At 37.3% G+C, this 72,089-nt stretch overlaps 3 protein-coding genes and 2 long non-coding RNA genes across 5 annotated transcripts; 4 read left to right on the top strand and 1 right to left on the bottom strand.

Moving 5' to 3' along the window:
* Positions 1 to 1,041: 1,041 nt before the first annotated feature.
* LOC104097225 (uncharacterized) lies at positions 1,042 to 4,004 on the top strand. The gene is made up of 4 exons (XM_009603768.4): positions 1,042 to 1,284; positions 1,823 to 2,079; positions 2,697 to 3,148; positions 3,461 to 4,004. The coding sequence occupies exons 1-4, from the start codon at positions 1,160 to 1,162 to the stop codon at positions 3,719 to 3,721; spliced, it is 1,095 nt and encodes a 364-aa protein (XP_009602063.1). The 5' UTR covers positions 1,042 to 1,159; the 3' UTR covers positions 3,722 to 4,004.
* A 16,743-nt stretch (positions 4,005 to 20,747) lies between these two features.
* On the top strand, positions 20,748 to 23,370 carry LOC138900788 (uncharacterized). The gene is made up of 2 exons (XR_011412061.1): positions 20,748 to 20,799; positions 23,082 to 23,370. It is a non-coding gene; the product is annotated as an uncharacterized lncRNA (long non-coding RNA).
* Positions 23,371 to 37,308: 13,938 nt separating this feature from the next.
* LOC117281778 (protein CLAVATA 3) lies at positions 37,309 to 38,074 on the top strand. Its single transcript, XM_070188447.1, has 3 exons — positions 37,309 to 37,617; positions 37,725 to 37,761; positions 37,871 to 38,074. The coding sequence occupies exons 1-3, from the start codon at positions 37,448 to 37,450 to the stop codon at positions 38,036 to 38,038; spliced, it is 375 nt and encodes a 124-aa protein (XP_070044548.1). The 5' UTR covers positions 37,309 to 37,447; the 3' UTR covers positions 38,039 to 38,074.
* A 517-nt stretch (positions 38,075 to 38,591) lies between these two features.
* On the bottom strand, positions 38,592 to 40,278 carry LOC104117501 (pentatricopeptide repeat-containing protein At1g05750, chloroplastic). Its single transcript, XM_009628562.4, has one exon. The coding sequence runs from the start codon at positions 40,201 to 40,203 to the stop codon at positions 38,647 to 38,649; it is 1,557 nt and encodes a 518-aa protein (XP_009626857.1). The 5' UTR covers positions 40,204 to 40,278; the 3' UTR covers positions 38,592 to 38,646.
* A 19,276-nt stretch (positions 40,279 to 59,554) lies between these two features.
* Positions 59,555 to 60,895, top strand: LOC138900913 (uncharacterized). The gene is made up of 2 exons (XR_011412257.1): positions 59,555 to 59,840; positions 60,521 to 60,895. It is a non-coding gene; the product is annotated as an uncharacterized lncRNA (long non-coding RNA).
* The last annotated feature ends 11,194 nt before the right edge of the window (positions 60,896 to 72,089 follow it).

Genomic DNA, 72,089 nt, shown 5'->3' with positions numbered 1-72,089 from the left:
TCAATTTTATCGATATATGTTTAATTTATTAGTTGGCTTGTCTAGCTGCAGTATTGGGCGTCATCACGACCTATAGGTTAAATTGGGTCTCGACACCAATGTTGCCATAACTCATGGTGGATTAAGAGGAGTTTCTCATGAGCTTGCCACAAGTCCTAGCGAAATACCAGGAGTTTAATATAAATTGTGTCGTATTTTGGAAAATATTGTTCAGAAATTCTAACAGAAACCTTGAGAAATTTCACTAACATGGTTTTGCTTCAAAATTGGTCCAAATTAACCCCAAATTTGACATCGAACATTCTAATATACCACTCCCCAAAATTCTCAATGGTACAACCAAAACCTTCAAAAATCAATAGAGCCACTTTGCCGTCCACAACAATTAAACTCAACAATACCCAACGATTATACATCTTTTAACGTTCTTCAACCAAACCAGTTCTCAAGAAAGAGGAAGGTGAGGGAGGAGAAGAAAAAGGAGCACTAAGTTGTAATGGATGTCTATATTTGCTACATTTGTTTTAAAACATGATCAAAAGTTAAACATAGCCCGTTAAGGAGGACGTGAAATTCTGTAGATATTTAAACTACATATCAAAATTGTTTATTTAATAAAAGAAAACGACAAATTACTTTACGATGGAAATACTGGACAGCACATTAAAATTTATGGGAGTTGGAAGACTAATTCTTTTAAACCATTGACTTTGAGGTACATGTTGAGAAAGAAAAAGGACATAATATTGGACACTAAATCCGTGAAAATTAAATTGTAACTAAGTATAATAGCTAGATGAAGGTTTCTTAGAAAATACTTTAGTGGATTTCTTTTAATTTACCTGTTCAAACAGTTACTATTCTTAGCTTTTGATCATTTCTGGAATTTAGAATCTTCCATACAGATATTTTTGCAAAGAAAAAAAAAAACTTTTTTGCATTTTCTTTGTCCTTTTCATGACTTGTCGTTTAAAATATTATTTTAAAGAGCTGTTGATCCCGCGTAGTTGACAAAATCATACCATAACTTAGCAACCACCTTCTCTTAATTTCCATGTATTTTCTTCTGGGGTCAATTCTTGATTTGCCTTTTCTTTCCCAGCTATATCTCCACAATCTTTTTCCTAAAAATAGCATTGTGGCGGGGTTGTAGAAATAAATGGAGAATCCATCGGAGTGGGGCGGAGGTAGAGGGAAGAGGGTGGTGGTGATAGGCGGAGGAGTGGCTGGTTCCCTCATTGCCAAGTCCCTTCAGTTCGACGCAGATTTAACCCTTATTGATCCGTAAGCTCTTCTCCCTTTTCAATTAATTAGCAGTGTTCAACATTTAATATGTGGAGACTTATATGTGATTATTTCAAAGAATTATTATGCACATCAAGATGAGTGGTAAATTAAGTGATAAATTTATGTACGAAATATATATGTTTTGCATTCATTGGTTTTGATGTAAATAGTAATAAGCTTTTGCTATGGAAATGCATTGTCTTGACTTGGTTGACTTGTTACTTAATGTTATAGTAATTGTTTTTTTTTCTCAACTTTTCAGCTCTGTTTATTGATAATGTTTGTTTGATTACAGTCATGATATGCCCATGGGTAGGTTTAGATAAATTCAGATGCAATGTCAAAATAAAAATTGGCTAATTTTAGAAACCAAAGATGGGAATACATTTCTTTAAAACCATGTTCAGAATTAAACCCTAAACCCAATTTGCCTTTCACTTTCTAAAGGAAATTAAACTCTTTCCTGTGTACAGTGTTATGTATATCAATTTAGTTTCAATGTGTATTAATGGGTGGCAAAATTACATGTTAACAGGAAGGACTATTTTGAGATACCATGGGCAAGCTTAAGAGGAATGGTAGAGCCTTCTTTTGCTGAGAGATCAGTGATTCACCACAAAGATTACCTCGCCAATGGCCGTCTTATAGTGTCCAAAGTCACTAATATAACGAACAAAGAAGTCTTGACTGCAGACGGACGTCAAGTTGCCTATGACTATCTTGTTGTAGCCACGGGTCACTATGATCCCCTACCCATAACTAGAACTGATAGACTGGAAGAGTATCAATCAGGTATTTAGATCCTCATCCTTAAGTCGTTCGATATACCATCTTCTCTGCTTTTCAATCAGCAAATTAAGTATATGCACTTTTACCTTAGCAAGTTATGCTGGAACCAGATAATTGTATGACAAGTTTATTTCTTAGCTATGTTGCTTCCTCCAAAAATGCTACCGCGTTGGTGTTGGATTCTCCCAAAATTATGCCTTTTTGGAGGATTTCAGCATGGGTGTAGCGACATTTTTGGAGGATATAAGCAATGTAGTTTCTAATGCTGTTCTACTAGAAAATGAGGATGTCGAGATTTCCTAGTGATTAAATGTTTACGTGATCATTCTCCTTCATAACTATTAGAGATATTTCATAAAACAATGCACATGCCAGGTTAAACCAGGGGCCAAACCCAGTCACTTTTGCTTAAACATTATATCTGTACTAGGAAATTAATTAAATATGTACAAATATTTAATTGCGAACCCAGTAACTAAAAGGAGTTATGAGTTCTGTGTCAAATTCAGAATCCATAAATTCAAATCCTCACTTCGCCTTTGGGTCAAACATTACTTGATATTAATTACTAGTCAAGAATGTGCGAGGGTCGACTGATTTTAGTTTCTTTCCTGTTGCAGAAAATGAGAAGATAAAAGCAGCTGACTCTATATTGATTGTTGGTGGTGGCCCTGTTGGGGTTGAGCTAGCAGCAGAAATCGCTGTCGACTTTCCAGAGAAGAAGGTAACGTTGGTGCACAATGGATCCAGGTTACTAGAGTTCATTGGATCAAAAGCTGCTGATAAGACATTAGAATGGTTGAAATCCAAGAATGTGGAAGTGAAATTGATGCAATCTGTAGATTTGAGTGATACCTCAGATGGAAACAAAACATATTTTACTTCATCTGGAGAAACTATCAAAGCAGATTGCCATTTTCTTTGCACAGGAAAACCACCGGCTTCAGAATGGTTACGGGAAACGTATTTGAAGGACCGAATGGATAACTTTGGAAGGCTAAAGGTTGATGAAAACCTTAGAGTCAAGGGTCACAGAAACATATTTGCCGTTGGAGATATAACCGATATTAAGGTAAGCACTGAATAATAGCATATCTCTTATTTCTTAAAACTTTTTTCCTTTGTAGCTGTAAATATACAGATGCGAAAACATCCAGTCACGTGAAGAAAAACTTGAATATGTGGTTGCACTGAGCTAGCATATGTGAAGTGTGACCGATTTTTGAGTTTTGTTGTAACAGCAGCTACTGTTAAAAAATATATATGTCGATATTGATAACAGAACAGTACTCAGAGCTTGGAACTGACAATTAGTACTTGAAATTTCCGAGAAGTATTCTTCTATTATTGAATTGAATTCTTACGCTTCTAATTCGCTAACCAGGAACTTAAACAAGGATATTCAGCTCAGAAACATGCTGTAGTGGCTACGAAGAACTTGAAACTGTTGATGAGTGGAGGAAAGGAGAGCAAACTTTCAACTTATGAGCCTAAGTCACCTAAGATTATTGTTTCATTGGGAAGGCAAGATGCAGTGGCTCAATTCTCATTCACAACAATCATTGGATTAGTTCCAGGGATGATCAAGTCAAAAGATTTATTCGTGGGGAAAACGAGGAAGAAAATGGGGCTTCCCCCAAAGTAATATTGTTCATTCATGAGATTCAGATCATTCTGACTATAAGAAAATGTTGCCTTTTTTTTTTTTTTTTTCATGGCCAATTCTTCTACTACATTTTGCAGTAGAATGTGCATAATAGTTCAATTTTTTGTCTGGCTCTGCTATAAATATGTAATATCTGTTGTAGTTAGGAGTATAAGATGTAGTAATCCTTCCTTACCTTGGCTTGTTATTTTCTATTAGATGTGTGGAAGTTGCATTGATTTGTAAACTGTACCTGTGAATTATAGTTTTATTTTTTGAAGAACTTTACTCTTACCATGTTCTAGAGAGGAAGCTAAGCCAAGTTATTGCCGTGATTCTTTAAAAAAAGAAAACAGGAAAAGGAAAAAAGAAAAAGTTTTTGGTTTTCTTTTGTACTAAACTCAATTTCAAAATTTCAGTTTTCACGAATCAAACTATCATAATTTTATGTTGTTTGATAATATCTTTGAAAATGTTATATTACTACGGCTTTTCAGTGTTCTTGTTTTTCAAGAGCTCAGGTAATAATTGTATGGATTTACTTTAAATCATTATACTCAATCTGAATCAGATTACAAAATCATATATGCTCCTTCAATGTTGAAAATAGAGTAGAAATTAAGCATCTTCGAATTATTTTCAAATGGTTAAATGGCATGGCAGGAATTAAATACATCAAAATGTTTAATATATATGACAACACATTCATATCCTACTATATACATGTATCATCAATCAGCTTGATTACTAATTTATTATCACAGAGGTTAGAGCATAATTTAAAGCTTGCAGACACGAAATTCTAGACATTTTAGGTTTTCAAAATTTTAAATTATCTATATATATATATTAAGATAAATATAAAGTTTGGACTAATGTTGCACGGTTCGATTGAACCCTTGACCTCTAATCTAGCTCCGCTAAGACCCCCGACTTTCAATATACAATGATGTAAATAGGATCTTCCAGAGAGGTAAACCAAATGAGCTTAGTAAGAAGTGTCAGTACATTACTGTATCTCAATCACGTTGGCTTGACAAAAGACATTGCCGTGAATCTGCAGCACCAGAAAGGGATTGACCCCCAAAATAGGAATCAGAAGATAGGAGTACTACTTATCTGGAATTTTAATGTTTAACGGAAACTGCAAGTTCTAAATTAACTTATATTCATAGTGTTACTAAGTTCCTTTCCCTTTTTGGACTTCTCTTTAGTTACTATAACTTATAGCTAGTCCTTGTATTTCCAAATTAGTCCTGCTACACCAGCTAAAATGGATTTTAAACGCTATGGTTTTCTCTTTTCTTTCTCAATGATAGGATTATTTATTAGATTGCATCACGCTACCTTGAAGTGCTTCCTAATTTTAAATAGTACAATTAATAATCTTCCTTGTAAAATGTTGTGCAACAAATTCCTTTTATATACACTCCTAATTTGGTGAAATTATTTATCCTCTTTCGTGGATATAGGCAATTAGGCATATAATTGCACGAACCATGTAGTTGTTGATGTTCATTGAACGTACGTAAGCATAATTGGACGAATCACGTAATTTTTTTAGTTCATTTATTTTCTTTATCAGTGTTATCATCGTACGTATGTGAGGCTAGTTTGATATGAGTTTTGTCTTAGACTGTTAGTGGTTAATGTTGTGTTCTCACTATTCGTTTGTTTTTCATAGTGCCGGGTCTATTTACAGGCTATCACTTTTGTTTTCCATCTATTTTCTGTTGTTTATCATTCTGTTATTATTCCGATGGTATCTGTTGGTGGTACTGATATTGTCTTTTTTCGTCTTGAGTCGAGGGTATTTCGGAAACAACCTCTCTACTCCCTCAGGGTATAGGTAAGGTCTATATACACACTATCCTCCCTAAACTCCACTAATGAGATTTTACTGGGTCGTCGCCGTCGTTGTTATTATTTCCTATTTCATTCAAATTAATGTACCGATTTCCACTGACTAACACCAAACCTACGCTTTCTTTAGTCATACCACGCTTTAAAATACGGCAAAGGGCCAAATATATCTCTCTATTTTCGAAAATGGTCTAAGAATACCCTTCGTTATACTATTGGGTTATCTATACCCCTGCAGTCATACTTTGGGTTCAAATATACCCTTCATTTAAACGGAGGGACACGTGTCATCGTTATATTGGTCAATTCTAAATATCTCCTAATTAATTAAAAAGACTCATTACCCATACCATATATATATATTTTTTGTAAAAACTTGAAAAAACGGAATTTTTTTTTTTTACTAAAAACTGAAAAAAACGAAAATATTTGTTTTCCAGTTTTTACAAAAAAACTGCTTTAAAAAAACTGAAAAATATTTTCTAAAACAATATTTTTGTAAAAACTGAAAAATAATTTTGTAAAGCAATTAAAAACTGGAAAAAACTGAAATATTTTTAACTAAAAACTGAAAAAATACAAAAATATTGCTTTAGAAAATGGCTTTTTAGTTTTTTTTTTTTTCAGTTTTTACAAAAATATTATTTTAGAAAAAAAAATTCAGCTTTTTTTAAAGCAGTTATTTTTTGTAAAAACTGAAAAAAAAAATATTTCGTTTTTTTCAATTTTTAGTACAAAAAAAATAAGTTTTTTACAAAAAAAATTGCTTTAGAAAATTAATTTTCAGCTTTTATTTTTTCAGTTTTTATAAAAATATTGTTTTAGAAAATATTTTTCAATTTTTTTAAAGCAGTATTTTTGTAAAAACTGGAAAAAAAATATTTTCGTTTTTTTCAGTTTTTAGTAAAAATATTGTTTTATTTTTTTAAGTTTTTACAAAAAAAAAAATTATTTTTCGGGTATGGGTAATGAGTCTTTTAAATTAATTAGGAGATATTTAGAATTGACCAACAGGACGATGACACGTGTCCCTCCGTTTAAATAAGGGGTATATTTGAACCCACAGTATGACTGCAGGGGTATAAATAACCCAATAGTATAACAAGAGATATTCTTAGACCATTTTCGAAAGTAAAGGGGTATATTTGGCCCTTTGCCGTTTAAAATATGACAAACATACTTAACAATTCTATATATTCTTGCTTGATCAATTGTGAATGATAAAGATATTGTTTATGAAATGATTGGCAGGTTGAGTCATGTCTATTTTTAGAGAAATTTTCTTCCAATAGTTACGATAAATTAATCGGGTATACTCCTTAATCAAAAATCTAAAGTTCTAGCCTTAAAATGATAAAAATCATGGTAGAACCATGTCATTCTTTAATGGTTCTGTGACGGCGCAATTCTAAATTAGTTGAACCTCATAATACGGGCATCGAACATCGGCCCGAGTTGGTTCATGGAAATTATTAGGAGTGTCAAATTAGCGGATTGGATTGATTTTGGGCGGGTAAATAGCCCGCCCAAAAGTAATTTTGGTTGAGATGAATTTGGTCAAGTTGAGCTATATTTTGGGTCATAGTCCCAACCCTCTCAACTCTTACCAAACTTTAATTAATGTGTATTATTTTTTTTATGAATTATTTAATTATCAAATAAGATTTTTTTCCTTTTGTTATGGTCATATATAACATATCAAGCGAAAAAAAAATTATTTTAAAGTTAATTTAGCAAAGTTATTCATAAATCAATTTGGGCTAAAAATCAGCGCAACTTTAGATGAATTGGAATGAATTGGATTAAAATGGGCTGAATTCAACAAATGAACAGGTCAATGACTAATCCAACTCTGGACGACATGTCAAATGAGCTTTGGCACAAATTGACACCCCTAGAAATTATCTACGTTGTTATAGATTTAAGAAATGCTAGCAATCCATATGTTTAATGGAAGTGAAGTTCTTATCCTTAAAGGAAAGCCAATCCTTGGTTTGAATCAGCAGGTACTGTACATATATTATGTTATATGCTCTCCTGCAGAATTGCAGTGCAAGTAGTAGAATTGTTCATAAAGAATGAAAGGTGACAGTAGCGCCGTCCAATTCCAAGCATCAACTAAGGGTCTGTACTCTGTTCTGTGCACTGTTCTTCTGGTTAATTATGCGTATCCAGTTTTAATCTTTTCCGCAGGCACTCATCATTTCTTTAATGTTAACCTACTTCTTTAATTTTTTCTGCATGCACTCATCCATAGCATGCCTCCACCTGGTTTTTGACATCCAAAACTTTGTTATCTTTTAAGTATTGTTTATCTTCTAATTAGTATTTTACTTTCTCAAAGGTATGGGTAAGGTTGCGTACGCTCCTACTTCACCCTTTCCTAATCACACTTTGTGGGATACAATGTGTTTGTTATTATATTGTTGTTGTTCTGATTAGTACTCCCTCCGTTTCAATTTATGTGAACCTGTTTGACTGAGTATGGAGTTTAAAAAAAAATGAAGATTTTTGAAATTTATGATACTAAACAAGTTGAAAAGGGGTCCAGAATATTTGTGTGGTTATAAAAACTTCTCATTAAGGATAAAATTAAAAGTTTAAGCTAATTTGTTTCCAAATTTATAAAGGGCTCATTATTTTTGGAACGGACAAAAAAGAAAATAGGTTCACTGGTACGGAGGGAGTAATACTTTTATCTCTAATATTTTTCAGTAGTTTCTACCAGATCGGTTCTGTGCAAAACCTTGTGTCAACATTAGCTTATCACAGTATTAATTCCTATCAAATCCAGTTGTATCAGATATAAAAAATGACCTCAATTTAAGCGATAAATAAAGTAAATAAATTCTGTTTAAGACTCAAATTCCATTGAAAATGAATATATTGCCGTTGTTATCTCAAGATCTATCATTTTGCCCCCCCTCTCTCTCTCTCCCCCTTAAATTAACAGCAAGCAACTGTGCCGCAGTACTAGTATAGCTGCAAAAGTTATAGTATCAATCAACCTTGGATCTTGATATGATGCTAATAGCCATCCAATGTACTTACCTATATAGCACATAAAAGAATAATCTTATCTAATGAGTACACTTATTTTAAAGATCATCAGCACTAGTTCAATTGTCAGAAATCCCAACTCTGCTACCCTCTGTACTATCCTCAAACTTGCCTATTGGGTTGTACAGGAGAGAACCAGTGCATAGGGTGGCGCAAGTGTCTTTGCATTAAACTGATACTGGCCTGTTCCAATTTACGTGGCATATTGCCCAACATCATTTTCTATTTTGAAATAATTTGATTTTTAATTATTATATTATTTTTAACAAAATAAATTATAACAACACAAACGTGTATGATTTATTTTAGAATATACGTATTTTAAAAGTTTTTTTTCAGTTTATAAACTCTGCCCACTCTATCGTCACTTAAAATGAGATGGAGGAAGTAGTTCTTTTACTCTAAGTTGACAAGAAAGAACTCGTTGTTAGACAGGTCGTCACTCTGTATTAGTAGGGTAAAAAGGCAAAATATTCAACAAAGGAGACAGCGAAAGAGATCGATCCCAGTTCAACTTACAGTACAATGGTGCAAATCTAAGCATAACTCAAACCGGGAGTTGTATGGGTTTTATGTACAGCTAGCAATGTTTCATTTGTACTGTATGATCACGTCACGTTATCTTAGAGCACTTTACTTGTTTAATTAACATTAGTCTTGTTTACCCTTAAAATGTACGCGTAAGGGTGTATGTAGGCCGGTTAGAACCGGGACCGGCCCAGGATCGCAAGCTCAAATAGGCGGTGGGCCTAAACGGTCCTAACTGGATAGAATCGGGACCGTGGGGAGGTGGGCTGGGTAGTGGGTCGGTCCCATAGGCAAGACCCGCGAGACCGGGACCGTTTGGGACCGGGACCGGCTGAGAACTGGGCCGGTTCAAGCGGTCCTAAACGGGGGCCCAATGGATAAAAAAATAATTTTAAAAAAATTGACCATTTGGCCATTTAAAAACTAGCCGTTTGGTCTGCTAAAATAGCCGTTGGCTATTTGCAAAATAGCCATTTAACCTCCCAAATTTTTTATAATTACACTTTTCCCCTATTTTCAACTATAAATACCCCCTCATTCTTTCATTTTTCTCACAAAATCATCAATCTCTAATATTCTTCTATAATTGCTTATTTAATTGTTACAATTTGTGCAAAATTGTGAAGTTGGTGAATTGAAGTCTTCAAGTCTTCAACGATAATTAATTTTCAACAAGTTGTTCGTCAATTCGGTAAACTCGTTCCAACTCTTAAGTTTTAATATTATAGTTTTGTTTGTTTTATTTACTTTGCTTGATTAATTAAGATGGCTTATTCCTTAAAAAAAATATTTAGTAAAAATAAGGAAAAATCCAAGAGTGGTGAATCTAGTGGCCAATCTATTCCTCCTCCACTTCCCCCGGCTCCCCGACCCAAACATGTTACCCGTCCTACAACTCCTATTCTTGATAGCGATAATAGTTTATTACAATTTATCGAGAGTCAATTTTGTCATAATATTACACCCGGTGAATAATTAAACCATGAATATATGAATGCTCTTTATGGTAATCCAACTATTGATGAAAATGATGATGAAGAAATAGATTTTGATGAAACGCAACCGGATGACGATACACCCACTAGTCCTGCTCTTGAAGTTAACCCAACTAATAATAATCCAAATGATGCCCCGTCTGACCCTCATGTTAATGTCCTTACTTTTTCTAGACAACCTTCTAAATGGGCAAAAACATCTGTTGTTTGGCCATTTTTTACTCAACTAAGAGAAAAAAATAGGGCTAAGTGTAAAACTTGTGGCAAAGAGTTAGTTTTTAAATATGTTGGAAGTCAGGGGGGACGGGAAGTTTGACTAGACACATATTGCTACACCCTCAAGATAAAGTTAGATATTTTCGTATGAAAGCTTTGGCCGAGGGGACAAGTGCACCTAGTCAGGCTGACCTTAGTACCGGGTCAAATCAATTTCAACCAGGAATTAACACTGTTACCGGTGGTATTTTATATTATGATCCAAAAAAAATCGGGAAGAATTGGCAAAAATGGCTACTGTTATGTGCTTACCCTATAGTTTTCCTCCTAACCCTCACTTTGTGCATTATATTAGAAAAGTTTATAATCCTACTTATAAATATTTTTCTCGCACAACTGTAAAGAGCGATATTTATAAATATAAACATGAATATGAACAATATTTGCGCTATTTATTTACTCATATAAATTATCGTGTTGCTATTACAACTGATATTGGTAGAAGTGGTAATGACTGTGATTACCTTACTGTTACCAGTCATTGGATTGATGAAGATTGGATAATACAAAAGTGCATTATTGCTTATAGAATAATTAATTCACGTCACACAGGGCAGTTTATTTCTAGCACAATTACTGATATTTGTAGATATTTTTGCATTAGTGATAAAATAATGTCAGTTTCAATGGATAATGCTACTAGTAACACAAATATTGTAACCTTGCTTACCACTACACTAAGTCCTGCATTTAGTAACATTTTTCATGTTAGATGTATTTGTCATATTTACCATTTAATTGTGGGTGATGGTATGCGAATTTTAAATATTGAAATTGAAAAGGTTAAAATGGCTCTTAATTAGCTTTTTTATTCAAACCGTAGAAGTAGACTTAGAGAATATTTTAAAAGATGCGATGAATTTGGCCTAAGAAAAAGAAAGGTTCCTAAACCTTGTCGAACTAGATGGAATTACATGTATGAAAGTTTAGTTATTGCATATGAATATAGAAACCCCATAAACTCAACGTTTAATGCTCATGTAAGTGATGATGATGAGCACCTTACAAATGCAGATTGGGCTAATGTTAAAATGCTTGTAGATTTTTAAAAAAATTTTATATTGCTACAAATAAATTTTCTGGGCAATATTATCCTACTATTTCTAACTGTTTACTTTATATTGTAGAACTTGCAAATTTATTTAATCATTTTTCAGAGGGTGGAGAAATTTATCAACTTGCTATTGATTCTATGAGAAAAAAATTTAAAAAATATTTTTTCCCTATTCCCCCTATTTATGGTGTTGCTGCATTGTTAAATCCTACTATGAAATTAGGAGGTCCTCAATTTTGGTATGAAACTGTTTATAATGGTTTAGCACTCGAAGATGAGGAGTTGTCTAAACTTTCGGACGCAATAGCCTCAATTAAAATAAATATTCAAACTATTTATAATGCTTATCAAGTTGCATTAGATCATGCTAGACCAAGTGTTCCAACTTCTTCTTCTTCTAGTTCTCAATCATCTAAAAGAACTGCGGGAGTAAGAGCACTTAGTGCTTGGGCGGGGTTCAGGGGTTCTCAAGATTCTAGTACTAGTGATTTTTCACAACTAAATGAACTTGAAGTTTATTTATCACAGGAAATTGAGGAAGTGAATCCCGACGGCTCCTTTAATATTTTGGAATGGTGGAAGGACAAAGAAAAACACTTTTCGATTCTTTCAAGGATGGCCCGAGACATTTTAACTATTCAAACTTCAACAATGGCATCAAAGAGCGCTTTCAGTCAAGCAAGACTTCAACTCGATAATTATAGAGCGTCTATGAGGGAGAGCTTGGAAAAATCAGTACTTTTAAGAGATTGGATCTGTTCGGAAAGAAGAAATTTTGGACTTGCTGAATCACAACCAGAGGTAGACGAAAATTACGAAGAAATGCAAACTGAACTTGCGGAGGATGATGCTTCTCCTGGAAGCGGTGATGACCAAGCTTCTTTTCTGCCACCACCAACGAAAATTCCTCCGGACCTTGAAGAATTTATGAAATTTGTAAGAGATACCATGTAAATTAATATGTAACTTGTATTTTGACACATCTGGATTAGTTTCTCTTTCTTCTCAATGGTGGTATTAGCACCTTGTTGTGCTCATTCCATAGGGGGAGGAAGACTAAGAAAGATATCGCCATGACTTTTTAATGCTATAATAAAATTATAACGTATTGCTTTGAATATTTCTTTAAAATATTTTTGTCTTTTTATATATCTTAAGCTGTATATATACTATAATGTACTATATATATATATATATATATATATATATAAAACGCATTACTTTGAATATCTCTTTACAATATTTTTGTCTTTAAATTTGAATTAAAAAATTTAGGTGACAATTCTATAATATAATTTACAAGGAATTGCCTTAGATATTTTTATTACCATTTCTTTCTCTAACTTGTATAAAAAAATTTAAAAAATAGAAAGTATCCGCTAGGACCACTTAGGCCCGCTTGGGCCCACTTAACCCGGGACCGTTAGTTCGTGGTCCCAGTCCCGGGCCGGTTCCAACAAGAAGCCCGCAAAGTTCGGGACCTCTTAGGAACGTCCGGCCTAGGACCAGCCCACTTAGGACCGGGCCCGCGAAGCCCACTTAGGACCGGGCCCATGCCACCCTTATACATAATTTAACTTAACACGAATGATCTAAGAACAATAAATAATTGAATCTAGGAGTGACAAACGGGCGGGTCGGATTGGATATGGTTCAGATCGAAAACGGGTAATAAAAAAAGGATAAATTATTCGACCTGGCCCATATTTAATACGAATAAAAAATGGGTTAACGGGTTCATGAATATGACTACTTTTGGGAGAATTTCTAGTCTCCCAAACTTGAGGAACCCCCAATTTTAAACTTTACAAATGTAAAAGTTAAACACATTAATTATCCATTGGTTATCCTTTTTCTAAATGGATAACATGGTTCTTATCCATATTTGACCCATTTTTAAAAAATTCATTATTCAACCCATTTTTTAGTGGATAATATGGGTTATTAACTGTTTTCTTTTAACCATTTTGCCACTCCTAATTGAATCAAAGGAAAACAAGGCGATCAAACCAAATGTGATAAAATAATTAAGCCTGGCGTTAGATATTAATGCTGGAAACTGGTTCCGATCGAGCCCTCGAGATGAGCTCGGTTGCAACTAAAGAAATGAACGGGTGAGGAACACTTTTAACAATAGCTAGAAAAATAAACTTTATTGCTTTGATATATGTGCCAATAGTGGTCTAAAAATAAAAAGTTCTTCCCTTTATATAGTAGGAGAATTTCAATATTAGTACAAGTCTAAATAATGTAAAATCCCTTTCTTCTAGTAAAACATGATTTGCAATTGATATCAGGCGTGATCTGTACCGTAATATTCGGTGGCAGATATTTCGGCTCCTCGTTCGTCCTCTCTAACCGTCTTCCTTTTAACCTCGATTCTTGGTTTTGCTTGAGCTCTATTCTTCCCCTGTTTGGTCATGCTCGATCCTTGATGTGTCATTCGTCCCCTCGGGCTCTGATCTGTGGGCGCCCTCAACTTTACCCGAGTCATTGTCGAACCACGTTGCTTCTCGTTTCATCACCGGGAAATCGGGGGTAACTTTATTATTTATTTTACCCATACACATATAGTCCCCTCACTTTTCGGAGAGTAGATTTGAATGACGAGGAGTGACTAATTGACCCTGGTTCCTTTCTTCGTAAGCCATAAGCAAATTGACGAGCTGAAATATCCCATTAGTCACGTCACTATGACTTTGGATATGTGCCAGCCGCTAGTTGGCCACCCTCGGTAGTTACCGTATGCGAAACGTCATACATTCATTATTTCTTTCCTATAAAAGCTCCGGTTTCCTTTTTTCACTTTTTTACTTTCTGATTTCTAACCTTCTTGAGTTACCCTCGAGTTTTCTATTTGTTAATCAATCCTTCAAATCTTCATAGTTGTTCCTCACATTTTCATATCTTCATCTCTCATTTTAAAACCTTCATACCAAATCTTAAAACCTTCATACCAATTCTTCAAACCTCCATACCAACCTTCAAACCTTCATATTCCCAGATTAAGATGGCTAAGACTTTAAAGTCGATTACCCAAAACACTGCGCCTTTGACTTCCACCTCGTCCACAAGCACTGAGGCAACCCTTTCGGTAATAGCCCCGAAACCTCCTCTCACAGAATTCATCCCTAAAGGCTTCTCCATAGACAATGACTTCAAAGTCGAAAAAGTCTCTAAATAAGGAGACCGAGGTGAGGAGGCATGGGGGTAACCGAGGAGACGCTCCAAGTGGTCCGAGATGACTCTAAATGGGAAGGCAAAAACATAGTCGTTCCCAGTCCTGATAAGGATATCACCACATATGTGGAAGGGTATTTAAGCGTTTACACGTGTCCCTTCACGTTCGGTTTGGCAGGTAAGGTGGTCATCAATTTTTGTAAGGGGTATGAAATCTGCCTCAGGCTGATCCATCCGTTTTTCTGGAGGATCGTGACCCTTCTCCATCACTTTGCTAATAATACGGAAGAGCCTCGGTTCACAATTGACCATCTTCTCCGAGTTTACAGCCCCTGAATCTTCCGAAGGGGTTAATCAAGCTCGCCCGATAATAAGTGAGGATTTTGATGGCTTATTAGCACCTTTTAACTTTTATTTTAGTCCGAAATTATTGAATTGTTTTTCCGAAATTAATGAAATTGTGCAAATTACAGGAATGCTGGAAGTTTGGTCTCCAGAGATAAAATTTGACTAAAAAGGAGTGTTACGAAGCACAAGGCAATAAAATGGCGTAGAAGCACAAATGTGCGGTCCATAGAAGAAATTGCGAACCGCAGAATTCCATCTATGGCCTCAAACTAAGAAGAAAAATCTAACAGAACTTTCATCAATGTGCGGCCGCAAATCTGGGCTTAAGAGTCAAAGATTAGAGAGTATGCAAAAAGACCAGGTCTAAGAGCCTTTGTGAAGTGCGGACCGCACAAGATTTTTGCGGCTGGAGAAGACTGCCTCGCGGCCGCAGTCCAGAAATGTACTCCGCAGAACTCACCTTCTTACCAACTGAAGAAATCTGTGGACCGTTCATGGAATTGTGCGTCCGTAGAACATCCCGAAGGGCATTTTTTTCGCGATTTTTGGTCATGTATAAATAGACGAGTTTCACAAAATTAGGTCAAGTTTGAACATACAAAGTTGTTGTAGCCGTTTCTCTTTGCTATTTTAGGAAGTTTTAGCTTATTTGAGCATTTTAACATTAGATTTCATCATTTTTAAAGTTTCATTATGAGTTTAATTAGCCTTTCATCTTTATTTTCTTCAAATTCCATTATTAGTAGCTAGATTTTTACTAGGGTTGTGACCCAACCCTAGTATATAAACCTTAGGTGATTAATTTTATGCTTGTTTATGATTAGGTGTTGATTATTTAACTTAGTTCATGCTTCAGTTTTAGAATTAATGGTTGCAAATATTGATTCATGCTTATTTGACTTAATCTCTACTTGAGAAAGAGGGACCTAGTCTAGGATAACTTAGCTAATAAGGAATTGGGTTAATTGAGAGATTGATTAATTTATTAAAGGGTTCAAACTAGAGATAGTAAGAACCCGACTTGAGCTTTTATCAACTGTTTTGGTTGATATCCATTTGGACTTGAGAAAGCCAAATTGGGCAAAATCACTCTCTGGCCGGGAGCTATTGAGTGGGTAATGTGGAGTTGAGAGCTATAATACACCTCAATCAACAAAATAAGTATAAATATCTTTATCCCATTAGGCAAATACCTAGGTTATGGTCACAGCCCTAGACCTTTAATCCAATTGGAAAAACCTCAAAAACATTTATCTATAATCTATTTTCTTTAGCTTGCATTCATTAGAGTAACAGTAGAAATACAAAATAAAACCTTGTTGTGGAAGTGCAATCTTAGATAACCCATTTGCTTGCTTCAAATATATACTCCTATAGAGGTGTGTTGTGGACGTCACCAATTTTTGGCGCTGTTGTCGGGGAGTTAAAACGGTGTTAGCTATATATTTGGGAGTGTTTTTTAGAATATATTTTTTCCTTCCGTGTTACTAACTTGTTTGAGAAATCGTAGGTACAACCATGACGAACAATGAGCTCAGAAATTTACATTTAGGGGATGTGGACATCAAGGATGAGCAAGTTGATGAGGTTCCTATTGAACCTCAAGCCAATAGAAAAGGCTGTGCGCCTCATGACAATGTCCCCGCTCCACCCCCACCTCCACCACGAGCGGCTCCACACCGGATATTACCCAATGAAGGATATGCAAGTACAATAGTCCCTCCCTATATTAAGGCAGACAACTTTCAAATCACCAATGTGATGCTCAACTTTGCTTGAGCAACGGAGTTTCTTCACCGGTGCTCCAACTCAAAATGCGAGAAATTATTTGAAGGGGTTTGTGGACACTTGTTGGGGGAGAAAACAAACAAATGGCTCCAAGGATGCATTGAGGCTAAGGCCTTTTCCCTTCTCTCTACGGGGGAAAGATTTAGATTGGTTGGAACGATTGCCTAACCATTCTATTCACACTTGGGATGTGTTGGCGGAAACGTTTACTTCTAAGTTCTTCTCTTCGGGGAACATGGCTACACTTTGAAATGAGATTTTGGTATTCAAGCAAGAGCCAAATGTTCGAACTACTACACGAGATATGGGAACATTATAGAACAATGGTTAAGGAATGTCCCAACAACGATATGACAGAAAATATGATTCAACAAACTTTCTATCGTGGGATTAACACAACCAACCAATATGTAGTGAATCAACTTACCGGTGGGAATTTCATGACTACGCCTTATGCGGAGGTGTGTGAGATTTTGGATGAGATGGCGGAAACGTCATCGGCTTGGCAATCCCTGGCCAATGTTCCACAAGGTGACCCAAACATGATTCACCTTCACAAAGAATTGCAAGACCATGGGCAAGACATTACCGAACTGAAAACCACCATGAAGCAACTAGCAAAGGCCCAAATAAATCAAGTGCAAAATCCCAAGCAAGTCAATACTTTGGAGGGAGTGAACATGACGGTGAACAAGAGGAGGACTAAAGGTTCACAAGTGTAAAATCGAGTGGAGAATTATGTGCAAGAAGATAGTGGTTTTGATCAAGATGATTCTTATAATGAACAAGAAGAAGAGGTGCAATATGTAAACAACTTTCAAGGCCCAAACCAACAACAATGGCGACATCAAAACAATTAAGGAAATTTGAATTCTAACAACCAAGGAAATTGGAGTGGTGACAACAATCAAGGGAATTGGCATAACAACAACAATCAAGGAAATTAGAGTGGAAATAATCAACGAAATTGGGGGGGGGGGGGGTAACAATCAAGGAGGATGGAACAACAATCAAGGCAACCGGGGGTCGGGCTTTCAAAGCCCCCAAATGTATCAACAACCGAACAACCTTCTTCCATATCCTTACCATGGTTCAAGTTCTTCAAACAACGATATGAGGCATATTGAAAACATGTTCAAGCAAATAATGGAAAAGAATGCTGATTGGGATGCACAATTTGCCTCACACAGCATATCAATCAAAAACTTAGAAGTTCAAATGGGGCAAATCTCTCAAGCTCTAAATTCTCGTCCTAAGGGGTCACTACCAAGTGACACGGTAGTAAACCCAAAGGGTGAAAACAACATGGAGCATGCCATGGCCGTTACTACAAGAAGTGGAAGAGGTGGGAATGTACCCACCTCAAGTGAAAGACAATTTGTAGATGATGAGTAAATGGTACAAGAAGAAGAGATCCGGAGCAATGAGGTGCAACCACTATAATAAAGTCCAGGTTGATATTAATGATAATATGGAAGAGACTCAAGAGGAGGTAAACCCATTTAGGGATCATATTATTAACATACCGGAGCCGGTAGTGCAAAAGGCTAAGGCACCATTACCTAAGCCTCCGCTTCCATACCCTCAAAGACATGCCAAGCAAAATGGTGAAAACCAATTTAAGAAGTTTATTGAAATGATGAAGACTCTCTCAATCAATGTTCTATTAGTTGAAGCTTTAGAGCAAATGTCCGGTTATGCAAAGTTCATGAAGGATCTCGTGACAAAGAAGCGGTTAATGAATTTTGAAACGATCAAAGTCACTCATCAAGTGAGTGCATATGTGCATTCAATGGCTCCTAAGTTGGAGGATCCTGATGCTTTCACGATTCAGAAAGATGCCTCGGAAAACGCCGACGTTATTCACATTCCGGAGTCTCCGTCTCATATGAAGGCCTTTTTAGACGAGGCTCGGGCTGCTGCAGAAAAACCAAACGAGACTTCCTGCTTGATTTCCTTGTTGGCGTCCCTATTTTTGAAATGGTTTTTGGCCCGCTCACATAGGAATTCCTGAAGATGTCCATTGTTGAATAGACTAGCTACTTCTTCCCTTAACTGTCTACAATCATTGGTTCTATGACCGTGAGTACCGTGATATTTACATATCAAGTTGTGATCCATCTGTGCGGGATCGAACTAGAGTGGCCTTGGCCATTTGGTCTACTTGATGCGATCGGTGGCCGACACTATACTCGTTGTATCCACGTTGAAGTTATATTATGATAGTCTTGGGGCATCTCTGTATCCTGGTGAACTAGCGAAACCGTTTCTATTCGCCAGACCTCGGTTGCTTGGACCCTGGTCGCTCATCCTATCATTCTTGGTTGGGTGGGAGTTGGATCCATTTACCTTTCTATCTGAGTTGTATGGCTGATATCGATCTCTGGGTGGCCTCGGCTCTTGATCCACAATTCTTTTAGACCTATCGTTCACTCTATTGGGGTAAACAAACCCCGAGGGAGCTCCTAGCTGATCATCCTAGACTCTAATCTTTGACTGGTACATGTTGTGGACATCGACCCAGGTGATCGTAGGGTATTCTACCAAATTTTGCATCAATTGTTGGGAAGCAACTGAACTACGGGGGTTGAGCCCTTGAGTTAACTCCTGAATGACCCAATCGTCTGCAACCGGGGGAAGGTCCATTCGTTCCATCTGGAACCTCGACACGAATTACCTAAGCACTAGTTGTCCCTTTGCTTGACTTTAAACAGGTCTGATTTACTCGTCTCAACTATGATAGCGCCGACATGGACTTTAACGAAAGCATCTAGAAGCATATGAATTAGCAAACAAATTAATAGAATTTGGGGGTAAGGTATGGTACCATATCATTGCTCCCTTGGATAAGGTTTCCCCAAATTTCTTCAGCAACACTGACCCGATCTCGTCATCCTCGAGGTCATTGCCTTTTATTGCGCACGTGTAGGAGGTCACATGCTCGTTTGGATCTGTGGTTCCGTTATATTTGGAAATATCAGGCATTTAGAACCTTTTTCAGAATAGGCTTCGGTGCCGCACTTGTGAAAAATGTTTCTGATCCCTTTAATATTGGAGGTTCTCCCGGTATCTGATTGACCCTCGAATTGTAAATTTTCATCTTCTTTTCATTTGCCTCTATTTTCTTTTCGCCGGACTCCACCTTTCTTTCTTAGTGTTTTGAGTATTTTCATCACCTCAGAAGTTTTCCTAGGTCCGAACCCATCTGGTTATGTGACAATCCATTCTTCTCTCCGTGTATCTTGTCCAACTCTCTCGGGTTTGGCCGCGTTCTATGCGTGATTTTGACTCTATATTTGTGTTATTACCACTTGCCGAGCTTGTAACATCTCAAAAATCAAACGTAAGCTAACTCCATCACTCTTCCTTCGGGCGCTTCTTGAGCCAATGGCCGGGGTACCCCGTGAATGTTATTTTCGGGATCATTCGGTAGGTTGATATTGATAGAAACTTATGAATTATCATTGACTGGGTCAGGATCAGCGATTGGAACGCCATTAGGGTCGACAGGGGGAACGTCGTTGCTTGGTACCATGTTGTTTTTTTCACCGTGGTGGCCTGACTCGGCGTCAATATTCAAGTGAACAGACTAAGAATTCGACATTTTGAATAATCCTAAAATCAAACTTCAAAGAGCAAGTGTAAAAATAGGGTGTGTCATAGAGATTCATATTTAATTACCACTATTATCCTTAGCCCCACAGTGGGCGCTAAATTATTTAGCATTAGAATGAGTAACAATTAAATTTATATGCAATTTAAAGGATACGTGATTTAACTTAACACGAATGATCTAAGAACAATAAATAATTAAATCAAAGGAAAACAAGGCGATCAAACCATACAAATAATTTTTTAACATACTATTTATTTTGCAGGAAAAGGCTAAAGGAAGACCAGTTACTCATGATGTAGTGTTTGAGGAAACCCACATGAAGGATGGAATAAAAACAACTTGGGTCGATCCGCACACTGAGACAACCCATGTAAGATTAATGAGTTTTATTTTAAACTAGCTTATTTTTTAGTAACATTCAGTTGTTATCAACTGAAGTCATCTAACTGCTAAATTGGTTGAGCATGAGAGTAAATAAATAATAATCATGTAGGTTTGTCTGCAGAGTTGTACTAATAAAGTAGTACTAATCTAAAAGATATTAGACAACATCCTGCAACATTTGAAGTACTAATACAGTAAACCCTATTAGGCAGAGACAGATTTATGTTGAGGGGGTGGGGTACATGCACCCATGCTCCCCTCCCTAGGCTATGTATAAACAGTACCAATTTTAAAATTATCTATATAAATATGTTTGTGGCCGCCCATGCTAAATTGATTACCTTAGATCACCGGTAAGTTGGTGCCCCTGTGGTCCCCCAAGTCAAGGGTTCGATTCTGAGTCTCTATACGTTTTTTTAATAAAGTTTTTTTTTAAAAATATTTAAAAGTCCCTTTTGGCTAAAAAGTAAGAACATATCCCACGCTTTGAAGGGGAATTTGGGTATAATCGATCAAATCCCTAAAAACAAAATATAGCATCTCCATCTTTTTAATTAAGTTTGTTTTTAATATTTAAAAGTCCCTTTTGGCTAAAAAGTAAGAACATATCCCACGTTTTGAGAGGAAATTTAGGTATAACGATCAAATCCCTAAAAATAAAATATAGTGTCTCCCTCCCAAATCTCTCTATATTGGCTCTATGTGACTCTGGAATGTGGATTCTTCAAGAAAGTTGCAATTGCTTCTCCATCACTCCATGTTCCTTAAAACTTCTCAGGTATGTAACTACTCTCTCTTTCCTTGAAGTTTGAAGTCTTTAATTTGGATAGTTATTAAATTTGTGCACATATTGTGTTTGAGAAAATGCTTGGCCGAGTCAAAAATTGAAATCCATGGGAAAAAGAATTTATGCGCAGGAATTGTGGCTTCTGTTACTTGGGACCTCTGTCCAAGTTTCAGTTTTATTTTTTAGTTGTACGTATCATTGAGTTGGTAAAAATAATTTGTTTTAGTTACCAAAAAATAAATTAAACAAGGAACTGCATATACTATCTTAAAGATAATGGTACACCCATGTTCTCAAAATTCTGGATACGCCTCCGCTATTAGGATGGAAGAAAGCTAGTTTTGACATGTTGGAATAATTGAAAGCTTTGTAGGGCAGAATTGTTAGGATTGATGGATGTTTCAATTCTGTGTGTGAAAGTACTTGAAGATGAGATTCAAAGTTGCAGAAAGCAAACCAACTTTTAGTAGGAAAAACTTACGCTGTCTCAGAACTTGCAATGATTAGCCAAAACAAGAAAAAAATAAAAAAGAAAAGCTACCATCTTGCCTACTAAAGTGAGACTACTCAAAGATCTATACACACTTTACTAACATCAGCATGATGCCAATTAAGATGCTTTGTTTTAAAATGAATCATAATTTGACCGAGCACAAAGTTTTAAAAAGTAAGAAATTTTTTTGAATTTTATAATCTTAAATTAAATATGTGTATAATATACCAAAATATTTGTAAAGTTTTGTCATGGATGTTAGTACTTATCTTGATTGTAGGGGTTACTAATCCGTGATAACCCACGAGCCCAGTCATGTTCTTTTGTCGTCTTCACAAAGCCCACCTAGAACAGTAGCTAAGATCATTATATATGCATAAGAATATTTTGTAGTGCATATATATAATATATTATATTAAACTGTATCCTATAAAAGAATCAAAGCTAAACCACATGCTCACACATGACTATTAAGATGCATGTTTTTATTATTTCCATTGAAAGTAAAAGGACAAAGGAATTGGATATTTTGTTCTGGTAGCTGTCACTAGTAGAATTGATGCATCAACTAAATTCATCCAAACACACAGACTTATAATTCTGGAGATTGCTCATTTTTGGATTCATATCAATGCACCACTTAGAAGAACATGAAAGTATATTCTTGTAGATTTTATTTTGTTATTTCAAAAAAATACCGAGAGCAGATGGTAGTGGTACCTGCTAGTTGGCTTATGGGTAGTGATTTGAACAAAAGAGATGGTTTAGTAATTTTTTTCCGTTAGAAGTACTGATACATTGTCAATATGCGAGTAAGTTTTATACATTAGATTATTTTGAAACACATTAAAGTGATTAAGTCCAGCCTGGTTGCTAAGCTTTTTATCTTTCCGTGTGTTTGACTTTAAAGTTTGAGAAATAAAGATACTTACTTGCATAAATTTTCTTTAATAAAGTTTACTTTTATAATAATTGTATTTTTTTATAGGATACTTTCAAACGAAGCTTGGAGGAGTTCATTCAAAATCCGTCGATTGATGATCAAGGTAGGCCAATCCAACCATCCCAAGAGGAGATCATAGACTTGTAGATTAAGGCAGCTGATGGCGTGCATAAGGGGAGAGTCTACGGCCTTGGATCAGAGTTTAGTCTTGGTCGTCGTACTTTTGGATTGTCTGATTTTTATTCTTCCTCACATTGCTCGGTTGATCTGGATGAGTTTGAGCAATTGAATAGGAAGGTAGCGAAGATTACTGAGTTGTATCTTCAAGAAAGGGCTACAAGGGAAGAAGAGGCAAAGAAGAGGGAGGAAGAAGAAAGGCGAAGAGAGGAAAAGGAAAGGCGAAGTGTCACGACCTAAATTTCTAACATGTCATGATGACGCATATCTCGATACTAGGCAAGACGACAATCTCAATAAACCACAATTTCTTTTAAGTTTGAAAATATAATATTTAAACACAATCCACAAATCTCACAAATACCGATATAAACACTCCCAAAACCTGGTGTCACTGAGTACATCAACATCTAATATGAATACAAGTTTGGAAAATATGGTCCATAATAGTCTGAGACCAAATACAGTAAATAAGGAGATAGGGAAGGAAAGGCAAGGTCTGCGAAACACGGCAGCTACCTCAAAATCTCAGGAAAATCAACTGTGCGAAAGAATCAACACCCGACATGTCCGGAAAAACCTGGATCTGCACACAAAGTACATGGTGTAGTATAAGTACAACCAAATTAGCAAGTAACAATAATAAATAAGTAACTGAAGATAGTGATGAGCTACACAGTTACAGTTCATTTTCAGTAATTCTATCAGAGAGTAGACATGCTATCAATTCCAGCAGTTTAAGTCAAATCAATTTTATACAGTTCAAGTTCATGTAATTCGGATATAAAATCTTTCAGAGAATTTCACAACAATGACAAATAGCAACTAAGTGCAATAACAAATGAAAAGCAAGTACAACCTCTCAGGGCAACAGTTACTCAACTTGTCACAACAGCTCAACCACTTGGCTCTCAGCTCTCAGCCCTCATCACTCACACTCAATGAGTACCCGCGCTCACTGGAGGTGTACAGACTTCGGAGGGGCTCCTATAACCCAAGTGCTATAATCTGTACGGACAACTCACGTGCTGCACGGACAACTCATGTGCCATAGTGTAAATATCTAAATCCGTACGGACAACTCATGTGCTATAGTATAATATAAGGATCCGCACGGACAACTCACGTGCTGCACGGATAACTCACATGCTATAATATAACATCTCACAATCAGGCCTTCGGCCTCATTCAGTCATAAATCTCTCCAGTCTCTCGAGCTCTCAATAGTTATGATACTCAGCCCAAATAACAATAATATGATGCACCAATAATGAACAATAGAGACTGAGATAAAATAAATAAATTAATTGTGACTGAGTACAAAATAATAATTTAGGAGATAATTTAACATGTAGAAGACCTCTATGGTCTTTACAGCACCATCACATAACCTAAGCATGCTTCATTGTCAAATTTTTATAGTACAGAAAGGGCACATAGCTAATGACAAGCTTATTCAACTTTCTAGTTTCACGGAATGGACCAAGTCCCAATTCCCACGGTGCACGCCGACACGCTCGTCACTTCCAAAATACTCACATAATACAATAATCTGGGATTTCATACCCTCAGGACCAGATTTGAAACTGTTACTTACCTCAAACCGTGAAATTCTTATTTTGCTAAGCCTTTGCCTCGTGAATTGGCCTCCAAACGCCTCGAATCTAGCCACAAACAATTCAATTCGATAAATAAAATTTATTTGAATTAATTTCATAAGAAAATGCAAATTTTCCATAAAAATCCCAAATTTAACTCAAAAATCGCCCTTGGGGCCCACATCTCGGAACTTGACAATCTCATAAAATCCGACAATCCATTCAATTACGAGTCCACCCATACCAATTTTATCAAATTCCGATAACAACTCGACCTCCAAATCTAAAATTTTCGATCTTGAAAAGTTTTGCAAAACTTTTGGTTTCTTCCATTTAAATCCGAAATAAATGATGAATATAACCATGTATTTATGAAATATAATTACTTTTGGATATATGAAACTTACCCAAGTTGAGTTCGTGAAAAATCCCTTTGGAATCGCCCAAATCAGAGACTCAAAACTAAATAATGAGTGAAAATGGCTAACTCCCATTTTTAAGCATTCTGCCCATGCAAGTCGCATGTGTGAAATGCGACTTTGCCTGATTTTCGGGCAAATATAAACTTCTACCAGACTTCATTTAGTCGACCCTAACTTTCTGTACAATTGTCCAAATAATGAATGGTTTTACTTTCTGGAAATTAGAATCAAAGAGATGCAACTTTCATGTTTTGATAATTTTCAGAGTCCTTATAGATTTCGAGATATAAGCTTCCAAAATCGGCTCCATGCATCAGAAATTTTTGGCGAAACAGAAATTTCTGGCAAAACTGCTTTACCAGCCTTCATTTGATCGACCATAACTTTCTGTACAAAAGTCCAAATGATGAATGATTTAACTTTCTGGTAACTGGAATCAAAGGGCTACAACTTTCATGTTTTGATAATATTTAGATTTCTTATAGATTTCGAGATATAAGCTTACAATGTCAGCTCTGCGATTGCACCAGTTACTGTCCAAAAACAGCTTCTGCAGCATAAAAATTCCAGCAGCTCCTTTTGTCCGAAATTCATTCCGTTAACCTTCTGAAATCCACCCGAGGCCCTCGGGACCTTAACCAAATATACCAACATGTCCCAAAACACAATACGAACTTAGTTGAGGCTTCAAACCATGCCAAACAACGCCGAAATTACGAATCGCGCATCGAATCGAATTATGAGTTTTCAAATCTTCCAACTTCTATATTTTGCGCCGAAACGTATCAAATCAATTCCGATTGATCTCAAATTTTGCACACAAGTCATAAATGATACAACGGATCTATGAAAAAATTTCAGAACTGAATTTTAACTCCGATATCAAAAAGTCAACTCCACGGTGAAACTTTTCAATAATTCAACTTTCGTCATTTCAAGCCTAATTCCTCTACCGACCTCCAAATATTTTTTCGGACATGCTCCTAAGTCCAAAATCACCATACGGAGCTATTGGAATCATCAAAACTCTATTTCGGGGTCGTTTACACATAAGTTAATATCCGGACAACTATTTCAACTTAAGCTTCCAACATGAAATTCATTCTTCTAAGCTAACTCCGAAATACCTTAAAACCAAAACCGACAATTCACACAAGCCATAATACCTCGTAGGAAGTTATTCAAGACTTTAAATAGTTAAAAGGAGCGTAAATGCTCAAAACGACCGGTCGGGTCGTTACAATCTCTCCCACTTAAACATACGGCCGTCCTCAAACGTGCCAAGAGTTGCTCCTAAGCCTTTAAATCAATGTTCCTCCTTACCACGCACATACCTGGGGGTGATCCCACGTTACCCTATTCTATATAGGTTTGACAACATAACACAACTGAAAATTATTAATTTAACCTTAGCCCAAAACTTGGAACCCAATTTCTAACACCTAGAATTCTTTCCAAGATCTAAATCTCACACACCGTATAAGTCTGAACAACCTATTTCAAGCCATAGCCATAACCCCAGATATAATCACATTGCATACTACACAACTCGCATGCTCGCAACACCATTCCCGATCACAGTAATTACTCCAAATCAACCAAGTACCAGAATTAAACCTCACATCAAGACAAACCTCGTTCCAAAACCTTCGTACACTGCTGATAATAAAAAAAACATGCAAAAATCTCATGACCACTTATCAGATCAACAAGTCATGGAGCTCTCTTGCCCCAACCAGAACCATAATCACTTTCTAAACCGACTTTCAATATTATCCTCCCGAATATATCGTAATCAAACATGATACTACCCATTCCAGGTCCAATGACCTTATATTATTAAACACAACTATCCCACAGATACGCCACATCAATATGACTCAAGCCACAACTGCACCATCCGTGTACCCAAATATGGGAGATGTCTCAAGGAAGAGAACCATATTGCAAGTTCAACAAGCACCACCACAACCGCAATGTTACAACCAACTTCTCAAATTCTGTGAAGAGGATAATCGTATGCACATATGCACAATTGTAGAGGAAGGAAATTAATAAATCAGATAAATTATCATAGAAATAGAATTCCCACACACGGCATGGACAACTCACGTGCCGATAATTTAAATCGCCTGGCATGGTCACGTGCCTCCAGTCCCAGCATATCATGCAGGAGCAATTAAACAAGTACACATGCATATGATAATGAAATAGGATTCTCATGCTCCTGGACTGGTATAAATAACACGCCATAGCGTAAGCATGTGCAAAGTCTGCTATCACACTTCAAATCGGCAAGTTAACGCAGAAATAGTAACTACGTCATTTATTCAGGGGAATTAGCCTCTTTGTAACCTTAAATGTAGCCCAGATAATTCTCAACTAAGGTATGAATACGAGAAACGCTATAACTTTACGCTTAACAGTCAATTCTAGGCATTTTGTAGCCTAAGCATTCTTTCGAGTATGAATACTTGCCCCGATTCCAGCACATCGGCTCAAACCTCACATATATGCACACTTATAACGCGTAACTATCACAAATAATTAACACAAATAATGCCTCCACTGAGTTAAAATAAAATACTCACCTCAAATAGGCCATAACCCGAAATAATATACTTCTGAGAACTCCTAGTCTCCAAATTCATCAAACATATGAATCACCGTAGTTGATCCCAACTCCAGCCCTAAAATGACTAATACATCTTCCATTCACGATCTTCCCATAAGGAATACTTTCATAATTCTTCCGTGCCACATAGCAATAATTTAAATATCAGCAGTCTATTAACCAGGTGAGTACTGCAATACCAATGAACATCCATAAGTCAAAACACCTTGCTCTTTTTGAAATACGTACCCTTCTCAGGGATTACCGAGCAGTTATAACATTCATCTAATTATCTGAAATTGACCATTCTGTCCAAAATCCATGATCTTCCTTTCAAGAATGAACTGCCACCTTGTACATGTAAATCTTAATCCCGCGCCACACACCACATCTATCATGCCATCATGTGACAAGCACGAGAATCTCATTATCAACTTTGGGTAACCAGCAAATTACATACCCGGTCATTCAGTAACCTTCATCTTGCTTCTTTCCAGGAGGAATTCATAATATACAACACGTTCCCTACACTGGTAGAATATATCCGGTTCAACCCATGGTAGAAACCATTAAGAACACTTTGAAATTCATTTGCACATAACCAAGCTATCAGAACTGAATCCCTCTAACTCGACCAAGCCACACAGGTCACCAAACCCAAGAATATTTCCACCAAAATTTCTGTAAAGTCTCACAACATCATAATTACCCCATAAATACTACAACCGTAACACTCACTCTGAAAATACCTTATGTGAATTTAAAATTGTTCCTCATTCCTTTCTTATACTGAAATGTAGAGTCCATAGTCATACAAAATTATCGCAAGTCCCGACACCTTCAAATGTAAATCTCAGATTTTATCCATACACAAGTCCAGAAACATTCTCAATTGCTATATATAATTCTCAAACCCATTAGAATTTTCTCGGGAGTCACCCACTTTGCTCAAATCTAAATTGCACCACCAATCAAATTCATACTTCATGCGCACTATGTTCTTCAAAATAACAATTTAATCATTCCATGATTTTCGTATTTTTATAAAGTTCCATATAACCCGTATTCAAGAATTTCCTTACTCGAGTTATCCTCGATCTCCATCTCTGCAAGTCATAACTGATCCACAAATATGTTTCCGGCTAAAATTAAAATTTAACACATAACCATGAAATCAAATTGTCAATAGCAGGCTCCCCCATTTAGCTTTAAGCTGCAATTATATAAACTTAGAACCCGCAAGGATTTCTCCTTCTCAATTACCATAATCTCGCACCATTAACCCGCCAGACTTCTCGAAGTCTTTTGTTAAGCTTTTCATGAACATTCTGAATCACCAGCCACAATCACACACTCGACCTCTTACCGGGTAGCAAGTAATATTCCTCGCAGAAGCTTCATCAACATCACGCCACTGCTAACTGCTCACAAGAGATAACCCACATGTGGAATTCCTTACCGATATCTTCCAACGATGCTGCACTAGGTGCAACGACCACGTAATAAGTAAATTCTCCTGAGCTCATGCTCGAACACCATTTGTAAAAGTCTGCACTTTCCCTATTGACATCAACTGAAAGTTCAACAATACCTTACGAACTCAAGTAATATTGCACCTGAAACGATAATCAGATCTTCACATTCCTCTTTATTTCAAACAAACTCCTTTCTGCCATATTCAATCTTTCTTCGTACAGTAACCATCACTCCAAATAAAGTTCGTAGGCCAAATCACATTCTATCGCGATTCCAAACCGTTCTTCACTTTCTCAAGGCACGCGACTACCCTACCACAGAATCCATATGGTAATCTGCCACTCTTACTTCGGTTAAACCATCTCCTATAAGCAACTTCTAAACCTCTACTTCTCCTACTTGACCTGCTAGTACTTCAACCACCGCGAAACACTTCCCGTCATGTTTTCACTCATACTTTGCCTCCCAACTGTTGCATCAAATCAAAATGCATCTCTGTAGCACCTGAACCAATAAATTGTTACCGACTCTAAGCCTCTTCGAAGATCATCTTTCTCGAGCCATCAACATTAGAAATACCCATTCGATTCTGAATTGCTGCACACGGCTATCTTTGGCAACTTCCCCTCATGCACCATTTCATAACACCCTGCTTCGAAGGCTAAATCCAAGACCGTAACACCAGCGAACCATAATGAGTTCAAACAAGGATGGTGACACCGCATCACAATGAAAATTTGACCATGCTCGCAAATACCAAGTCTTGTTACTTTAACAACCAAACTTGGACATCTATAGTCCGATTGCCTTTCCTCCGCTGGAATTAATTTTGAACGCCTTAATCATGCATTGAGAAATCCTCTCTTCGAGCCATTCACCGCCTCAACACATAACGAGCACCTTACCATTACACTAATATTGTGAGATAACAACACATAGACATCGTAGCAACCCATACACATTCTCGAAACCATAGAAAATATAGATACTGAGCTGGAATAAAAGAAAATTCTTCTACAAGGCGACGATAATAGCCTGCCTGAACACGTAGGGAAAAAAACATCCTGCACCATGATTGCAATACCACTACAACTCCTCGACACCCAATTGATAACAAGCTCTTCGCGTCACATAAGATTGAGTAGGAAGGAAATAAAGGCACAAGCCTCAATAGCATCAAATCGCACGATGAGGAAATCAAGAAGGGAAGTGCTCCTAACAACCATGTAGCCTCTCAAAGATAAGTACAGACGTCTCTGTACCGATCCACAAGACTCTACTAAACTTGTTCATGACTCGTGAGACCTATGTAACCTAGGCTCTAATACCAACTTGTCACGACCCAAAATTCTAACATGTCGTGATGGCGTCTATCTCGATACTAGGCAAGCCGACAATCTCAATAAATCATAATTTCTGTTAAGTTTGAAAATATAATATTTAAACACAATCCACAAATCTCGCAAATACCAATACAAACATTCCCAAAACATGGTGTCGCTGAGTACACGAGCATCTAATATGAATACAAGTTTGAAAAATATGGTCCATAACAGTATGAGACCAAATACAGTAAATAAGGAGATAGGGAAGGAGAGACAAGGTCTATGAAACACGACAGCTACCTCAGAATCTCCGAAAAATCAATTGTGTGAAAGAATCAACAACCGCTATGTCCGAGAACACCTGGATCTGCACACGAAGTGCAGGGTGTAGTATGAGTACAACCAACTCAGCAAATAACAATAATAAATAAGGAACTGAAGATAGTGACGAGCTACACAGTTACAGTTCATTTTCAGTAATTCCAGCAGAGAGTGGACATGCTATAAATTCCAGCAGTTTAAGTCAAATCAGTTTTATGCAGTTCAAGTTCATGTAATCCGGATATAAAATCTTTCAGCGAATTTCACAACAATGACAGATAGAAACTAAGTGAAACAACAAATGAAAAGCAAGTACAGCCTCTCAGGGCAACAATTACTCAACTCGTCACAACAGCTCAACCACTCGGCTCTCATCCCTCAGCATTCACACTTAATGGGTACCCGCACTCACTGGGGGTGTACAGACTCCGGAGGGGCTCTTACAGCCCAAGCGCTATAATCTACACGGACAACTCACGTGCCATAGTGTAAATATCTGGATCCGCATGGACAACTCACGTGTTGCACGGACAACTCACGTACTATAGTATAATATAAGGATCCGCACGGACAACTCACATGTTGCACGAACAACTCACGTGCTATAGTATAATATCTCACAATCAGGACCTTGGCCTCACTAAGTCATAAATCTCTACTTTCTCTCGGGCTCTCAATAGTCATGATACTCAGCCCAAATAACAATAATATGATGCATCAATAATGAACAATAGAGACTGAGATAAAATAAATAAGTTAATTGTGACCGAGTACAAAACAATAATTTAGGAGATAATTTAAGATGTAGAAGACCTCTATGGTCTTTACAGCACCATCACATAACCTAAGCATGCTTCATTGTCAAATATTTATAGTACAGAAAGGGCACATAGCTAACGACAAGCTTATTCAACTTTCTAGTTTCACGGAATGGACCAAGTCCCAATTCCCACGGTGCACGTCCATATGCCCATCACCTAGCATGTGCATCACCTCCAAAATACTCACATAATACAATAATCTGGGGTTTCATACCCTTAGGACCAGATTTAAAACTATTACTTACCTCAAACCGTGAAATTCTTATTCCGCTAAGCCTTTGCCTCGTGAATTGGCCTCCAAACCCCTCGAATCTAGCCACAAATAATTCGATTCAGTCAATAAAATTTATTTGAATTAATTCCATAAGAAAATGTAAATTTTCCATAAAAATCTCAAATTTAACTCAAAATTCGCTCATGGGGCCCACGTCTCGGAACCTGACGAAACTCACAAAATCCGACAACTCATTCAATTACGAGTTTACCCATACCAATTTTATCAAATTCCGATAACAACTCGACCTCCAAATCTAAAAATTTTGTTCTTGAAAAGTTTTGCAAAAATCTTGATTTCTTCCATTTAAATCCGAAATAAATGATGAATATAATCATGAATTTATGAAATATAATCACTTTTGGATATAGAACACTTACCCAAGTTGAAGTCATGAAAAATCCCTTTGGAATAGCCCAAATTCGAGACTCAAAACTCAAAAATGAGTAAAAATGGCTAACTCCCATTTTTAAGAATTCTGCCCAGGCAAGTCGCATGTGTGAAATGCGACTTTGCCTGATTTTCGGGCAAATATAAACTGCTAACAGCCTTTATTTAGTCAGCCATAACTTTCTGTACAATTGTTCAAATGATGAATGGTTTAACTTTCTGGAAACTAGAATCAAAGAGCTACAACTTTCATGTTTTGTTAATGTTCAGATTCTTTATATATTTCGAGATATAAGCTTCCAAAGTCGGCTCCACATATCAGAAATTTCTGGCGAAACAGTTTTATCAGCCTTCATTCGGTCAACCATAACTTTATGTACAAATGTCCAAATGATAAATGGTTTAACTTTATGGAAACTAGAATCAAAGGACTACAACTTTTATGTTTTGATAATCTTCAGATTCCTTATAGATTTTGAGATATAAGTATCCAAAATCAGCTCTTCTAATGCACCAGTTGCTGTCCAAAACAGCTTCTGCAGCATAAAAATTCCAGTAGCTCCTTTTGTCCGAAATCTATTCCGTTAACCTTTCGAAATCCACTAGAGGCCCTCGGGACCTTAACCAAATATACCAACATATCCCAAAATATAATACGAATTTAGTTGAAGCTTCAAACCATGTCAAACAATGCCGAAATTACGAATCGCATATCGAATCGAATTATGAGTTTTCAAATCTTTCAACTTCTATATTTTGCGCTGAGACGTATCAAATCAATTCCGATTGACCTCAAATTTTGCACACAAGTCATAAATGACATAACGGATCTATAAAAATTTTCAGAATTGAATTCTGACTCCGATATCAAAAAGTCAACTCCCCCGTCAAACTTTTCAAAAATTCAACTTTCGCCATTTCAAACCTAATTCCTCTATCGACCTCCAAATAATTTTTCGGACACGCTACTAAGTCCAAAATCACCATACTTAGCTATTGGAATAATCAAAACTCTATTACATGGTCGTTTACACATAAATCAACATCCGGTCAACTATTTCAACTTAAACTTTCAACATGAAATTTATTCTTCCAAGCTAACTCTAAAATAATTTAAAACCAAATCCGACAATTCACACAAGTCATAATATCTCATAGGAAGTTATTCAAGATTTTAAATAGTTGAAAGGAGTGTAAATGCTCAAAACGACCGATCGGGTCGTTACACGAAGAGAGGTAGAAATGAGCCGAAAGGACGATGCATTAAGACTTGTCACTAGTGAATGCTAAAAGTCTCAAGTCTTAGATAAAATTCCCCTTAGCATCTGGTGCATTTTCTGTGCCCTGTTCTCCAGCACCATCCGATGATAACTAAGGAGTTGTTTCTTTTATTAGTTTGTCTTGGATGGTACTTGAATGCTGGATTTTTTGAATTTTTGTTCTACTCTCTATTTAGTTGGATATTGTTTATTAAATGGATTGAATTAGGTGTTGTTTATGTAATGAATTGGATTGAATATTAAATTTGGTATTTGAATGCTTAATTGTATTTAGTCTTGTATTGTTGGTTGTACTTTCTATTTGGCAGCTTGTGTAGTTCTAAAAAATAGATTTGGCCATGAAAATATTTCTAGACTTCCCACGGATTTCCCACCGACTCTGTGGGAATATTGTCCATATTGTTTCCAAAATATCAATATTTTCCATTGATTTTCGTGGGAATGTTCATATTTTTATTTTCAGGTTATGAATACTTCTCACTGCTTCCATGAGTAAAATAAAAAAATATCTAAATTATTTTTAATAATTCCCACAAATTCGGTGGGAAACTTAAGAAAATTAAATTATTATATTTTCTTACTTTTCCTATGACGTTCGTAAAAAAATACACTATGTGACCCCACCAAATTCTCGTGAAACCCTCTGTGGGAAAATCCCTGGAAATTTTTCACGAATGTCTTGGGAAACTATTTTTTCACCAGTCATTTTCCCACTAAGTGTTTTCCTGAGAATGTCGTGGGAATATTTAAATTTCACACAGATTTTTCACTGATTCTTTTGTGGGAAAATTCCGTATTTCTAGTTGTCATGAATGCTGAAAATCGATTTTGATCAAGCCCTCGAGATGTGCTCGTTTGCAACTAAAGAAATGAAAAACTGAAGAACACTTTGAACAATAGCTAGAAAAAATAAATTTTATTATTTTGATATGCGTGCTAACAGTGGTCTAAAAATAAAAGGTTCTTTACACCATAATATCCGGTTGATGGCGGATATTTCAGCTCCTCGTTCGTCCTCTCTAACCGTCTTCCTTTTAACCTCGATTTTTGGTTTAGCTTGAGCTCGATTCTTCTCCTGTTTGGCCATGCCCGATTCTTGACGTGTCATTCGTCCCCCCGAGCTCTGATTTGTGGGCGCCCTCGTCTTTTCTCAAGCCGGCATCGAACCACGTTGTCTCTCGTTTCTTCATCGAGAAATTGAGTGTAACTTTATTCCTGATTTTACTCGTACACAAGTCTAGAAAAGGATAGTTTGATGCACAAAACATCTTGTGTTCTCATAGAGGAAAAGTCGTATGCCAAGGGAGTATGATGTAGATGGACCTCGAAACTAGTCTATTAGTTTTAAAGAACGAGTGACAACAATTTATCTCCTAATATTAGAATCGAAGTTTTACTTTGGTCAATTCTTAAGATTTTGTAGTATCACCAAAATTCGATATAAGTGATAAGTGACCATTTCTCTTAATTCTGACTTTTAAAGGACAAACAAGTTTTTCATTTTACAATTTTGTTAAATAATTTGGAGAAACAAAATGAGAAGTAGTCATCAGCCTAATGCCTTAAACATAAGATAGTAGAAACAAATATCTTCTTTACATAAATATATTGTACGTATATAAAAACGGTTTCAAGAAAGAGATCAATCATATAGTTTTATTCTTCTTTATCTTTTGCCTAAAGTAAGAACATATACTTATTGGAATATAGTCAATTATATTGCTAAACTATAGCTTAGAAAAAGGGTAATGCATGAAACTTTAAGTGGGCATTTGGACATAAGAATTGTAAAATTTCGAAAAAAAGTGAAAAATATTTTTAAGTGAAAATGCTATTTGAAAATTAGAGTTGTGTTTAAACATCAATATAATTTTGGGTTGTTTTTGAAGTTTTGTAAGTGATCTGAGTGAAAATTTTGAAAAATAGCTTTTTGAAGTTTTTTAAATTTTCAAAAAATTTTAAAATTCATTTTCAAGTGAAAATTTAAAAATTTTATGACCAAAAACACTAATTTCAAAAAAAATAAATTTTTTTTTGAAAAAAAGTAAAATTTTTCTTACGTACAAACGAACTCTAAATATTGATATGATTCTAATAGCTATCCATACTAAGCTATATTACAAAAAAAAAAACTCATATCTAATGATTACACTTATTAAGATCGATAGTCAGCACTACTTCAAATGTGAAAAATCCAGCTCTGTTATCCTCTGTACTATCCTCAAACTTACCTATTGGGTTGTACAGTTGAGAACTGATGCAAAGGGAGGCGCAGGTGTCCTTTGCATTAAAAATGGTACTACTTACTAATGTCTTCTTTAAGTTGATAAGAAAGCATGCAGCTGTTTTAAACAGAGGCCGTCACTCTTAAAGCTCAGAGTAAGAAAGCAAATATTGAAGAAAAGGTGACAGTGAAAGACGATCAGTTCTGCGAATCTATAACTGAAACTGGGAGTTCTATGGGTCTTATGTACAGCTAGCTAGCATATTGGTTTTACTAGTACTGTATGATCACGTCACAATATCTTATTTACTGCTTTGTCTGTTTCATTATCATTGGTCTATACTACTTTTAAAGAATAAGTAACAACACTTTTTTTGCCTCCTAAAATTGGACTTGCACTTGTACTTTGCTCTTCTTCCTACGATTATGTAGTATCCCAACAATTCTTGTGTGGTGACATTATGCTTTAATCTGACTTTTAATAACGAGTGACAATAGCTTGTCTCCAAACTTTAAAGTCGCGACTGTATTCAACTACTATATTCTTTGGGGTTGTTTTGTTATCGGATCAGTATTAAATTTACGATTGCATTTATTCACCATTTGGTTATTGGTATCAGGTAATGTCGATATATATAAATATTTTACTAAAATCTTGAAAATATTATTTATCCTATATTGAAGGTGGTGATTACAACTTTCATCTGAATCCGACGACTAAGATTTTGTAGGATTATGTCAGTGACATTTTGTTTAGTTTGCCCCCTAAAATTGGAATTTGTTTCAGAGTTTGAAAAACTTTTTTTGAATTAATTTCAGGGAAGAAATGGTTTGAATTTGATATGTTTGGTCCAAAGCGACCAAAATAATAACGTTCTTTATATTCTACTCTCTACATGCCTCTTATGTTCTTTAAAAATCTAGGAGTCTACATGTCTATACCCAAAAGATCGATTAGAAGAAAAAAGGTAGATAGGGTGCAATTTGAAGAGTGAAATTCAAATTGAAAACTGATTAGCATATTAATATTTTTTTAACTTTGACGTCATAGTTTACACATTTTGCTTGCTTGGTTAAATTGCATATTTGAAAGTAAGAAACCTTTTATAAATTTAGGTGATTTTGGAGAAGTGATTGTAAAAATAATTAAATAGTGGTAACTTTTAAAATGACAATATCCTTTTGTCTCAAAAATGAATGACTAATTGAGTTCTAGGAGAAGAGTTTGGATAGGTTACTCAGTAATTGACTTCTTGCAACTTGCAAGGGACAATTTTGACGTTTAGAGAAAGGAGTTAATATTTTCTTTGAGCAGACTAGTAAAGAGAAAGAAAACCAAATAAAATTGAAAGAAGGATAATGAGATGAGATCACCTGAGGGTTTAAAAACTGCACTGTCCTGTCATAAAAGTATACTCCTATGATATACTAAAATGGCTGCATGGCTCATCATTATCTTTGCTCTATAAATTGGCTTTAACTTCACTCTATGTGTATTCCATATCTTGATCCGTTTGTTTCTTACTCACTTATAGATCAACAACTTGCATCTACTGCATTTCTGTTCGCTTCTGAAATGACTAATTTCACTGCCAAACGTTTCACCCTCTTCCTCTTGCTGTGTGTTTTGGTTGTGCAAGAATCTCATGGTCTCTCTCTCTCTCTCTCTCTTGGGAATTTTTATGTATGTACAAAGATTTTTTCTGTGTTTGATCATTGCTTTATTTTGATGCAGGGTGCACTAGTAGCTCAAAATGCATTTCACAAAAGGAAGTTGCTTCTGTGAGAATACTAAACAGAAAGGTGTCAACTTTGCTCTATATGACTTGCCTAATGCTTTTCATCTTTTTCTCCTCTGCTGATTTCCATGATTAAGTAATTCTTAAACTAGAATTTCTAAATGTGCATGCAGGTTTTAGGAAGCCAGCGGGCTGCTTTTGGAAAGGGCTTAAATGGAAACTACAATCATTCAGGGAAGATTAATGACAAGTTTGCTGATTGGGAGCTTAGGGGAATTCCAGCTGGTCCTGATCCATTGCACCACAATGGTGCTAATCCGAAGAAACCCCGGACTCCATAACTTTTTTAACTCCTCTCTATAATCCAGCAGCTCTTGTTGATGCAGTACTAATTTTGTTTTATCTCTATTTCCAAGTTTATGGTGAAGGCTATATGGAGTCACGCTTCTGTTTTTTGTTGGTTTTTTGGCCCAAAAAAAGTTTAAGAAAGTGTAAATGGCCTTAGGCTAGCTACTTGGAGTAGAATTTCATATCTAGCTGAAATGTATATATGGTTTTGATGCAAAGTTGTCCTTTTTATTCCTAAGATATGTTAAGAATGAAACATAGTTTTTGCTATCACAAATGAACACTCTCAAAGTCATGAATGCAATAAATGTTTTTGGACCTAGAGGGCTTTCTGGGGAAAAAAGAAAGAATGGACAAACCGATTGTGAAGATGGTGTTTTTTTTATAAGGATTGTGAAGATGATGGACTTTCCCTAGTAGGGTGACTTGCTACCAAGTTGGGCTTAAGCCTCTTCATTTCCTTGCAGTACTGAGTTGTGCAATTTTTGTTCTTATGCTATCTCAATAATTAGATATAAGTTGAACTACACAACTAGATCTGTCTAGTTCAAAGCAAAAAGCTGCTATCTTTATATTATGTGTTGCACAGAAATGAAAGTTATCAACCACATCCATATGATTCATTCACATTATCTTCAACATAGCCAGACACTCTTAACTCACCTGACAACAGCTCAAGCATTGCATAAATCTGCTGTGAACGGATATGGGATCTATTTCCAGCCACAAATTCATTAACAACACCATCAATCTCGATGGAACTGATTCCTGGTCTCTTTTGTATTCCAAGATCCTTCATTTTCTTCCTCACAGTGCTAGCTCCGTGCCAACTTCCAACTGCAGCATATATATTAGATAGCAACACATGATTTGAATCTCCACCCGGATCCAACTCATAAATATAATGCATTAGCCTTTCAGCTAGTCTTACATCCTTAAGATTTCGACAAGCTGCTAATATAGACCCCAATACAACTTCATTTGGCTTCACAGTCATATTCTTAATAACACCTAATGCATCTTCTAATCTTCCAGCACGGCTGTAAAGATCAACTATGCACCCGTAATGCTCAATCCTTGGAGAAATCCTATGAACTCCTTTCATTGCTTTGAAATACTTTAATCCCTCCTCAACCATACCAGCATGGCTACATGCAGTGAGAACTCCTGTAAATGTCACAGCATCTGGTTTAAACCTTTCCTTTTGCATCAAATTGAAATATAGTAGAGCATCCGCTGCATGCCCATTGACAGCTAAACCTACAATGATTGAGTTCCATGAAACCAAGCTTCTCTCGAACATTTTATCAAATACCTGGCATGCCAATTCTACACATCCACACCTACAATACAAGTCGATTAACGTGTTATTAACACGAACATTGTTCTTAAATTCACGTCGCAAGATAAATCGGTGCAACCATAGGCTTATACCAAGTGTCCCCAAATTAGCACAAGCAGAAAGCACCGAAATCATTGTTACATAATCAGGCTCCACCCCAGATAACTGCATTTCTTGAAACCATACTAAAGCTTCTTCAAAAAGCTCATTCTTGACAAATCCACCAATCAAGGCCGTCCAAGAAATGACATCTCTCTCAGGAATTTCATCGAACACCTTAACTGCATTCCTGAAATCGCCATTTCTCATGTAGCCATCAACCATGGTGTTCCAAGTCACCTTATTCTTGATACCGACATGATCAAAACTCAATCTAGCAAGCTCCAAAAGTCCAAACTTAGAATACATATCGATAATAGCAGTACCCACTTTCACATTCTGAGTATCCAACCCGAGTTTTTTAGCATATGCGTGAAGAGCAGATCCGATGGAGAGAGCTTGCGCGGGAAAATGGGCACAGCCGGAGAGCATAGTAACGAAGGTAACGTGATTGGGTTCAAAGCCGTAAATCCTCATGCGGGTGAACTCGGAAACTGCCTCGATTAAGCGGCCGTTTCGGCAGTGATTGGCTATTAACGAGGTCCAAGAAGCAGTAGAGTCGAGATTATTGCTGGGGTTCTTAAGAGCTAATTGGAATTTTGAACGGCTGCGATCGGTGGTGGTGGCGTTTTTGTGAGCGAAATGAGTGAGTGGCGGATGCGGAGACGTCGACGGCAGAGAGGTGGCGGCACTGACCGTGTAGGCAGGGAGGGCCATTGCATATTTCAAATTACGGTTGAGATATCCTCTATGAAAGGATTTTTATTTACTTGTGTATTTATTTGTTTGTTTAACTTTTCTAAGGCCCATTTGTTGCTACATAACTAAAAATTATAAATTTGACGATATATTTAAGTATTCAAATATTGTATTAATATATTTGGATACTAAATAATTAAAACAATTTGTTTTCTTAGCATCTAATTATATGTATACAATTTTGTCAATGTTGAAACTAATAAATACTAGTAATTAGTTTACATGCATTTTGATATTGTATCAAAAAATATTAGAAAATATAAATTTATATTGTGTTGTGGGTGTTGACTAGTGGTGGTTATGGATTATTAGTGGTGTTGGTGGCTGACCGTAGGACTGTACTACTAAAAGTTCATCAAATTCAGATGGAATTTTCTGACGAAATATATTTCTGTCACAATTCTATAAATATAATAATTGATTTATTTATTTAGATATTGATGTCTTTTTAAATGAAACGTGACGCAACTTTCGCGTACTCTAAACATTAATACTTGCCATCTCTCACTTACTTGCTTATTTATCGTGTATATTTCCTTTTATCTTCTTGTAGACAATAAATTTGTGTTAGAAAAATAATCGAGACTGAAAAATATTGCAACAATTGTTGTATTTGATTTCAAATAATTTGAGTGTACAACCTCTATGAATCCTCTGATTCTTCTTTCCAACAGTAAATAAATTCAAGGGCCCTTGAGCTCGAGCTTGAATATATAGTTGTTGCCACGAACGATGATCTTGAATTCAACTAACACGAACTTTGATTTGAACTCGTACTCCTTGAATCTTGATTTGTTTTTCGTTCTTGAGCTTGAGCTCGATTGCTTGAACTTGAACTTGATTTGTTCTTTGTTCTTGAGCTTGAACTTGATTTGTTCTTCGTTCTTGAGCTTGAACTTGATTGCTTGAACTTGAACTTGTGGAGGAATTTGTAGCGTTTGATCCACGAGCTCTTTCTTGCTTCTTGTTATAACTTCTGATATCTTTTCTGATTTATGAAGATCCCTATTTATAGTTGTGGGAGGGAAGAGTTATGATAAGAACAAACTCTTTCCGACCAATCAAATTAAAGTGTGACAAGGCCGCATTTGATTGGTCAGAACATGTCACTGGAACACGTGGCGCGATTTCATTGGCCTTTTAATTTGTCTTGGCATGCCTTGTCATTTTGACACATGACATGATCCTATTGGCTCTTCCGTTTGACTTGGCATGCCACGTCATTTGACACGTGGGACCAAATTGGGCCTCTAGGAAGATAACATATTGAGCCTAATGAAGTGATTAAATGAGCTAGCTTAATGGATTTAGACTTATTTATTTAATTCATATTGGACTAACATAATTAATCTAATTATATTAGCCCATAATATTTATTTGGACTGATATAGTCCAAATTATTTTACTGAATTTAAATTTAATAAATTTTGCATGCCAACAAATGCCCCGTACTTTAAGATTTACTTGAGGTGTAAACTTAATAAAGCTCAAACGAGGCTTGAAGTATTGATAAATGATCCTCGGATCAACTTACCTCAAAACAAGTATTTTTGTGGTTCATTTGTATTGCATAAATTATGCCAGCTGCTTAAAATAATTTGACTATGAGACTTAAAAGTCAGACTATTCCTTAGAAAGGAATAAAGCTAAGCCACGTTGAATAGGCACATAATGGTACCTGAATCAAATGTTACATGGAAATGCCACTTTTTCCATAATTTATAAAAGCATATTTTCAATTGTAATGTCCACTAACACGTTGCATCTTCAGTGCATCCACGTGATAACAATTTGTATCATTTTCAAAGTGCTTTCCTTGTTTAATGGAATTTGGTGTCAACGTTACTTGTTACTTGGTTAAAGAGACAACCATGCATTATTGATTCCTTGTTGCAAACAAATTACTGCCGCCGCCTAAAAGATCCAATTTCCTTTCGGGGACGGATTATACCAATCCCACATCGAAATTAATCCTCTGTCAGTTGCCATTCACCCTCTATATAAAGTCGTATGCTTTCCACCCCTGAACAACATCAATTTGCAGTATTTGCAAGCTTGTTAAAGTGTTCCGAATCTTAGCGCACCGAACTGTTTTTTAGATTTCTTTTAAAAAAAATATCAATTTTATATAAATTTATAATCGTACCGATAATTAGGATAAATTTTTTATTTTATAGAAATAAATTAAAAAATATCGAACCGTACTGAATAAATTTTACATGTGAAAAATATATTTATATAGTAAATTTAAAAATAATAATGCATTAAATTTTTCTTTGGGCCTTGGAATTATGAAAACTGTTAAAAGTCAACAAGTAATTAAACTCAAAATATTAATTCCTAAAACCTATTATGCTACTTCTACTTAAACTAAGTTATTTCAAGTATCTTCATTAACAAGACACAAAGTAATCTAGCGATTATAAGTAGCAAACTATAATGTATTGAATATGTTTGAATATTTTTCCTTTCATATAGTTTAGATTTATCTTTTTGAATATTTAATCTTCTATAGACTTTATTCTTGAGTCCCAGTTTGGTTAATATTTTTTCACCCTTGTGATTTATATTTTATTTACCTTTGCTTGATTTCTTTTACGTTGTTGTAGAATAGTTGATGGATCTATATGTTACATCCCGCATTTTCGTATATAAAAGTTTCGTCGTAAATTAATTGACGTAAAATTCTGGAATGAGGTTATTTTGAAATTATAAGCATTATGCTATTTCAAACATGTGATAAGTAAATTCGTGAAGGAGAAAGGGTAAGCAAATCGAAGAAAAGGAATTTCGTCAAAGTTTGACATTTTTGGATAAAATACGGTTCGAGCCAAAATACTCGGTATTTATGGACTAGTGCCATACAAGGTACCACATGACCATGATAGTGAAGTATATGAAGTGTGTTAAAAGTGAGTGGTATTTTAAGTAATTTGAGATGATTCTTAATTATGTGGGTAATTGGTTAATTGCTGGATTAGTAGAGAATTACTAAGTTAATTAAAAAATTGGTAATTAATTAAAACATTTTGGATTGTCATTTGGATAAGTTTCACCGTGGCAGCAAAGGCTTAAATTATTGTGACTCTTTGGATAAGACTTTGTTTTGGACATGACACACAAGGAGCCATTCTTTACACGGGATAAGACTTTGTCTTGGACATAACACATAAAAAAAAACCATCCTTTACACGTGAAAGTCTTGGGATAAGGCTTTGTCTCAGACTTTGTCTCGGACATAACACATAAAAATCATTCTCTACAAAGTCTTTGGAGATGACTTTATTTTGGGCATAACACCAATATGCATAATGAGTCCTTGTTTACCTTTGTTTGCTTTCTTTATTAATGATATAACTTGGAGAAATTTGAAGACATGATAGAAGAAGGCTGAAAGAATTTTTTGAAGATGTAGATTATGGAGTGAATATTAGTCGGATAAGAAATAACGTGCTATGATATCAAGAATATCATACGGATTTTCCTCTACTACGATCCGCCGTTATGTGTTTCATCGCGATTGGCATGTGTTGGAAGGATTGTCAAGAGAATCGGTTCAGGTATGTTAAGGCTATCCCTTCTTTCTTTTTGGCATGATCTATACGACACGAACGAAATGAGCAAATGCACAACTTCTATAAATGACTCTATTCATAGAAATATTAGGGGTGTCTATATTCTTGATTCCCCATGTATCCTATTATTTTATCATTTGTTCATGTGTCTCAGAAAATACGTAAGTTGATAAAATTTATTTCATGATATTAATCAAAGGCATAATGGTCTTATGACACTCTGAAAGATTTTATTGACGTACTTCTCATGCATTGCATTCATTTACATTGATCCATGACCAGATGGCGTTATATACGTGTATATATGTATATTATATGTATATGGAATATGGAAAAAGGTTACGACATTATATATGCACCACCACCTGATCAGCTGGTATACGTTGATGATTTGCCCACAGTGACCGAGATGATATGATGGGATGCCCTCAGAGGCTTGATGATGTTATGAACGCATATACCCATGCATGATATGACATTTATACGCATATGCATGATATTATAATATTAAATAATTCACAGAACTATTCAGATATACATGTTGAGTCTTGTACTCCATGTTTCTCTCATGTCTATTGTTTACTGATTTCTATTCCTTACACACTCGGTACATTATTTGTACTGACATCCCTTTTGCTTGGGGAGGCTGCGTTTCATGCCCGCAGGTCTCGATAGATAGGTCGAGAGTCCTCAAAGTAGGCGATCAGCTTAGCGGAAGATGTTGGTGCACTCCATTTACTCCAGAGTTGCTTGTTTGGTCAGTATGATTTAGATGTGTATTGTTTGGTATGGCGGGGCTCTGTCCCGACCTTTATGACAATTATGTATTCTTAGAGGCTTGTAGACAGATGTCATGTACGTAAAAGATTGTATGGCCTTGTCGGCCTATGTTCAGTGTACGAGTGGTTATTTTGGTCTTATAGGCCCGTATGTCTTATGTAAAAGTTGGCATTACATGTCGTATTAGACTTATCTCATGGCAGCCTCTCCGGCTCAGTTATCTATGATAGTATGATACGAAAAGGTACGTTATGTTGGTACTCAGTTGAGTAAGGTACCAGGTGTCCGTCGCGACCCATCAGTTTGGATCGTGACAAAAGTGGTATCAGAGCTGCTCCGTCCCAGGGAGTCTACAAGCCATGTCTAGTAGAGTCCTGTTTATGGGTGTGTTGTGCACCACACTTATAAGCATGATGCTACAAGGCATTTAGGACTATCACTCTTTCTTCTTACTCTAGATCGTGTGGTAGAGCTCAGTTGTAAGAACTCAATTTTCTTACTCTATCTTATTCAGAATACGACGATGCCTACATCTAGAAAGATGGTTGGTAAGAGATTGAATGTGGCTATGGAAGAGTTGGGTCAGAGGAACTCAATTTTTGCATCATGCCTATGATGGATAAATATGAGGTATTCATCAGATCATGTGTGTACTAAGATGTGTAAACTTCTTGATAAGGATCCCTAAGGCAAGAATGTCTATCCACTCTTACGGCAAAAAGGAATAAGAGAATCGGAAGGTAGATACAAGTTTCAGCAAGTAAAAGAAGCAAGATGAAAAAGGGTACGAGCTACCCAGCTAATGAAGATTATCGCAGAGGAATATAAGCCTTTTGAGTAGTATAAGAGAAGACAGGATATCAGGATCTAGCTGGGGTTAGGGTAATCCAAAATGGTTGATGGATTGTTAGCGTTAACTGATATTTTTGAAGGATATTGCAAATGTACTAATACATCTCCTTGTGAGACACCCAGATGGTGCACTCTAAAATAGTACAACTAGATATGAGTACTACAAAGATAGGCACTAGAAGCCTGGAAGGGATAGATATTACCTTAGTATGGCTCCCGTTCGTAGTAGAGAAAGAATATTAGGCAACCCAAAGAGCCAGTGGATGAAGAAAGGAGAACTAAAAGCAAAAGGAGTATCTTGCTTAAGTTCTCAGAATAAAGTGATAGACAGAAATGCTAGCAGGGAAATAAGAAGAGAGTTAATAAACCATTATGAGTAAGATGTGATACATGGATAACAACGGTAGATAAAAAAAATGACAGTATTACAGAGTCTATATGAAACGACCCAATTTCACCTATAAGTCGTGATGGCTCCCAACACTACAACTAGGCAAACCAACTGATAAATTAAGCATACATTGATAAAATTTAAAACCAAGAAAATCTATTAAAATCCAGACTCTACCAATGTGTGTGCCAAAATCTGGTGTCACAAGTGTATGAGCATCTAGTAGATTATATAAAACCTCAAATACTGTCTGAAATAAAAATAGACATAATGAAAAAAAAAATACAAAGAGAGGCACTAGTAGCTGCAGAACGGATCAGAGAAACAGCTCACCACTATGCCCCTAGATAACGTGGGAACAAGACGATAGGTCTCCCACTAGTACTTGCCTTACTTCCTGCACAAAAAGTACAGCAAGTGTAGTATGAGTACGTGAACAACGTGTACCCAGTAAGTATCAAGCCTAATCTCGAAGTGGTAGAGACGAGATGACCGGCTTTGACACTCACTATGGGTCAATAATAATAATAATTGAAATACAACTAGGATATTTAAATCAGTATGATTTACAGAGTTTAAAATAATTTATTTAATCAGCGAAAATAATCAAATTTCTTCAAATGCAACAATTCTCAATATATTAATTAAATTCCAAGTTTTTTTCTTTCAATTTATCAATTAGCTTCGCAAGATGAAATAAATTATTAAAGTATCGTGTAATTATTAATATTATTAAGCACGATTTCTGCCGAGAACGTACGACCTGATCCAGAGTGTCATGTACACTGCCGAGGGACGTGCGGCGCGATCCATAGATGCATCTATCCTGCCGAGGCGTTCGGCCCGCTCCACAAGAAAGGAGGACATTTTCTTATGTACCTCCGGAAGGATAATATATTTATTATGAGATTAATTCGTGAGGAAGAATAATTTCTTTTAACAATTAATTAATTTTAAACAGAAAATCAAACATATAAATTTTTCCATTCTTTAATAATGTGATATAACAATTCACAATATATATATATATATATATATATATATATATATATATATATATATATATCAAATAATATTAATTAAATAAGGAATACAATTTACACAAGTAATTCACTCTTTAAGTCCTAAACTACCCGGACTTTAGCATTAATAGTAGCTACGCACGGACTCTCGTCACCTCGTGCGTACGTAGCCCCCGCAATTATCAATAATTATTTAATTTAATCCCTATGGGGTAATTTTCCCCTCACAAGATTAGACAAGAGACTTACCTCGTCTCAAAGTCCACTTTTCAATTATTGCGTCGTGTAAAATTCTCGATTCGATGCGAAAAAATCCGAAACTATCCAAAAGTTATATAAAATAATTAATATATGTTCAATAAATTCGAAATTCATCTATTAAATAAATTACCCTATCCAAAATGATAAATTTTTAAAATTCACCTCGGGCCCACGTGCTCGGATTTTGGAAATTTTCGGATGAAAACGTTACCCATAATCTCAAAAACTTGAATATATAATTTCTACCCAATTCCATAACCATTTCCATGGTGAAAATCAAAAATACCAATTTCTAGGTTTTTCTTCAAAACTCCAAATTTTTACAAATTTACATGTCTAAATCCATATATAAACCATGTATTTAACTTGCAATAGGTGTGAATTAACTTACCTCTAAGTTTCTAGGTGAATTCTCCTCTCACGAAGCTCCCAAGATCGTCCAAGAATGAAGAAATGAGCAAAAATGCTCAAATCCCCGCTTTAAACACTCACTGCCCAACGATCATCGCGCCCGCAGCAAAATATTTCGCATCCGCGGCTTCGCACCCGTGATGAATTTTTCGCACTTGCGGATTCGCACCCGCGATGGATTTTTTTGTACCTGCGGATTCGCACCCGCGATAGATTTTTTGCACCCGCGGCTTCGCACCCGCGATGGATTTTTCGCACCTGCAGATTCGCACCCGCGATAGATTTTTCGCACCCGCGGCTTCGCACCCGCGATGGATTTTTCGCATCCGCGGCTTCGCACCCGCGGTGGAGTTTTCGCACACGTGATCACACCAGATATCAGGTGCCTCAACTCTTCTTCAAATTCCAAATTCGATCCGTTAACCACCCGGAATCCACCCGAGATCCTCGGGACCTCAACCAAATATACCAACAAGTCCTACGACATCATACGAACTTATTTGAAACCTCAAATCACATAAAACGACGCTAAAACCATGAATTATGCTCCAATTCAAGCTTAATGAAACTTAAAATTTCCAACTTCTACATTCGATGTCGAAACCTATCAAATCAACTCCGATTGACCTCAAATTTTGCACACAAGTCATAAATGATATAACAGAGTTATAAAAATTTTTGGAACTATATTCTGACTCCGGTATCAAAAAGTCAACTCCCCGGACAAACTTTCAAACTCAAATTCTTGTTTTAGCCATTTCAAGCCCAAATTTCACTACGGACTTCCAATCACGCTCCTAAGTCCAAAATCACCATACGGAGCTGTTGGAATCATCAAAATTCTATTCTGGGGTCGTTTGCACATAATTCGATATCCGGTCACTATTTGAACTTAAGCTTTTTAATTATTTTATCAAAATTCCATATCTCGGGCTATGGACCTCGGAATTTAATTACGGGCATACGCCCAACTCCCAAATCACGATACGGACCTATCGGAACTGTTAAAACACTGATCTGAGTCCGTTTACTCAAAATATTGACCAAAGTCAACTCAATTGAGTTTTAAAGCTCTAATCCACATTTTAATCCATTTTTCACATAAAAACTTTCCATAAAATTTTATGGATTGCGCACGCAAGTCGAGGAATGATACATAGTACTTTTTGAGGTCTTAGAATACATAATTAATTATTAAATTTAAAGATGACATTTTGGGTCATCACATTCTCTACCTCTTAAATAAACGTTCGTCCTCGAACGGGTTTAGAATTATACGTGAAGTGCTGAATAAGTGTGGATATCTGCTCCACATGTTTTCCTCGGCCTCCCAAGTCGCTTCCTCGACTAGTTGGCCCCTCCACTGGACTTTTACTGCAGAAACCCTCTTGGACCTCAACTGGCGAACCTGTTTATCAGCAATGGTAATTGGCTCCTCTTCATAACCCAAGCTATTATCTAGCTGAACTGTGTTGAAGTCTAACCCATGTGATAGGTCGGCATGATACTTTCGGAGCATAGATACATGAAAAATCGGATGAACTCCCGATAGACTGGGTGGCAATGCAAGTTCATAAAAAACCTCCCCAACTTGTCTCAACACCTCAAATGGGCCTATAAACCTTGGGCTCAATTTCCCCTTTTTCCCAAATCTCATGATTCCCTTCATCGGCGAAACCTTCAAGAGAACTTTTTCACCTACCATAAATGATAAATCACGTGCTTTCTGATCCATGTAACTTTTCTGCCTGGACTGTGCTGTACGACGTCGCTCCTAAATCAACTTTACCTTTTCCAAGGTATCCTTTACCAAATCAGTACCATATAACTTAGCCTCACCGGACTCAAACCATCCGATAAGTGAACGACATCGACGGCCATATAAAGCCTCAAATGGAGCCATCTTGATGCTGGATTGGTAACTGTTATTATAAGCAAACTCAGCCAAAGGCAGGAAACGATCCCACTGACCTCCAAAGTCAATCACACATGCCCTGAGCATATCCTCCAAAATCTGAATTGTCCGCTCTGACTGCCCGTCGGTCTGCGGATGAAAGGCTGTGTTGAGCTCTACACGGGTCCCTAATTCACTCTGTACTGCTCTCCAGAAATGTGAAGTAAAGTGAGGGCCTCCATCTGATATGATGGAAATTGGCACACCGTGCAACCGAACTATCTCTTGAATATAAATCTGGGCCAACCTCTCTGAAGTATACGTAGTCACAACTGGAACAAAATGTGCCGACTTGGTCAACCTATCAACAATGACCCAAACTGCATCAAACTTCCGCAAGGTCCGCGGCAACCCAACTACAAAATCCATAGTAATTCGTTCCCATTTCCACTCTGGTATAGTTATCTGCTAAAGTAGGCCACCTGGCCTCTCGTGCTCATATTTAACTTGCTGGCAATTTAGACACCTAGCTACATACTCAACTATGTCCCACCAATAATGATGCCTCAAGTCACGATACATCTTCGTAGCACCTGGATGAATAGAATACCGAGAACTGTGTGCCTCCTCCAAGATCTTTTTCCTCAGTTCATCCACCTCAGGAACACACAGACGATCCTGGAGTCGTAGAATACCATCTGCACCAATAGTGACTTCCTTGGCACCATCTCGTAGTACCATTTCACGAAGAACCATCAAGTGTGGGTCATCATACTAGCGAGCTTTGATCTGCTCAAATAGTGAAGATTGGGCCACAACACATGCAAGAACTCGGCTGGGCTCTGAAATATCCAGCCTCACAAGTCTGTTAGCCAATGACTGAATATCTAAGGCTAATGGCCTTTCCTCTGCTGAAATGAAAGCCAAACTACCCATACTCTCTGCTTTTCTGCTCAAGGCATCTGCAACCACATTTGCTTTGCCCGGATGATACAGGATAGTAATATCATAATCTTTTAGTAACTCCAGCCATCTGTGCTGCCTTAAATTTAGGTCCCTCTGCTTGAACAAATGCTGCAAACTGCGATGATCAGTGTAAACTTCACAAGACACCCCATAAAGATAATACCTCCAAATCTTAAAAGCGTGAACAATCGCAGCTAACTCCAAATCATGTACCGGATAATTCTTTTCTTGGGGCTTCAGCTGACGTGAAGCATATGCAATAACTTGCCCTTCCTGCATCAATACACAACCCAAGCCAATGCGCGAAGCGTCGCAATACACTGTATACATCCCCGAACTGGAAGGCAACTCTAACACTAGTCCTGTAGTCAATGCTGTCTTGAGCTTCTGAAAGCTCACCTCACAATCATCGGACCATCGAAACGGAGCACCCTTCTGGGTTAATTTGGTCAAAGGTGCTGCAATAGATGAAAAACCTCACGAACCGATGATAATAACCTACCAAACCCAGAAAATTCCTTATCTCAGTCACCGAAGTGGGACGATGCCAATTATGAACTGCCTCAATCTTTTTGGGATCAACTTTAATACCTTCGCCCGATATAATATGTCCCAAAAATGCTACAGATTCAAGTCAGAACTCACATTTAGAGAACTTAGCATATAGCTTTTGTTCCCGCAAAGTCTGAAGCACTACTCTCATATGCTGCTCATGCTCCTCCTTACTGCGTGAGTAGATCAAAATGTTATCAATGAAGACAATGACAAATGAATCAATATATGTCCTGAATACCTTGTTCATCAGATCCATAAACGCTGTCGGGGCATTAGTTAAACTGAAAGACATTACCAGAAACTCATAATGACCATATCTAGTATGGAAAGCAGTTTTCGGAACATCCGAATCTCGAATCTTCAACTGATGATACCCCGACCTCAAATCGATCTTATAGAACACCCTAGCACCCTGCAACTGGTCAAATAAGTCATCAATACGCGGCAACGGGTACTTGTTTTTAATAGTGACTTTGTTCAATTGGCGATAATCAATACACATTCGCATTGTGCCATCTTTCTTCTTCACAAATAATACCGGTGCACCCCAAGGCGATATACTCGATCTAACAAACCCTTTGGCTAGTAATTCTTCAAGCTGTTCTTTCAACTCTTTCAATTCTTTCGGAGCCATGCGATACGGTGGGATAGATATAGGCTGAGTATCTGGAGCCAAGTCAATACAGAAATCAATATCACGATCAGGTGGCATACCTGGAAGATCTGAAGGAAATACATCGGAGAACTCCCGAGCTACAGGCACGGAATCAATAGCCGAAGTCTCTGCAGTAGCATCCCAGACATAGGCTAGATAAGCCAAATAACCCTTCTCAACCATGTGTTGAGCCTTTATAAAAGAAATAACTCGATTAAATGAACTAACAGACGAACCCTTCCACTCCAGCCTAGGCAAAGATGGAATAGCCAAGGTAACGGTTTTGGCATGACAATCTAGAATAACATGATATGGAGATAACCAGTCCATACCCAGAATAATTTCAAAATCGATCATCTCGAGCAATAAGAGATCTGCTCTAGTTTCATAACCACAGAATGTAATAATACAAGACAGGTACATCCGATTCACAATAATAGAATCACCTACAGGAGTGGACACATAAACATGAGTACTCAAGGACTCACGAGAAACACCCAGGAATGGAGCAAATAGAGATGACACATATGAATACAGTGGATCCTGGATCAAATAATACTGAGGCATCTTTTCCGCAAACAGAAATAATACCTGTAATCACAGCATCTGAGGCTTCTGCATCTGGTCTAGCCGGAAAAGCATTGAACCGAGCTGGAGCGCCAACTGGCTGACCTCCGCCTGGCTGACCTCCACCTCTAGGACGATCCCTACCCACCTGTCCTCCACCTCTTGGTGGTCGGACTACTGGTGGAGAAACTGGTCCGATAAGCATAGGCTCCTGACCCTGTTGTACTGGTCTACCCCGAAGCCTGGGGCAAAACCTCCGCATGTGACTGGGATCCCCGCACTCGTAACAACTCTTCGGTGCGATGGGCTGCTGACTAACTGTCTGGCCCTGGGGAACTGAATACCCACCGGGAGGATCCTGAATAGCCGGTGGGCGGTAAGAACTCTCTGGTATAGCACTGAGATAAGGTCGCACTGGAGCACCTCGATGAGGTGGTGGTGCTGGATATGGGGGTCTGCTAGACTGCCCCCTCACAAACTGACCTCTGCCCCCAGACGAAGCACCCCTAAACTCTCCAGAGTACCTGCACCGCTTATCTCTCATAATCTGCTCTCGGCTCTGCTGACGCACACCTTCAATCCTCCGGGCTATCTCCACAACTCGCTCATAAGAAGTACCCATCTCAACCTCTCGAGCCATAGTGGCCTGAATACCAGTATGTAAACCGGCTACAAACCTCCGCACTCTCTCCGCCTCATTAGGGAGTATCATAAGTGCATGGCGAGATAATTCAGAAAACCTCGCCTCGTAATCAGTCACTGACATCTGACCCTGCTGGAGCTGCTCAAACTGAAACCGCAACTCTTCCATCTGGGAGGGTGGAATATACCTGTCCAGGAAGATACAGGTGAACCTGTTTCAAGTCATGGGAGGAGAATCTGCTGGTCTGCCAAGAGCATAAGACTGCCACCATCTACGGGCTCTGCCCTCTAGCTGAAAAGTAGCAAAGTCAACCCCATGAGATTTCAATATCCTCATGTTGTGCAGTCTGTCCCTGCAACGATCAATGAAGTGCTGTGGATCCTCATGTCGCTCACCCCCAAAGACAGGAGGATGTAGTCTAGTCCATCTGTCCAATAGTTTCTGAGGATCGGCGGCTACAGCTGGCCTGGGCTCAGGTGTAGCTGCTGCTACTGGGTGGGCTCCACCCACAGGTAGTGCACCCTGGGTCTGATATACAGTAGCTGCCTGTCCACGAGCCTGCGCGGTAGGGGTCTGTGCTCCCCCGCCCGCCTGAGATGTGGCTGGGTCTGCCGGAAATAAACCGGCCTGAGTCATATTGTCCATGAACCGCAGCATGCGACCCATGACATCCTGAAATCCCGGTACAGATGTGAAATTCATCGGAGCTGGCTCTGCCACAAGCACCTCACCCTACTCCTCAATGATGGGATTCTCTGCTGGACCCACTGGCGGCATAACTGGAACAGTCCTGGGGCGTCCTCGCCCTCTACCACGGGCTGGAGCCCTACCTCGGCCTCGACCTCTAGCAACTGGGGGAGTAACTCTTCCGTGGTCTGGAACTTCATTCGAGCGCGTTCTCACCATCTGTGAGAGAATAAAAGAAGGATATTTAGTACTACATTAATTGCACGATGGAATATGAAGAAAGGTAATTTTCTAATACCCTATAGCCTCTTGAAGATAAGTACAGACGTCTCCGTACCGATCCGCAAGACTCTATTAGGCCTGCTCATAACTTGTGAGACCTAAGTGAACCTAGTGCTCTGATACCATGTTATCACGACCCAATTTCACCTATAAGTCGTGATGGCGCCCAACACTATAGCTAGGCAAGCCAACTGATAAATTAAGCATACATTGATAAAATTTAAAACCAAGAAAATATATTAAAACCCAAACTCTACCAATGTGTATGCCAAGACCTGGTGTCACAAGTGTACGAGCATCTAGTAGATTATACAAAACCTAAAATACTGTCTGAAATAAAAATAGATAGAATGAAAAAAAATACAAAAAGATGCACTAGTAGCTGCAGAACGGATCAGAGAAACAACTCACCACTATGCCCCTGGATAACGTGGGTGCAAGACGATAGGTCCCCCACTAGTACTTGCCTCGGTTCATGCACAAAAAGTGCAGCAAGTGTAGTATGAGTACGTGAACAACGTGTACCCAGTAAGTATCAAGCCTAATCTCGAATTGGTAGAGACGAGATGACCGACTTTGACACTAACTATGGGTCAATAATAATAATAATTGAAATACAACTAGGATATTTAAATTAGTATAATTTACAGAGTTTAAAATAATTTATTTAATCAGCGAAAATAATCAAATTTCTTCAAATGCAACAATTCTCAATATATTAATTAAATTCCAAGATTTTTTTTTCTTCAATTTATCAATTAGCTTCGCAAGCTGAAATAAATTATTAAAGTATCGTGTAATTATTAATATTATTAAGCACGATTTCTGCCGAGGACGTACGACCCGATCCAGAGTGTCGTGTACACTGCCGAGGGACATGCGGCGCAATTCATAGATGCATCTATCCTGCCGAGGCATTCGGCTCGCTCTACAAGAAATGAGGACATTTTCTTATGTACCTCCGGAAGGAGAATATATTTATTATGAGATAAATTCGGAAGGAAGAATAATTTCTTTTAACAATTAATTAATTTTAAACAGAAAGTCAAACATATAAATTTTTCCATCCTTTAATAATATGATCTAACAATTCACAATATATATATATATATATATATATATATATATATATATATATATATATATATATATATATATATCAAATAATATTAATTAAACAAGGAATATAATTTACACAAGTAATTCATGCTTTGAGTCCTAAACTACCCGGACTTTAGCATTAATGGTAGCTACGCACGGACTCTCGTCACCTCGTGCGTACGTAGCCCCCGCAATTATCAATAATTATTCAATTTAATCACTATGGGGTAATTTTCCCCTCACAAGATTAGACAAGAGACTTACCTCGTCTCAAAGTCCACTTTTCAATTATCGCGTCGTGTAAAATTCTCGATTCGATGCGGAAAAATCCGAAACTATCCAAAAGTTATATAAAATAATTAATATAAGTTCAATAAATTCAAAATTCATCTATTAAATAAATTACCCTATCCAAAATAGTAAAATTCTTAAAATTCGCCCCAGGCCCACGTGCTCGGATTTTGAAAATTTTTGGATGAAAATGTTACCCATAATCTCAAGAACTTGAGTATATAATTTCTACCCAATTCCATAACCATTTCCATGGTGAAATTCAAAAATACCAATTTTTAGATTTTTCTTCAAAACTCCAAATTTCTACAAATTTACATGTCTAAATCCATATATAAACCATATATTTAACTTGCAATAGGTGTGAATTAACTTACCTTTAAGTTGCTAGGTGAATTCTCCTCTCAAGAAGCTCCCAAGATCGTCCAAGAATGAAGAAATGAGCAAAAATGCTCAAATCCCCGCTTTAAACCCTCACTACCCAGCGATCATCGCGCCCGCGGCAAAATTTTTCGCATCCGCGGCTTCGCACCACCGATGGATTTTTCGCACCTGCGGATTCGCACCCGCGATAGATTTTTTACACCTGCGGATTCGCACCCGTGATGAATTTTTCGCACCCGCGATGGAATTTTTGCACCTGCGTATGCGCACCCGCGATGGATTTTTCCCACCCACAGCTTCGCACCCGCGATGGATTTTTCGCATCCGCGGCTTCGCACCCGCGATGGATTTTTCGTATCCGCGGCTTCGCATCCGCGGTGGCGTTTTCGCACCCGCGATCACACCAGATATCAGCTGCCTCAAAAATAAGATTGTACTTATCTAAATCCTATATATATGCAACGATTCCAGAACATTATGCAAGCATGACGTCAAGGAGAGGAAGTAGGGGTTCCGGCCCGGGATGTTATTGATTAAAAAAAGAGCCAGTAGGAGAGGTAAGTTAAGACAAAGGGAATAACCCAAGAAAGTTTACGTGAGATATTGTTATGAGAATGGGCCAACGAGCCGTTAGCAGTTGATTCAGAAAGAGCCTAATTATGGCTAGACAAGAAGATACAGATAAATCAATAGATCGTGCAAGATAAACATAGTAAAACCCAGTATAGTGAATTTAGCCTTGTAGTTATGACATCGTGATCCTTGAGATATATTCATATAGGAGTTGGGGAAGTTAAAAAGGCACCGTATGAGTATTACGGAAATAAAAGAGAATGCCACTGTGAAGACAGTCAAAATATCAGTTCAGAAGCAAACCTACAAGCACAAGGGCGTGGAGGTAAGTAACTTATAGGCGGGGAAGAACATCAAATATTCCATCAAGGATACGATGTGATAAGCTTGTAACTTTACAAGAGCTAGAAGGTCTCCCTAAATACTACAACGAAAGACTAGCTGAGAAAATAAGGAAGAAGGCTTCAACCTAAGCACAGTGACCAAAAAGGAAAGGGTCTTGTAACAACAGTCTCACAACAATATTGTATGCACTCCATAAGGAAGTGTCACCTAGCATGGCTAATGAGCGGGAAATAAAACCAAAAGTAATATTCGAGACCATATGAATTGCACAAAATTCCGACATGCATGGGAACTAAGATAAGCTAAGTATGCACGCAACAATGGGGCAGAAAGACCAAGAAAAGTAATTGCTTACGTTTAAAGAAAGCTAAGATAGAACGAAAGGAATTATTTGATCAATGATCTAGAGTTAGTTATGTTATGAACGCACTCAAGATTTCAGAGTATCATCCATGCAGTATATATGTTGACAATCATACAATCGTAGAAGACTCCGGTATAAGTTAAAAGAAAGAATTAAGCCCAGAGTATAGACAAAGGATTGAATTGTTAGAAGATTTTGTCATAGATATTCCATAATTCCCATGAAAAGCTAAAGTAATAACTAATACCAGGAGCCGCATATCGGAAGATAGCTTAAGCCTACATGAAGGCTGATCAGATGGAAGAGGAAACTAAAGAGTTACATCAACTCAATAAATCAGGAGTCTGATTATTGGACCAAGAAAATTTTAGACATCGTGATTGAGAACATTGCAGGATCACTCTTAAATACAAGAGAGATAGTACAATAGGCATATTCTATAACAGCTCTACGATAACGCAATTATAAGAGTACAACCTCATAAGAAGTCAGTATGAAGCTCTCTTCGGATTATTTATGCACCAGAGGTGCAAGTATTACAGTAGAGCTTCAAGTTGTCGATGTGAATTATACCTCTATGGACGGGAGGTCATGAAAGAGATAGAAGATGTGATGCGAGATTTTAAGGTAAGTAAGGTAAAGATGAACAACGTACGAGATACTCAAATACAGAAGGTTGTGAATAGTCCTTACTTCGGATAGAAGGCTAGAAGTGCGGGGATTTAGTATCCAGGAATGATAGTAGCATCGTCAGTGGCTTGTCTTCCAGCCTATGGTTTTTAGGTATCGAGGAGTCTAATTAAGAGAGTAAAGAAGAGTTAGAGATGATGTGATATTGCAGAATGACATAAGAAAATCTATGATGCAAGCAAGTTGAAGGAAGGTTGCGAGTAGTAACTTGGTCACAATCTAAAGTATGGTAAAGCGACAAAGGGTTTAGGAAGACAGGAGTAAGGATAAGAAAAGGCAAGTGCGAAAGTGACGAGAATGGACCTCGGGATTAAGCCCATGAAAATAAGAGAATTGATGGTTTCTCTAAGTTATAGAAAGCTCAGTATAGCCTGAATGAACTCAAAGGAGTCTAAGACTAGAAGCATTTAGAAGAGATGGAATGTTGCCCTGGTAGTAGAATGTGGGTGTATTTGTGATAGATAAAGGATGACGTTTGGGCCTTCGATTGAGTAATGATTTGAAGAGGATTTCATGAACTGTACAGGATTAAAATACCCACGTAAGGTGAATCACATTTGGATGCTATAAAATACGATTATGGAAGTATAGTATCGCCCCTAGGTGGATCAGTCTAATTACTTCAAATGTTCCACGATGCAACGTGAGCCCTAGTGATTACATAAGAGGTTTCAAGTTATCAGTGGTATATTGTAGATCAATATGGAGGTGAATCAATACCGGATGGACAAAAGTCACAAAGTATGATATGAGATTAGGTCGTCATTCTTAAGATAAACAGTAACGAGGAAGCATTAAAGGACTTAGACTTATACATATATGATAAGTAACGAGAGTAACCTGGAGTTTGGTAGAATACCTCAGTAACGATAAATCGAGGTAAGAGTTATGGTGTAGTATGACCTACCTAGATGCAGTAAAGTCATACAGATGGATAATTGGGGCTATGAAACAAAATATAACAATATTCGTAAGTTCAACAAAGTATCGAGCGAAGAACTTCGTTGTACTTATAGATGCCCAGAGGGACATCTTATTAAGCTTTGTATATGTTCACAAAATGAGGCCTAGGGATTGGCTAAAAGCTTGAGGAAAAAGGAGAGAAGAGTCGCATAGGCGCACTTACAAAGTCAGAGTTATACAGGGTGCATGATAAAAGATAGAAACAGTTACAAGATTGGAATGATTTCGACCACGAGTCGTGGTGTGAGAAAGAGGCCAAAAGGGGGGGATGCCCTGGCGTTTTGGATTCATTCACAGAATAGTTGCCTAGATGGCAAGAGAAGTACTAAAGTATTCGCAAGAGTTATAGGTTATGAAAATGATAAGTGCATCAGTCAATATTCGAGGACGAATGTTCCAAAGGGGGGGAATGATATTATATCCTGCATTTTTGTATGTAAAAGTTTCTTCGTAAGATAATTGACGTAAAATTTAGGAATGAGGTTATTTTGAAATTACAAGCATTATGCTATTTCAAACACGTGATAAGTAAATCCGTGAAGGAGAAAGGGTAAGCAAATCGAAGAAAAGGAATTTCGTCAAAGTTTGACATTTTGGGATAAAATATGGCCCGAGCAAAAAAACCCGATATTTATGGACTAGTGTCATACAGGGTACCACATGACCATGATAGTGAAGTATATGAAGTGTGTTAAAAGTGAGTGGTATTTTAAGTAATTTGAGATGATCCTTAATTATGCGGGTAATTGGTTAATTATTGGATTAGTGAGGAATTACCAAGTTAATTAAGAAATTAATAATTAATTAAAACATTTTGGATTGTCATTTGGATTAGTTTCATCGTGGCAGCAAAGGCTTTAGTTATTGTGACTCTTTGGATAAGACTTTGTTTTGGACATGACACATAAGGAACCATTCTTTACACGTAAAAGTCTTGGGATAAGACTTCGTCTTGGACATAACACATAAAAAAAACCATCCTTTACACGTGAAAGTCTTGGGATAAGACTTTGTCTTGGACATAACACATAAAAACCATTCTCTACAAAGTCTTTGGAGATGACTTTATTTTGGGCATAACACCAATATGCATAATGAGTCCTTGTTTACCTTTGTTTGCTTTCTTTATTAATGATATAACTTGGAGAAATTTAAAGACATGATAGAAGAAGGCCGAAAGAATTTTTTGAAGATGAAGATTATGGAGTCAATATTAATCGGATAAGAAATAACGTGTTATGATATCAAGAATATCATACGGATTTTTTCCTACTCCGATACATCGTTATGTGTTTCATCGCGATTGGCATGTGTTGGAAGGATTGTCAAGAGAATCGATTCAGGTATGTTAAGGTTATCTCTTCTTTCTTTTTGGCATGATCAATACGACACGAACGAAATGAGCAAATGCACAACTTCTATAAATGACTCTATTCATAGAAATATTAGGGGTGTCTATATTCTTGATTCCCTATGTATCTTATTATTTTATCATCTGTTCATGGGTCTCAGAAAATATATAAGTTGATAAAGTTTATTTCATGATATTAATCAAAGGCATAATGGTCTTATGACACTCTGAAAGATTTTATTTAGGTACTTCTCATGCATTGCATTCATTTACATTGACCCATGATCAGATGGCGTTATATACGTGTATATATGTATATTATTTGTATATGGGATATGGAAAAAGGTTACGGTGTTATATACGCACCACCACCTGATCAGCTGGTATACGTTGATGATTTGCCCACAGTGGCCGAGATGATATGATGGGATGCCCTCAGAGGCTTGATGATGTTATGAACGTATATACCCATGCATGGTATGACATTTATATGTATATGCATGTCATTATAATATTAAATGATTCACAGAACTATTCAGATATACATGTTGAGTCTTTTACTCCATGTTTCTCTCATATCTATTGTTTACTGATTTTTATTCCTTACACACTCGGTACATTATTTGTACCGATGTCCTTTTTGCTTGGGGACGCTGCGTTTCTTACCCGCAGGTCTCGATAGATAGGTGGAGAGTCCTCAAAGTAGGCGATCAGCTTAGCGGAAGATGTTGGTGCACTCCATTTGCTCCAGAGTTACTTATTTGGTCAGTATGATTTAGATGTGTATTGTTTGGTATGGTGGGGCTCTGTACCGACATTTATGACAATTATATATTCTCAGAGGCTTATAGACAGATGTCATGTACGTAAAAGATTGTATGGCCTTGTTGGCCTATGTTCAGTGTACGAGTGGTTATTTTGGTCTTATAGGCCCGTATGTCTTATGTAAAAGTTGGCATTACATGTTGTTTTATACTTATCTTACGATAGCCTCTCTGGCTCAGTTATTTATGATAGTACGATAAGAAAAGATATGTTTTATTGGTACTCGATTGAGTAAGGTACCGGGTACCCGTCGCGACCCATCGGTTTGGGTCGTGACACTATACTCTAGCCATCTTTCATTTTTTTATTTCATCACCCGTTGAACAGTAAAAATGTCTATAGAGTTTTGCTAATTCCTTTAAAAGAATATATATTATTTCATTCTACTTCTACTGGTGAATTACATGATATTTAAGAAAATACCAAAAATTAACCGAACTGTACCGATACCAAAGAGAAACCGCCATGATTGAGACGGTTTCGAAAAGCCTAATTTTGGTTATACATAATAGAATAATCAAAAAATTAGTATGGTACAAATTTTATAGCTTAACTTACCGAACTGAACCATTGACACCCCTACCTTGACAGGTAAAAGTATTTTCTTTTCTTCTTTTTTTTTTCCTCCCTTTTTTTGTAGGTCAAGAAATTAAGAGTAAATTCCTCCATGCATGGAGAAGGCTATTTTAGGATGTGAAGGGATGGAAACTCATAACCACCTGAATATCAGAGAGATTACTCTCAATGTGGCCCGACTATCGGAGAGATTACTCTCAAGATAACCCGACTATCGGAGAGATTACTCTCAATGTGGACCGACTATCGGAGAGATTACTCTCAAGATGACCCGACTATCGGAGAGATTACTCTCAAGGTGGCCCGACTATCGGAGAGATTACTCTCAATGTGGCCCGACTATCGGATAAATTAATCTCAAGGTGGCCCGACTATCGAAGAGATTACTCTCAAGGTGACTCGACTATCAAAGAGATTACTCTCAATGTGGCATGACTATTGGAGAGATTACTATCAAGATGACCTGACTATCTAAGAGATGACTCTCAATGTGGCCTGACTATCAGAGAGATTACTCTCAAGATTATCCGACTATCGGAGAGATTACTCTCAATATGACCTAACTATCGGAGAGATTACTCTCAATGTGGCCCGACTATCAGAAAGATTACTCTCAAGATGACTTAACTATCAGAGAGATTACTCTCAAGGTGGCCCGACTAACAGAGATATTACTCTCAAGGTGGCCCGGATATCATAGACACTTACATGTCCACCTTAAGATTGGAAAGTATAGTTTCTTTTAAGGACAAACCCACGAAGAGGCCAACTTAAGGGGCAAAGGGACTTAAATGTCCACTTTAAGATTGAAAAATTATAGTTCTTTTAAGGACAAGCCCACGAATAGGCCAACTTAAGGTGCAAAGGGACTTAAATGTCAACCTTAAGATTGGAAAATTAGAAAGCTTCAACTCGAAGACTTCGTGGACTTGACGACGTTGACTTGAACATTTGGAAACTTTGAAGATTTGGTGGACTTTTCAGACTTCAACTTGAAGAGTGGTGGACTTTAAAAATTCAACTTGAAAAATTAGAAGACTTGAAGACTTCAACTTGAATATTTGAAGGGCTTAAACAATTCAACTTTAAGACCGGAGAATTTGAAGACTTCAACTTGAAGACCGACAGACTTGAAGACTTCAACTTGGATACTTGGAGGGCTTAAATATTTCAAATTGAAGAGTGGCGAACGTGAAGACTTCAACTTGAAGACCGACGGACTTGAAGATTTCAACTTGAAGACCGATGGACTTGAAGACTTCAACTTGGAGACTTGGAGGGCTTAAATATTTCAACTTAAAGAGCAACAAACTTGAAGACCGGAGGACTTAAATATTTGGTGAACATGAAGATATAGTGAATCCCTGAACTTTAGTGCAAATACTTGGTAGCCTCCTAAAACACTATAATCTTCCCATTGAAGACACTAGTTTATCATGGAGGCTTTCCCCCTCTAAGTCATATGAGATCTAAAGTTCAAAAGAAGAATGAAATTTCAGCCTGATTTTCAAGTGTTGTTTGAATGAATTACTTCCATTATACTTCATTTAGACAACGACTAGGGCAATATGTATCTTTTGAACTTATGCGACTGAACTCAGAATGAAACTCTAAGCTGCCTACGTACCTCGGCGAAGAGGATCAAGTCATACCGTAGTTCAGAATGGGTGATTTTTTATTTTTTTATGCCCTAACTTTTGTCTAGGTCGCCTTTTTCGAGGTTTTCAACCTAGCAAACTTCTTTTTTTATGTCATAAGTTTTTCCTAGGCTGCATCTTTCGAGGTTTTTAACCTACCAGACTCTTTTTGTAGTAAGACGTACACAATTTAGACTCATGCGGGCTAGGAGTGTAGGAGCATACATTTTAGGCTCGTGCGTCAAGGAGCGTTGCAACTTCAAGGATAATACTTCTTCAAAAACTTGCCATTGATAGGGCCGAATCTCATGCCATCTAGATCAACCATCTTGTAAGCCTCACTTGAGTCTTGTATGACATATGGCCCATCCCATTTTGAAGTGAATTTCTCTACAGGTTTATGGGAAGTAATAATGGGTCTTCGTACGACAAGGAATTGATCTCCTACTTGAAAGGATCTCGGGCGAACTCTTTTATTGAAGGCGCGAGACAATCGAGCTTTATAACAATTAAGACTCTATTGAGCTTCCAACCTCTTCTCATCAAGAGCCTCCAAATATGCTAATCGAAGTCGAGCATTTTTTTCATCAATGATCCCTTCTTAAATAGATAATCATAATGAAAGTATTTGACGCTCGAGTGGAAAGACGGCTTCGACTCAATAAATGAGTGCATAGGGGGTCACTTATGTTGGCGTGCAGTGAGTTGTCCTATATGCCCATAGAGCCTCTTCCATATGGTCATGCCAATCCTATTTGGATTTGGAAACAACCTTATTTAACAAGTTGCATAGAGTCTTGTTGAATGCCTCGGCTAGACCATTGGTGGCAGCATTGTACATAGAAAAGTTACGTTTCTTGAAGCCAAAGAGTTCCCAAATCTTGTTCATCAACCTATTATCGAACGGCTTGCCATTATCCGTTATTATGTAACGAGGAATTCCAAAGCGATAGATAATGTTTACTCGGATGAAACTTGCAACATTTTCCTTCTTTACTTCCTTTAGAGCAATAGCATCAGCCCATTTTTAGAAATAGTCAGTTTCAACCAAGATGTATAGGTGCCACCAGAGTACTTTGGCAGTGGTCCAACAAGATCCAATCCCCAAGCGTCAAATGGCTAGGATGCAACCGTCGTGTGCAACACTTCAGGATCTTGATGAATAAAATTCGTATGGAATTGACAAGCCTTGCATTTTTGAGCGTAGTAAGCAATCTTTCACCATCGTTGGCCAATAATATCCCATCCTTTTTATATGAAAGTGGAGCTTTGGTCCAGACTAGTGTGACCCACATACCCAAGAATGTGCTTCTTGCAAAGCTTGGACTGCTTCATCTTCCCCTAAGAATCGCAAGAGTACTCCCTCGAATGACCTTTTGTATAGAGTAACTTTGTAGTAAAGGAAGCGAGGTGCAAGACAACGGATTTTAGTCCTTCTCCTCGGATTTTCTGGAAGTATCCCATAGCTTAAGTAGTCGATAATGGGCTATCTCCATTCTTCCTTCTCAATTTCAGAAATAGCGATAAGATGTTCGAGTTCATTTTCTTCACTTTCACCTTCATTTGGCGGCGGTACTACCCATTTTTGGCAGATAGTAACTTGTGCTTGATCTGGCAAGGTTAACGATGAAGCTAGGGCAACTAGAGCATCATCCTTCTTGTTTTCTTTCCTAGGCACATGTTGAATAGTCACGTCACCGAACCATCCCATTAATTTTTTAGCGTAATCATGATATGGGCGTAGTCTAGGTTTTTTGACCTCGTAACTATCGAAAAGCAAGTTGATTACTAACTGAGAGTCACCAAACACTTGCAACTACAACTGATTCATTTCGACAGCCATTTCAAGCCCAAGTATTAATGCTTGATACTCTGCAATGTTGTTAGAGCAGAGTTGTGTCAACATAAAAGAGTAGGGCAGATCATTGCCTTAATATGTGACAAATACTATGCGAGTACCAGCTCCTTCGCGATGTGCAGTACCATCAAAGTACATCTTCCATGGAGGTTGAACTTCAATGACCATTGCATCCTCATCAGGTAGTTCGTCAGTTAGCTACCAATCATCAGGTATAGGGTGATTTGCCAAGAAGTCTGCTAATCCTTGTCCTTTTATAGCCTTTTGAGGGATGTACACAATTTCAAATTGTTGAAAATAGAGATACCACCTTATTAGTCGATCACTAAGGATAGGTTTTGACATCACAAACTTGATGGGATTTGCTCAAGAAATAAGACGAACGACATGAGCTTGAAAATAGTACTTCAACTTTTGGATTGAGAAGACTAGTGCCAAACATAACTTTTTGATTGGCGAATAATTCAGCTCATTTTCTGTCATCATCCTGCTCATTTGAGCTTGAAATTTTAGCATTCTTCAAGCCAAAAGGCATTACCTTGTAGCAATAAATACCCTTGGGGTGCGGAATGCAGTAAGCTCTTCATCTTTTGGCGCCATGCGAATTTGGTTATAGCCCGACGAACCGTCCATAAATGACATTGCCACGTACCCAGTAGTAGCATCGATCATCAACTCTGGAATAGGAAGCAGAAATTCATCTTTGGGACACGCATTGTTGAGATCTCTGAACTCAACACACACCCAAATTTGGCCATTCATTTTCCTTATAGGGACAATACTTGAGACCCATGTTGGGTATTTAACTTCGCGAATGAAGCCAACTTCAATGAGTTTGTTAAATTCACTTTTGATCAAGGGAACCAAGTCTGGCCTAAAGCGCCTTTGGGCTTTCTTAACAGGACAAGAGCCATTCTTGACTACAAGGTGATGAACTGCTACTTTAGGGTCCAAGCCAAGCATCTCTTTGTAACTCCAAGCAAATACATCCTTAAACTCCTTGATTAACTTGATATAAGTGCTTTCTTCATCGATTGCTAGTAAAGCACTTAGGTTTGTGGGCCTTAGCTCTTCATTTGTGCCAAGGCTAACTTCTTTTAAGGCATCAATCGTTGCCTTCACCCCGTTTTCAAGTTTCGGGAGAGCATATTTTGCATATTCATCTTCTTGAGGGTCCCCATCATTGAAGGATATGTGATAACACGGTGAAACATACTCCAATTTCTCGTCATCCTCCATTAGAGATGAAACACCGTGCTCGCCTTGTGCAGTGACATGATACGAAGAACCCACACTTTCTTCGTCTTTATCACGTTCTTTAGTATAAACCACAGTGTATGGCTTCACCTTTAGTACCCCATCACACGAAACCATGACTTTTGTTTGTCGCCTCATTCTAGAAGGAACTAGACTTTGGAAATCCTTAGAGATTTTCTGAATTTTGGGCGAAGCGGGTGTTGTTGTATTTCGATAATTTCTCTGGAACTTATTCCCTTTCTTTAATGGACCCAATCTGTCAAACATGGAAGTCCTCACAATTGATTTTCCAAGTTGATCAAAGACAGAAGGCTTGTTAGAAGCGGTAGATTCATCTTCTATGGTAATATAATTGTTGCTCTCCCTTCTTATGGAGATGTGCACTGGTGATAGTTGCTTGTATCCCAAACCTTCACCTGGCTGCCTCATCGTAGCTTCTGATGGGAGTTCCCTAACTTTGACGGCTCATTGGGATTGTATCCAGCTTTTGCAATTAGCCTGTAAGCGTTAGGATCAAAACCTTCATCTGTTCGCTTTGTAGGGAATACCACATTCTGCAAACGCTTTTGGGCCACAAACCCTGCAAGTGGATTTGCGGACAACTTTACTGCCTCAATTCATTTTACCGGAAGAGTTAACTCCTTTAGCATTTTAGTTTGGAGATTAGATGATTCACCTTCATCTTTCTTCCTTTTAGGGACATATTGGGGTGCATGAGTTACTTTCTTGCCGTAAGACGCAATATCCCCTTTATAAGATTTATTCGAGTTAGGTTGCACGTCTTCAGTAACATCTTTGGCTCTACCAGCAGTCACCTCAACCTTTTTAGTTATGAGCTCGTCATTCTTGCTTTTCATGACATTATCAGCTTTGAGCTCATTCACAATACGGCTCTTCAAGTAGAACTTTGCATCAGCAAAGTGTGACTCAGCCTCAGTGAATGGCTCATCATCAACAAATGTCTTCTTATCTAGTTCACCCTCATAGTATTTTAAATATTGATGGTAGGTAGATGGAACTACTTTATTCTAATGTATCCAAGGCCTTCCAAGCAAGACATTGTATGAAGTATTTGCATCGATCAATGAAGCCATGCACTTGATTGCATTTCTTCAATGGTGATTCCTAACCTGATAGCACATATGGCTCTTTTCCCCCCTTGGTTGAATCCTTGAATCATCACACGACTTTTTGAGAGTTCGTTCATGGGAATACCAAGTTCTTTCATAGTGCGAATTGGCAAGATGTTCATTGAGGATCCTCCATCAACCAAAATTTGATTTACCCTTTCATCGCGCATATAGCCAACCAGGTACAACGGGCGGCTAGGAGAAGTGTCACCTAGTAGAAGATCGTCATTTATGAACATAACTTTTTCCGCACAAGCATTAACTTCTTGAGGAATGAACTCGATGAGCATTTCCGAAGATGGTGCTGATGGTAGGTCATCACTCTTTTCTTCCCCTTTGTCAGCATGGCAACAAGAGGTATCAATACCATCATGGGAAATCTTCGTGTGGAACTAACTTGGTAAGAACTCCTCCAAGGTCACTAGATGTCATGGCTTTTAAGGATGGTGCACCTCCACTTTTGCTTTCTTCAAATGCTTAACTGGATTCCATCTACTTGGTCTTTTCACCATCATTTTCCTTGTTGGTTGTTCTATTGATTCTTTTTGTGGGCTCCTTTTGTGGTGCCTATGGCGAGTCACTAGCGTCCAACCCTCATCATCATCATCGTCGTCTACTTCGACTTTGTTATTCTCTAGTAATTCTTCATCTTTGATTTCTTTTCAACTTCATAGCTCATTTATACTGAATGAAATAAAGGTGATAGAGACTTGGTTCACTCTTGCCTTCTTATCTTCAAGAACAATCTTCTTTTCACGGGATAAGTCCATAACTTTGTCCTTGAAGACAAAGCACTTCTCCAGAGGTGGCTCACTAGTCGATGATATTTACAGTAATTTGGATCATTCGTTTTACCAACTTCATTTGGCCTCTTCATATCCGGAATCTCAATGAGATTTAACTCTAGGAGTTCTTCAAAAATTGTTGGCATATCAGAATCCAAAAATTGGTACTCTTTATCTTGCATTTCTTTTATAGTCAACTTTCCACGTGGTATATCTTGAAAAGAAGTGGATTTCGTACTATGCTTCTCGCTCACCTTCATTGTGAACTTCATAGGTGATGTATTGACATTCATAGCTTTTTTTTTTCAGACTTGGGTAGAAACTTGCTCCATTTCCTGACTTCTTGCTTGTCATTCCCTTTGCGAGGCTCATAGATAGACAACCTTTCATTTCCAGCGGAGGCCATGCTTAACTCCATGTCATGGGCACGAGTCGTAAGTTCTTCAAATGTGCTAGGCTTGATACCTTGCAAGATGTAGCGGAGTCCCCAATGTATGCCTTGGATGCACATCTCTATGCCGAAAGCTTCACTAAGCCTATCTTTGCAGTTGAGGCTTGCATTCCTCCAATGACTGATAAAGTCGATAACTGGTTCACCGTTTCATCGACGAGTGTTTGTAAGTTCTATCATACTCACAGTACGTCTTGTGCTATAAAAGTGATTGAGGAATTCTTGCCCTAGTTGATCACAGCTATCAACAGATCCAACCTCGAGGTCTGTGTATCAATCAAAAGCATTTCCTTTTAATAAGTGAACAAACTGCTTGACGATGTAATCTCCATAAGTCCCAACATTGTTGCATGTCTCAACGAAGTGTGCCACATGTTGCTTTGGATTGCCTTTGCCATCAAACTGTTAAAATTTTGGAGGTTGATAGCCAGTGGGCATCTTCAACATATCTATCCTTGAAGTGTACAGCTTTGTGTAGGTAAAGGAGGACATGGAAGCAACTTCATATTTGTTTTTTTATAGTCCCTTCAATGAACTCCTTTAGTTGCTTGATTGGAATCATCCCTTCGGAAGAGACTAGAATTTCCTTAGTGGATGTAACTTGTCATGGGGGAGGATCAATCTCTTGAACTTCTAGGAGTTTGCTAAGTGCATAGGTGGATTCTTCTTCCATCAAGATTCCCACCCTGTCTGTTATCTTATCAATTCTAGCATCTTGATTTTGCATGCACTTGGTCAAGCCAGCGATTGCTTTCGTCAAGTTTGCCAACTGTTCTTCCATAGATAAAGTGTTTGTCACCATGGCTTGCATGATTATTGTATATGATGGGGAGTAGCATGGATTGTCACACAGATTGATACTCGAATAGCTCACGCTATGCGGTGTAAGTGGAGAGGATCCATCAAGCATCATCATCTTCCTTCACAGCAGAGTTCTTGGATCCAGAGAGGTCAAGCAGAGTAGGAGTTTTCTTAATCTTTTCAGCAACATCGCTTCCTCCTTCGGGTGCATTTGTGAAATCTCTTGATCCTTTTGAAATTAAAGATCCGAAAATAGGGGTTGATGCGGACGATACTTGGAGTGCTTGTTGTCCTAAAGAGCTTGCCTTGCTCCTTGTAGTTGGTCCAAAGCTTCCAAAGGTAACATCGAGGATGCTTTTTACATCAGCGTAGAACCTGGAGTTAGCAACCTTGGTGGAAGTTGATCTGGAGTTGATTTTATTTGAAGCCATTTCGACATTCTTGAACTTTGGTGATTGAAAATTTGAGATGAGAGGTAGAGATTGTCCCACTAGGCATGCCAGAATTTGTAGACAACAAATTTGCGTCAGAAAAATAATCGAGACTGAAAAATATTGTAACAATTGTTGTATTTGAATTCAAATAATTTGAATGTACAATTTCGATGAATCCTCTAATTCTTCTTTCCAATAGTAAATAAATTCAAGAGCCCTTGAGCTTGATCTTGAATATGTAATTGTTGCCACGAACGATGATCTTGAATTCAACTAGCACGAACTTTGATTTGAACTCGTACTCCTTGAATCTTGATTTGTTCTTCGTTCTTGAGCTTGAGCTTGATTGATTGAAATTGATCTTGATTTGTTCTATGTTCTTGAGCTTGAACTAGATTTGTTCTTCATTCTTGAGCTTGAACTTGAACTTGTGGAGGAATTTGCAGCGTTTGATCCATGAGCTCTTTCTTGCTTCTTGTTACAACTTCTGGTGTCTTTTCTGAATTATGAAGACCACTATTTATAGTTGTGGGAGAGAAGAGTTATGATAAGAACAAACTCTTTCCGGTCAATCAAATTGAAGCGTGACAAGGCAGTATTTGATTGGTCAGAACATGTCACTGGCACATGTGGCACGGTTTCATTGGCCTTTTAATTTGTCTTGGCATGCCTTGTCATTGTGACACATGACATGATCCTATTGGCTCTTCCGTTTGACTTGGCATGCTACGTCATTTGACATGTGGCACCAAATTAGGCCTCTAGGAAGATAACATATTGGGCATAATGAAGTGATTAAATGGGCTAGTCCAATGGATTTGGACTTATTTATTTAATCCTTATTGGACTAACATAATTAATCTAATTATATTAGCCCATAATATATATTTAGACTGATATAGTTCAAATTATTTTACTGAATTTAAATTTAATAAATTATGCATGCCTACACTTCTATGTGAAGAAGAGAAAATGAGAGGCAAGGCAAAAAAAACAATTATGTAAGAGGATCAATTTTAGGTCAAAAAGGAAGAACCAGAAGATTCCGCTTCTACCATTAAGTTAAGAAAGGCAATGAAATGGAGAGGGATCGATTGCTCAGCGCAGTGGACTAGCAAAGAGAGTGTTTTACAAGGATGATACTTGCATGGATAAGCTTGGTTATATCTGGTTTAGAAATGTGAGAGCTATAAGGTATCTTTCGAATGTACTTTCTCCCTTAAATCCTATTTTACATGGTCTTAATTTGTTGCCTTTTGTAATAGATATGAATCATTGGTTTGATCTTAATTATATAGTTTTGTAGAGTTGCTCATAACATTTAAGTTTCACCGATTGAATCAAAAGATCTCTATCATATAAAACAACGGAAAATGACACTGTATAGCCGCTCTTAAAATAATAACCGTATATATATATATATATTCCTGTATGCTTATATACAAAAAATATACTGTATAATATTTATTACACTTTTGCGGTTACTGGATACAAATAGTTTTGGCCGCGGGCTAAAGTTGAGGCCCTATAAACAAAATATAGTACTTCTCATAAATTTCACTTTTTCTATCGCAGAACAAGGACACAATTTTATCTTTTTAGCTAGTCTTCTCTAGGGGTGTTCATAAAAATCCGAAAAACTGAACCAAACCGATCAAAAATACCGATACTTTTTAGGTTTGGTTTTGGTGTTGAATTTTAAAAACCAATCAAATTTGGTTTGGTTTTGGTTTTAATAAAAAATAACTGAAAAAACCGAACCAAACTGACTATAACAATAGCTATTTAAATTTATTATTACACATATATATGTATATTTTTATATAAAGGGTGTGTTTGGTATGAAGGAAAATATTTTTCGAAAAATATTTTCCAACTTTTCCATCAACTCATTTTTTCTGATCACGCCCAATTTTCCAATTTGGTTGGCTTAAATGTTTTGGAAAATATTTTCCTCATCAACTCATTTTCTCTGATCACGCCCAAGTCTATTCCTAAAAAGGATAAGCGGTCGCTGCATATATAATCCGGTCTAACTAATTAACTAACAAATTAAAATAGTAAATTAACAACTTAAGATATTAAGAGTTGGAGAAAAAATTAAGGAGGTCTAGAGTTCTGCTTTTTCCAATTGTCGGAATTCTTCCCGCTACGTCTTCTGTAATTTTGCCTAAGTATTCTCTACCAATCGTGAGTACTTTGGGTGTTGTAGCTCTCTCTCGAGCAACTACTACAATTTAATAGACGTATTCTCTCGAACTACGCTAGCTGGCACTAATTCACCGCTCACTATAATTGCACCATCTCTAATTCCGCCTTTAAACCATCCGTATTGATCTCTCACATAAATTAGGAGTGATATTGTTCAACAACTATCTAAATATATACCTTCTCTCAAGCAATACATACTAAATAGGCATAATCAATTGATGCCCATTCAATCAACAACAATATACACGTAGTTGAACAAGATAAATTCAAAGGCTA

Source organism: Nicotiana tomentosiformis, chromosome 11, assembly GCF_000390325.3.
Source record: "Nicotiana tomentosiformis chromosome 11, ASM39032v3, whole genome shotgun sequence".
NCBI lineage: Eukaryota > Viridiplantae > Streptophyta > Magnoliopsida > Solanales > Solanaceae > Nicotiana > Nicotiana tomentosiformis.
Note: the sequence above shows the minus strand (reverse complement) of the source record. Positions and strands in the feature narration are given on the sequence as shown.

Bases quoted from the DNA above. Each gene is read 5' to 3' on its own strand.
- LOC104097225 (XM_009603768.4), top strand. From the start codon at position 1,160: ATGGAGAATCCATCGGAGTGGGGCGGAGGTAGAGGGAAGAGGGTGGTG. The intron at 2,080-2,696 runs GTATTTAGATCC...TTCCTGTTGCAG, and splicing joins ACTGGAAGAGTATCAATCAG to AAAATGAGAAGATAAAAGCA. The intron at 3,149-3,460 runs GTAAGCACTGAA...TTCGCTAACCAG, and splicing joins GAGATATAACCGATATTAAG to GAACTTAAACAAGGATATTC.
- LOC117281778 (XM_070188447.1), top strand. From the start codon at position 37,448: ATGTGTATTCCATATCTTGATCCGTTTGTTTCTTACTCACTTATAGAT. The intron at 37,618-37,724 runs CTCTCTCTCTCT...ATGCATTTCACA, and splicing joins GAATCTCATGGTCTCTCTCT to AAAGGAAGTTGCTTCTGTGA. The intron at 37,762-37,870 runs GTGTCAACTTTG...ATGTGCATGCAG, and splicing joins TGAGAATACTAAACAGAAAG to GTTTTAGGAAGCCAGCGGGC.
- LOC104117501 (XM_009628562.4), bottom strand. From the start codon at position 40,203: ATGGCCCTCCCTGCCTACACGGTCAGTGCCGCCACCTCTCTGCCGTCG.